The sequence below is a fragment of the Pituophis catenifer genome, unplaced genomic scaffold (assembly GCF_029215685.1).
Source record: "Pituophis catenifer annectens isolate HBS135680 unplaced genomic scaffold, rPitCat1.0.hap2 SCAF_6, whole genome shotgun sequence".
Lineage (NCBI taxonomy): Eukaryota > Metazoa > Chordata > Lepidosauria > Squamata > Colubridae > Pituophis > Pituophis catenifer.
The window spans coordinates 84,629,272-84,701,360 of record NW_027256886.1 but is presented as its reverse complement, the minus strand read 5'-3'; the positions used below and the strand labels follow the sequence as shown (position 1 = coordinate 84,701,360).

At 40.2% G+C, this 72,089-nt stretch overlaps 1 protein-coding gene across 1 annotated transcript; it reads right to left on the bottom strand.

Moving 5' to 3' along the window:
* Positions 1-44,459: 44,459 nt before the first annotated feature.
* On the bottom strand, positions 44,460-69,119 carry LOC139318728 (tropomyosin-like). Its single transcript, XM_070946308.1, has 2 exons — positions 68,739-69,119; positions 44,460-45,125 (listed from the first exon to the last, which is right to left on the bottom strand). The coding sequence occupies exons 1-2, from the start codon at positions 69,117-69,119 to the stop codon at positions 44,460-44,462; spliced, it is 1,047 nt and encodes a 348-aa protein (XP_070802409.1).
* Positions 69,120-72,089: the final 2,970 nt, after the last annotated feature.

Genomic DNA, 72,089 nt, shown 5'->3' with positions numbered 1-72,089 from the left:
ACTGCATGAGTTGCTGCTGGCCACGTCACCCACTGCCTCTCCTCCTTAGCTCCTCTAATTCCTTCAGTGTCATCGAGTACATTTGGGGCTTGAGTATCTTTGCCCCGGGGATTAACTCAATGGCACAGTGTTGAGAGTAAAACTTCCCTCTGCAAAATAGTGCAACGGACAAGACAGCGAATAGATATGATGCTTAGCAAAACACACAGATAGTCACAGACTCTGAACGTTTAAAGAAAAATAAACAGTCTTTACTTGTAGTATAAAACAAACTTGGCTTCTCAAAACAACTTCTTCAAACAATCACGGTTTAACACAAAACATAGTTTGCTTACAATTCCAGTTCTCTTCAGTAATACAGACACAGTTCCTTCAAGCAGTTCAACCTTCAATAGCAGGAGCAGGAGCAAGAGCAGGAGTAAAAGTGAACGAACTTCCTGCCTTCCTTTATATGTCCATACTCTTCACATGTACCTATATGTTTCCTACTTCCCTGTGCTTTTGTGAAATGATCGGCTACATTGTCCTCTGATGCACAATATACAAGTTCTATCATCTTGTTCATTATACATTCTCTTACATTGAGATATCGAAGATCTGTATGTTTTGTTCTAGTCTTTACAGCTATATTTGTCACCATTTTTATCGCTGCCTGATTATCTTTGTATACTATTATAGGATCTTGTATATCTATTCCTAAATCCAGCATCAGCTGCTTAATACTGATCAAATCCGTACATAACAAAGATAAACAAGAAAACTCTGCTTCCATTGTAGACATACTTAAATGCTTCTGTTTTATTGAACGCCACCATATCAAAGATTTTCCTAGAAATACAGCGATTCCTGAGATTGATTTTCTTGTACTCACATCTGTTGCAAAACTAGCATCTGCATAAGCGGTTACATGGAAGTCTTCTGATGGTTGTAGATACAATGTATAATGCATGGTATATTTCAGATATCTAAGAATACGTTTTGCTCCTTGCCAGTGTCTTTCTGTAGGTTCCGTGTTGAATCTAGCTAATTGGTTCACACTATAAGAAGTATCTGGTCTAGACCAATTGCTAATGTATGATAAACTGCCAATCAACGATTGGTATATCCCTTTATCAAACAACAGACTTTGCACATCAGTGTTGCAATAATCTTGAACCATAGGTGTCTTTGATGGTTTACACAATTCCATTCTGAACTGTTGTAATAGATTATTAATTTTATCAGTTTGGGATAATTTAAATCCTCCCCTAGTTTTTTCGACCCTTATACCTAGGTATTGTTGTATCTCCCCTAGATTTTTAATCCTGACATGAGCTTTTAATTCATCAACAATCCTGTTGGCCTCTTGCTCATTCTTTGTAATCAGAGCTATATCGTCCGTAAAAAGAAGTAATAATGATACTATACCATCCCTTTCCATTTTAAATAAACATGGATCTGCTAATCCTGCTTTAAATCCAATATTCTTCAATGTTTTTACAATGCACTCCATTCATAACCTGACTGTTTTAACCCATACAGACTTTTCTTTAATAACCAACAGTCAGCTTTCCCATTTTCCTCAAATCCTGAGGTTTTCTTTAAATAAATTTCATGCTGTAATGGTGCATGCAGATATGCGGTTTCTACATCTAAATGAGTAACTATATATTTATTTCTAGCTGCCCATACCAATGCTGCTCTTAATGTAATGGCCTTTAAGCTTGGAGCGAATACTTCATCGTAATCATTAGGAGACTGATTAAATCCTTGAGCTACTAGCCTAGCTTTATATATTGGTATCCCATCTATCCCAGTTTTTAATTTATATACCCACTTACTACCGAGTATAGTTTTCCCTTTTGGGATTGTTACAGACTTATACACTTTCAAATTCTGCAAAGATTGTAGTTCTTTAGTCATTGCACATCTCCACACTTTCTGGTCTTCAGGTGGAAATGTGGTCAACTCATTAAATGTAGTAGGGACTTTATTTACTTGATAGACTGTAGTTGCCTGATACCTATCAGGTGGTCTTGTTACTCTACTCGACCTTCTTGGGAGTTCAGGACTTACAGATTGCCTCTCCACCTTTGCCTCTTCCTGTACTATGTCTTTCTCTACCTCTTCGCTCTGGATCTCTGGCATTTCACTGGTAGCTTCAGTCTGAGTTTGAATTATAACCTCATTTTCAGTACCTAATTTATTCCACCCTACATGCTCCATAAACCTGGCATTTGCACTGTTAACTACCGCTGCTGTTCCTTTTACCCAAAATCTGTAGGACCTGTGGTTTGAATTATAACCAACAAATATTAATTGTTGTGCCCTACGCTGGCCCTTATGCCTTAACTGCGCTGGAATATGTACCCATGCAGGTGATCCAAATGTGTGTATGTAGCTCAAATCTGGCTTCCTTCCATGCCATACGGTATATGGAATTTTGTTAGTGGTTATATTTATGGTGTTGTTTAAGAGTGTATTTGTACACATAATGGCTTCTCCCCATAAATTAGCCGGTAAACCTGCATCAACTAACATTGATCTCATCATTGCTTGTAGAGTTTGTCCTCTCCTTTCAACATATGAGTTGAAATGTAGTGGGTTCCAATGAGCCAGGCAACTCCAAGTGATGTCAGAATCTCTTTATTACATGATAAAAGCAAGTAGTAAAAGGCTAGAACAAGCTTGCTTAACCAGAAACAGACCAAGAATATATACTGTTAAGGCTGCTGCTACAGGCTGGCCACTGGGTGGAGTAATTGACCAGCAAAGCTGATTGGACCTAAAACCCCAGCCAGCTGTTAGTAGAACAAATAACCACAGGGCGGGGCCATTGCAACCCGGAAGCACAGGCAAGCTGATCCCAAAACACAACACTCCTCCCCTCTAAGTGCAAATTGCCCTGCAGACATAGTCTTTAAGGTATGTGGGCAACCGCCGTTCTCGGCACGACCTGCGTGGCAAGATCTTTTCTGGGGAGGTGGCCCCTTCCCCAGTAATAGTTGGAGTTTTAGCCACTAGGGGTTCCACGATCACATCCACCGGCCCCGTCTCCAGCTGAGATCGACTGGCCTCCAAATTAGCGGGGATCTCCAACCTTGCCAGTTCTTGCTCCAGTCCTACAGGGCTGGGTAGGGCAAGTTCCCGCTGTGGCTCTGGGAGGTGTGGATGCTCCAATACTTCCGTCTCCTCCTCTGGAGGGATTACCCTCCGCCTCAACTGATCAATATGACGTCCCCAGATGGCCCCCCGCTCTGTGGAAACCTCATATGAGGTGGGCCCCTTGACCCATATCACATAGCCAGGCAACCAAACCGGGCCAATACCATAGTTCTGAATATATACTGGGTCCCAGGGGAAGAACCCCCTGGGTGCTCCCCTATTCTCCATATTGGGCCTTAGAATGGGTGCCGTATCGGGATGGAGCCTATCTAATAAGGTGGTGAGCCTTCACCCCATAAGCAGCTCGGCAGGACTATAACCCGTCGCTGTACAGGGGGTGGTATGCTGTGCAATTAGAAATTGTGCTAAACGATGTAAGTCACCATCCCCCAATCGCCTGAGCCCCTCCTTGGCCGTACGCACCATACGTTCAACTTGACCATTCGTGGCAGGATGGAACGGTGCCGACCATATGTGTCGGATACCGTACTTCCGAGTAAACTCTAAGAACTCCATTGACGTAAAAGCTGTACCATTGTCTGACACAAGCGTATCAGGCAGCCCAAAAGTGGCAAACAGCTTTCGCAAAGCTCTGACCGTAACGGCCGTAGACATGGTGGAAACGGGGACAACTTCTAACCATTTCGAGTGGGAATCCACCACTATAAAGAACATTTGTCCCCGTATTGGCCCAGCAAAATCTACATGGAGACAGGACCATGGTTTCCGGGTGTCCTCCCATGTCTGCCCTGGACCCCGGGGCGGAACTGGACGTGACTCCTGACAGGGCCCACAACCCCGAACCCACGTCTCAATTTCTTTATCGATCTTGGGCCACCACACATAACTTCGGGCAAGGGCTTTCATTCACACTACCCTGGGGTGTGCTTCATGCAGCACTTCCATGACCCGTTTGCGTAGCGGGGGTGGAACCACCACCCTGCACCCCCACAACAGACACCCCTTGTGCACTGATAACTCCCCTTGCTTCTCAACATATGCCGTAAACTCTGGGCCCGGCTTGGCCTCCGGCCACCCCCTCCCCACCCAGTCCAGGACCCGGGAGATGACTTGATCCCTAGATGAGTATTTTGCAATGTCCTTGGCGTGGAGGGGCGCATCTGGGAGGTCCTCCAGGAGCATTACGGCATAAGCTGGGGTGGGGTCAGGCCCACTCTCTGGTAATGGAAGGCGACTCAGCGCATCAGCATGCCCCATGGCTTTGCTCTTCCGATATACCAGAGAGTACTGATACCCAGCCAGAAATATGGACCACCTAAGAACCCGGGGTGAGAGTACCTGTGGCGTCTGGTGATCGGGTGCGAAAAGTCCCAACAACGGCTTATGATCAGTTACGATGGTGAAGGGCCTGCCCTAAAGGAAATCATGGAACTTTTTTACCCCCTTTACTATCACTAGGCCCTCCTTATCTATTTGGGCATAGTTCCGTTCAGCTGCTGAGAGGGTCTGTGAAAAATAAGCTACCGGAACTTCCTTCCCATTCAGCAACACATGGCCCAAAATGGCCCCTACCCCATAAGGGGATGCATCACACGCTAGAACCACCGGGAGCGACTCATCAAAATGGGCCAACACGTTGTTAGAAATCAATAAGTTCTTGGCCGTCCGGAACGCTGCTTCCTGCCGCGGGCCCCAAGTCCACTTGGCCTGTTTGTCCAGGAGTCTATGAAGGGGTTCCGCAACTGCCGCCTTGTGAGGTAGAAAAGCATGATAAAAGTTTAAAAGGCCGAGGAATGCTTGCAATTCTGCCTTACTCATGGGGGCAGGTGCATCGCAGATTGCCCGTATCTTCTCTGGTGCTGGGTGGATACCACTGGCGTCAACCGTAAACCCCAGAAAGTCCACTTGCTCCACCCCCAAACGGCATTTTTCTCGTTTAACTTTCAGCCCTGCCGCCTGAAACCTTTGCAACACTGCTCGTAGTCGGGCGACAAATTCTGACGACGTCGGGGCGGAGATTAGCACATCGTCAAAAAAGGGTGTTACTCCTGGCAACCCTTTCAAAAGTGAGTCCATTAAGTTCTGAAAAATCCCGGGTGTGACACTAACCCCAAATTGTAGTCTTTTCACCCTAAAAGCACCCCTGTGTGTAACGATCATCTGTGCATCGGCCGTCGCCTCATCGACCTGCAGCTGTTGATATGCCTGGGCCAAGTCCAGCTTGCCAAAGACTTTAGCCCCCGCTAACGTGGCCAGGACGTGTTGTACAACCGGAACTAGATAGGCATGGTCGGGCAATGCCTTGTTGAGGGTGCATTTATAATCCCCACAGAGGTGGACCGCCCCATCTGGCCTCACTGGGGTCACGATTGGGGTTTCCCAAGACCCATGAGGAACTGCTTCCAAGACCCCTTGGGCAACTAACCGATCCAACTCAGCGTCGATCTTAGGCTTCAAGGCAAAGGGGACCCGGCGTGCCTTAAGTTTGATGGGCCTCACGGCTGGGTCCAACTGAAGGGAGATTGGAAGGCCATTATATAACCCATCAAATACAGTCGAGAACTCCGCACAGACCTTTACCAAGTCCGGGTCTGCGGTTCTAATCATGTTCACCCCGATCACCTCAATGCCTAGAGGGCCCATCCAATTCCTGCCTAATAAGCTTGTATACGACCCTTCAGTTATAAACAATTCGAGGTTCTGTCGGACCCCCTTGAATCCAACCTCAAATGTTCCAACCCCCTTCAACACTATGGGATTTTTCTGGAAGTCTCTTAACTTGAATGGGGGGGCTTCAAGTGAGGACAACTTTCCGGGGCAGATACTCCAGAGTGTTTTAGCCAAAATAATGGACACGGGGATCCCGTGTCCAAGAACATGGGACACGCTGTGCCCTCAATGTTAACTACTACCCTGATGGAACTCGGGGCTTCTGAGCTAAGGCTGTAAACTTGCAAGAGATCATACTGAGGCTGGGCCGCATCCACTTCGACGTTCGCCGTCTGTCTCCATCGCGGGCTCCGGCTCTCCTCTCGACCCCCCTTAGCTCGACATGTACGGGCGATGTGTCCCAACTTCCCGCATCGCCAACACTTAGTGTCCCAGAACCGGCAAGCCCTCTGTAGATGATCCCCACCACAGCTGCCACACTGATGTCCAATGGCCTCTGACGCGTTGTTCTGAACCGTTCCTCCGCCGGCCCAAGGGGCACTCCCACACCTCATCAATCGCACGTCCTCCCTTCCTGAGTCGGAATCCTCTTCGGGGCTCTCCTGATGAAACCCCACCCAACTGGGTGTCAGCGTGGTTCCCCCCTTCTGGGCCTCTGGGGCCGTTTCCTCAGCCGCGATAGCGATGGCCAGGGCATCTCCCAACTTAAGATCTTTTTTTGAACAAAATTTCCTCAACAACTTCTTGTCCGTCTGTCCACATATAAACTGGTTAAATAAAGCCTCGTTCAACTCATTAAATTCACACCAGCGAGCCAATTTGCACAACTCTGCCAAAAACGTTGTGGCTGGCTCGGCAACCAAACGCCTACGATTAAAAAACTCTACCCGCCGAGACCCCAACGTTGGTTTAGATGCTAAATGGGCCATAATAACCCCCACCAGGTCAGAGTAGGGGAGCTGATCCACTTTCCTTGGGTGCACAAGGCTCACCGCTAGCCCACACAAGTCATTTCCGCAGCAATTCAGGAACCAGTCTTGCGGTGCACCCTCATCGATAATGCCATAGCACCGGAAAAAGGACTCCAGCCATGCTTGGCATATTTCCCACGTATCCGGGCGGCGTATGTCAAACTCCAACAATGGCGCCGCACCAGCCAACCCCAACTGGGGGGGCGGAATGGCAAGGGCACCTGCATGCAAGGTGGCAGACATACTGGTGTTACTGGAGGTGCTCGTAGTCTCCCTTGAGGAGCTCATGGCCTTCAGCCTGGAGCAACCGCTGGCTCTGAATTGCTGGATGCGTGGGCTGGTGCAGCGTGGTCTCGTGCCAAGCTGCGATGCCGTGCAATGCTGAAGAAGCCACTTCCTTCAACATCCCATCCTCGTCGCCAGTGAAATGTAGTGGGTTCCAATGAGCCAGGCAACTCCAAGTGACTTCAGCATCTCTTTATTACATGATAAAAGCAAGTAGTAAAAGGCTAGAACAAGCTTGCTTAACCAGAAACAGACCAAGAATATATACTGTTAAGGCTGCTGCTACAGGCTGGCCACTGGGTGGAGTAATTGACCAGCAAAGCTGATTGGACCTAAAACACCGGCCAGCTGTTAGTAGAACAAATAACCACAGGGCGGGGCCGTTGCAACCCGGAAGCACAGGCAAGCCGATCCCAAGACACAACACGAGTTATGCTGTGGTCGATATGGAGCTGAACATCTGTGCTTTATACCAGCATTATCTAACATTGATTTAAACCTTGTGTTGACAAACTCAGTACCATTGTCAGTTACAATAGTAACTATTTTTTGATTTGTTTTTCTCTCCACAAGCTTAATCCATTGAACAAAATACCGAAAAGTATCTACCTTAGACTTCAATAGGTAGCAAAAACCATACCTGGAATAATGGTCAACTATACTGAGAACATAGCAAGCACCCCCTAAACTAGCCTTCATTGGCCCTATTAAATCAGCAAATACCACTTCCAGTGGTCTCTTCGTTTTAACCCGTCAAACCTGTTAGCAGGGATTGTTCTACTTTTCTGCTGATTACAAATATTGCAATTTAAATACTGGTTACATGGTTTCAGCTTCAACCCATCAACTAATTTTACAGTTTTCTGTAACATCTTAAAACTGATATGCCCCATACGTCTGTGAAGCAAGTGAACACATTCATCATGTGGTTTGACATTTGAGTATACAACATTTGTAACATGGTTACTAGATAATACATATAAACCATCTTTCAGTTTTCCAATAATCTTGGTTTCACCTTTTTCAATTAAACAATCATTGGTTCTAAACGTTACTGTATATCCTAGTTTAACCAATACTCTAACCGACATCAAATTAAAGTTTAGGTTTGGAACATATAACGTATGCATTTTTTCTTTTACATATGGACATATTGCCGTTCCCTCACCACATGCCTTTAGCTTCCACCCATTTGCTAAAGAAACCTTATTATTACTAGGCAACATTTTCACAAAATAGTTTTGTGTTCTGACAATGCATAGTGACGCCCCGCTATCAATAACCCACGAATCGTGGTTAACCAGTTTCTTATCAGACATAGCTACATTACATTGTTTTTTATCTTTAACCATGGTTTTTGGTTTCAGCCTTCTGCAAAACTTGGCTATATGACCCTTCTTGCCACAATTAAAACAATGTTTTACAGCATATACATGGTTATTTGCCTTTACATTTACATTAATTGACTCAGGTTCTTCCCTTAGTTGTTTTCTTTCTTCTCTCCTTCTGGCCTCTTCTAGTAGTCGTGAGGTTACATTGGCCAAAATTAGGTCCTGCTGTGTGAGAACTTCAAATGATGTTACTACGTCGTCGTAGCTTTCATCTAGCGATGATAACAGTATATAAACCTATTGTTGCTTGGAAAAAAACACCTCCTTCTGTTGTAGCTCTAGAAAAATGCTTTTTATGCAATTCAGGTGTGTTAACATGTCACCACCCTTAAGGAGTCTTGTGCGAAACAACTTTCGTGTAATGTTAATTTGCACCCCTATAGTGTCATGAACATAAAGACGCTTCAAATTTCCCCAGCATTGTGCAGCAGACTGTTCACCCTCGATATGAACAAGCTGGGTATCGTCTAGAGACAAACCAATAATACACAATGCACTCTCATTCTTCCTCTGGAACTCAGCTATCTTCCTGGCATCCTCTGCATCATCAGCATTCCAGGAGGGCATATCTGGTGGATTCTGCACTACATCCCATAGCCCTTCTTTGCGCAACAGGAGACTGCACTTGGTGGACTAGGATTTGTAGTTGGTGCCATCCAGCCGGGTAACCAGCGATAAGTTGGGAGCTTGACCTTGTGCCATCCTCACCAGGATATTAAATACGTATCAGAACGTCTGGAGCAATAATGTGTGTTGCAACTCTCTTATTGCTGTAACTGGTACACACACTCTGGCACTGGGCCATAACCAGTGTTGAGGGTAAAACTGCCCTCTGCAAAGTAGTGCAACGGACCAGACAGCGAATAGATATGATGCTTAGCAAAACACACAGATAGTCACAGACTCTGAACGTTTAAACAGTAATAAACAGTCTTTACTTGTAGTATAAAACAAACTTGGCTTCTCAAAACAACTTCTTCAAAAATCACGGTTTAACACAAAACATAGTTTGCTTACAATTCCAGTTCTCTTCAGTAATACAGACACAGTTCCTTCAAGCAGTTCAACCTTCAATAGCAGGAGCAGGAGCAAGAGCAGGAGTAAAAGTGAACGAACTTCCTGCCTTCCTTTATATGTCTGCTTAGCACAGCCAATTAGTCATCTTTGTAGCAGTTAGTTACAGAACATAGTTTTCTATATATTATCTACCCAACCATAGGATAAGCATCCAACACACAGTCGGTTGGTTGGACAGTGAGGTGGTAGATGCTCACACTCCTCCTCACTGAATACCTCTGCCAAATCTTCGTAGATCTGTGGACCCTTTGGAAACCCCCCTGTTCATCTCCTCAGGTTTGGCTGCCATTCCTCCCTGCATCTGCTCTGGGAGTGATGGGTTGGGGCTGTTCTGTCCCCGTCTCACACACGCACGCAAACAGTCAGCCAGGGGTTAAATAAAACTTGCAGACAATAAAATCTTCCGATAACACGATTGGCAGCAACCCAGTAGCTGCTTGCCAAGAACTATACTCACAGAGGGAGTGTTCCTCCTCCTCCTCCTCTGTCAGATAAACCAAAACAAATACACAAAGCCACAGAATTGTCAAGTCCACTCCATATTAAATCCAAGGCAGATAATGTAGTTTCAGAGATACAATGCGACTCGCTAGTTGTTTAGTTTTGTCCGTCACAGAGCCTGAATGGCCACCACACCCCCTTTTATCCCCTGTGGGGTGTGGTCCAGTGACTCAGCTTAATCTCTGGCACGCCTCCTTTTCTGCTGCGTGCGCTTGTCTCTCCAATGCTGGCGTGGATCCAGCCAAGACTTATCTTTGTCACTGTCCGACTCCGACTGCTCGGCGATATCTGGCTCCTGGCCAATCTCTTCTCCTTTGGGAGACACCTGAGGCATTGCCAGAGAGGAGGGTCCTAGAGAGGGAGGCCTGGCCAACTCCTCTCCTTCACTTTCGGAGCCTTCTCCCTCCGATAAGATGGGCTCGGGGGTCGGAGTCACAACAGGGCCCTAGCGCTATCTTTAACTTCCTAAACTCCCCTCCCACCATATGGTGGGTTCCCACTTATCTAGCCATGCCCAATATTATGGACTCAATCATTTTCTCTACCACAATGAACCTGGGGTTTTCCCAGTGCTCACCTATCTCCAGTTTTATTGGCTCTGTAATGTGGGTAACTGGCATCCCACCAAGCATCGAGCCATCCATCTGTTTGAATCTGAATGGGTAGTGCATCCTAATCATTCAAATCCCTAACTCATCAACCACTGCCCAGCTTATTAGACACCTTGTGCACCCGGAATCGATCAGGGCATCATACCTCCCACCATTGGCCGTACGAGGATTCCCTATAGTAACAGAATGACAAAGGGATGGATGGGCTGGCTTACCATCTTCATCATCACTCTTGCAGGCCACTACTGGGAACCATCTGGCCACTGGTGAAGCCCCTGCATCCTTGGGCTTTGGCTGGTCATCCACAGGTGATGCCTGGGCTGCTCCCCAGGACTGTTCTGGTCGTAATCGGTCCTTGGTTTTCCCACCTGTTGACTGTGATTTAGAGGCCAGAACTGGGCATTCTGCTGCCCAGTGGCCCAGTTGGTTGCACCAGAAACAGTGGAACAAGGGGCAACTGGCCTGTTCAGCAGAACCTGGGGTAGGTACAGCAAGTCTCGCAGCACTGGGAGATGCTGACCTTTCTACTGTGGCCTTTCTGAGCAGTCTGAAGCCCATGTCCCCCCATGACCGGAACTCTCTCAGCCCAGCATCCAGTTCCACAACCATCCTGAACCAGTCTTGCAACCGGAGAGGCAGTTCTCAGTATACACATGCCTGTTGTAGGTCCCGGTCCAGTCCTAAACTGATGGACCAAAAGATGCTCTGGCCATAACCGCAGTCTCCCTGTGACTCTGCAGAACTCCTGGACGTAATCCCTTGCTGACCAGCCTCACTGTCGGAGGGACAAGAGCTCCCCCTCTGCCTGTAGCGTCCGGGAGCCATCTTCAAACTGAGCCCTCAGTGCCTCCAAGAAATGAGCCTGGTGGCGCAGCAGACTAATAGCCTGTTATTATCATTCAGCTGCCTGCAATTACTGCTAGTTCGAATCTCCCCAGGTTCAAGGTTGACTCAGCCTTCCATCCTTTCTAAGGTAGGTAAATTGAGGACCCAGTTTGTGGGGGCAATAAGCTGACTTTGTATAAATATACAAAAGTATGAAGGCTATTGCTTAACGCATTGTAAGCTGTCCTGAGTCTCCGGAGAAGGGCGGCATATAAATCAATTTTTTTTTTAAAAAAAAAAAGTCCTATATCCAGCAGCTCCCTGGCATAGTTGCTGTGAAGATCAGTCACCCAGTCCACAGCTTCACTGGTCAACACTGTGGTCACCGCCACCACCATCGCCCACTGTGATGGATAAAACCATCCATAGAGGTCCATGTGATTTATTATCTGGCTAAGGAATAGAGCCACGTGATCGGGTTCCCATCAAAGGTAGCCTGCAGTGGCGGGGGACCCCATGCCATCACCTGTTGAGGCCATACACTCAGCACCCAAAGCTGGTCCTGTTCGGCCAGATGTGAGGCTGTACCTGCAGCACAACTATCCACCTTCTGGGACCCTGGATGCCGCTGTTGTCCCTGCTGTCCAACCTCATGTGTCAGGGCCCTGTGTGAAGCCTTGTCTGGTCCTTGTATAGTGTCAACAGGGAGGATCCTTGTTCCCAAGGCCCTTGACATTCCATCCCATGAGGCCAGCTGGAAGCCTGGTCCAGGCGCAGCTTCAGGCTGGCAAGATGAAAGCGGGTATCCGGGTCAGGGCCCATTCCCCCCTGCTTGCCACATGGTTGCCAGCTCCATCCCTGTTGCCCATGGCTCCCAGGAGAGGGCATCCTAGAAACTGGTCTCCCCAAAGCGCTCTCTCAAAATGTTCATAGTTTTTTTGCCAGGCCCAGTGGAATAATTCCACACACCATCCTCATCCTCAGTCCAACACCTCTCCTGCCATCCCTGCAACGGGGCCCCAATGCGAGGGGGTGTTGGCGCTCTTGGCTTGGAGGCCCCAGTCAAGGCAGAACTGTGCCACCATTCCCCCAAACAGGCCTGTCCCTTTCCAGCCCCAGGGCCCACCTGGCTCTTCACTGGCTGCATTTCAGGACATGCCTCCTGCTCTTTTGGTCGCACAGCTGGCTGGACAATGTCCTGATGGGACTCCATCTCTCCCTTGTCCACCACAGCCTCCACCTCCAATCCTTCAATTGTAGTTCCCTCTGCCACCCTTGGGCAAAGCTTGGCATAATTATCCAACAGCTGGTTGGACTGGGTCAGCAGGGGTGTTGCCCAATGCGCCACTGACCCCAACAATATTTATTTATTCATTTATTTACAAATATTTATATGCCGCCCTTCTCCCAAAGGACTCAGGGCGGCGAACACAAGTTAAAAAACATACAATAATAAAGAAAAATTCTAATTAAAAACCAATTAAAACAGGGACAAATAAATAATAAAACCCAAGAATTAGAATCAGCCCATTTGTTGAAACAGCCAAGTCTTTAGGCCTCGACGGAAGGAGTGGAGATCAGGGGCGTCCGGAGCTCGGTGCGTAACTCATTCCAGAGGGCAGGAGTGCCCACAGAAAACGCTCTACCCCTGGACATCACCAGTAATAGGCTTATCAAAAAGCCCACCTTATCCCAGTCAGTGGGGAAGTCCTCAGCCAAAGGCTCATATAAAGCTGGCACTGCCCCAAAACCACTGGAAATTGGGCCAGCGAGCCATTAAGCTTATCCTGCACAGCTACCGGGCATTTGTGGCGTGACCTGGCTGCTTGCATCTGCACAACCTGTGCAGTCAGGAGGGCCACCTGCTGGGCTAACTTATCGTTGTCTGCTCAGAACTGATCTATCCCTCAATGCATCAGTGGCTCACCAGCATCCTGTTCTGCTTCCCCCGCATACAAACTGCAGTGAATCTGCTGCAAACTTACCAATTCCTTTCTGTGGCAAAGGCGAATGATATTCCATCAGGTAACGTAGGTATGGTTTCTCCACATTTATTTCAAAACATTGGAGATGTTCCCATCTCCCTAAAGATAATCGTAAGAGATACAGATTCAACGTATACTCATTTCCTCTCCCTATTAAGTGAAATATTTAATTCTTTCCACAGGGGAGTATCTTGAGCTGGGTGGGGGCAAGTTCATATAAGACTTCTTTTTTTCAAAAGGATCCACTCTGGGATGAATCTGGGAAATCCAGGAGTCCACTCAGATATGGACTTGATTAAATTATTCTTGGTAGTTTAGAATAAGATGTGGCTCCTGGTCTGGAAGTTGAGTCATGGCAATTGGACTTATTTTCTTGTAACTTTAAATGTTTCTTGCTACTTATCCAAGTAGCTTCTTCAGTAGGAGCAAGGGGATTCCCTTATATGCCCTCCACGGAGGTTTCATTTCAAAACATCCCTAACCTTGTCTTTTCCTGCAAGATACAGGCCATGTAACAATAGCTTTGCCCACCCCCCTTTCTTGTTTTGAATTTCCTGTCCAAAGGTAATTGGATTTTTTGGCTTGTAGCCAAAGGTATCTAGGCTCAGACTGTCCCAGGCAGGGCATTTTATGGTGATACAGTTTACAATCCCTGTTGCCTGATTTAACTCAGGAAGTCATTGTGAGTCCTCTTCTGACCACCACTTGGCCTCCTCCCCAGAGATAACAGATTTAGGCTTTCTTGCCCTTCTGTCCTCAAACCAGACTTAAGCTTTGCATAGTTGGAATATATTCCGTAGATCTTGTCTATATCACCGTGGATCTTCTGCTTACTTTTCTGTAGGGTGTCTGCTAGTAGTTCTGTCATGAACCTTATTTGTATTTGTATTTGTATTTATTGAATTTGTATACCGCCCTACTCCCGAAGGACTCAGGGCGGTGAACAGCCATAAAAATAAAACATGGAAATACAAAATTTAAAATAGAGATAAAACAAATTAAATAAATTTGGCTGAACCATATTTAAAACCCCAATAATTTAAAACCAAATTTAAAATTCCCATTTAAAAGCGGAGAAGTTTAGGTCAGGCCGGCTTGCTGGAATAGGAATGTCTTAAGCGTGCGACGGAAGGTACGCAGATCCGGAATCCTCCGTATCTCGGGGGGGAGCTCGTTCCAGATAGTAGGTGCCCCCACAGAGAAGGCTCTCCCCCTGGGGGCCGCCAGTCGACATTGTTTGGCCGACGGCACCCGGAGGAGCCCCTCTCTATGGGAGCGTACTGGTCGGTGGGAGGCTATTGGTGGTAGCAGGCGGTCCCGTAGATAACCAGGTCCTAAGCCATGGAGCGCTCTAAAGGTGATAACCAAAACCTTGAAGCGCACTCGGAAGACCACCGGGAGCCAGTGCAGCTCGCGCAGGAGGGGCGTTACATGGGAGCGCCACGTCGCTCCCATCACCACCCGCGCAGCTGCACTCTGCGCCAGTTGGAGCCTCCGAGTGCTCCTCAAGGGGAGCCCCATGTAGAGAGCGTTACAGTAGTCCAGACGGGAGGTGACGAGGGCATGAGTGACCGTGCGTAACGAGTCCCGATCCAGAAAGGGACGCAACTGGCGGATCAGGCGAACCTGATGAAAAATCCTCCCGGTCACGGCCGTCAAGTGCTCTTCTAAAGACAGCCGTGAATCCAGGAGGACACCCAAGTTGCGAGCCCTCTCCGTGGGGGCCAATGCTTCGCCCCCAATAGTCAGCGATGGCACCAGCTGACTATATCGGGACGTCGGAAACCACAGCCACTCGGTCTTGGATGGGTTGAGTCTGAGCCTGTTTCTCCCCATCCAGATCCATACAGCCTCCAGGCACCGGGACATCACTTCAAGGGCATCGTTGGGGTGGTCTGGGGTGGAGATGTACAGCTGGGTGTCGTCAGCGTACTGATGGTACTCCACCCCGAAACCACGGATGATCTCGCCCAGCGGCTTCACATAAATGTTGAACAAAAGGGGCGAGAGGACCGATCCTTGTGGCACCCCACATATAAGGGGCCTCGGGGTCGACCTCTGCCCCCCTGTCAACACAGACTGCGACCGGTCAGAGAGAAAGGAGGAGAACCACCGTAGTACGGTGCCTCCCACCCCCAACCCTTCCAACCGGTGCAGCATGATACCATGGTCGATGGTATCAAAAGCCTCTGAGAGATCTAATAGGACCAGGACAGAGGAACAACCTCTGTCCCGAGCCCTCCAGAGATCATCTACCAACGCGACCAATGCCGTTTCCGTGCTGTACCCAGGCCTGAAGCCCGACTGGAATGGATCTAGATACGTCGTTTCATCCAGGTACCGGGGAAACTGTCGTGCCACCACACTCTCGACAACCTTCGCAACAAAGCGAAGGTTGGAGACTGGACGATAATTAGCCAATATTGCCGGATCCAGGGAAGGCTTCTTGAGGAGAGGTCTCACCACCGCCTCTTTCAAGGCAGCAGGAAAGACACCCTCACTCAATGAAGCATTTATAATCCCCTGGAGCCAGCCTCGCGTCACCTCCCGGGAAGCCAGCACTAACCAGGAGGGGCACGGGTCCAACAAACATGTGGTCGCATTCAGTCTACCCAGAATCCTGTCCACGTCCTCAGGGGTCACAGAGTCAAACTCATCCCAGATAACATTCTCAGGACCTGCCTCCGTCACCCCCACTGGATCTACCCAGTCGGAGTCCAGATCTTCCCGAATCTGAGTGATTTTGTCATACAGATACTGAACAAAGTCCTCGGCTCTTCCCTCCAAGGGGTCCTCCCTCGCTTCCTGGTGGAGCAGGGAGCGGGTCACCCTAAACAGGGCGGCCGGGCGGTTATCTGATGACGCAATAAGAGCAGCAAGATGAGTACGTTTCGCTGCTTTTATCGCCACTAGGTAATTCTTAATATGAGATCTTACCAGTGTCCGGTCAGATTCAGTGCAACTGGCCCTCCAACTACTCTCTAGGCGTCTTTTCCGGCGCTTCATCTCCCTCAGCTCCTCGGTAAACCAAGGAGCCAGGTGAGATCGGCGCCGGGTCAGAGGCCGCAAAGGCACGACTCGATCCAGAGCTCCAGCGGCCGCCCTATCCCAGGCGGCCACTAAGTCTCCAGTCGAGGCGTGAGCCAGGACCTCAGGCATTGGCCCAAGCTCCGTCTGGAACCTATCAGGTTCCATCAGGCGCCTGGGGCGGTACCATCTTATCGGTTCCGCCTCCCTGCGGCAGGGAGCAGCAGTTCGAAGATCAAGGCAAAGGAGAGAGTGATCCGACCATGACAAGGGCTCGATGGCTATGTCCCCTATCTCGAGATCACTCAGCCACTCAACCTTAACAGGTCTTCTTCCTTATTTTCCACTACATTTTGAAATCTCAGGAAGAAGGCTGCTTTTTCCATTTCTAGATGGACGATTGCCTCTTCCAGATCCTTGTTTGCTGCCTTTCTTGTAGGCTTTGAATAAATGTTAAATTAGGATTTATTATATAGTTTTATAGTGGAAGGATGCTTTGAAATATTATATGAATATACACAAAAGATTAAACGTTAAATTAGGATTTATTATATAGTCTTAAAGTGGAAGGTTGTTTTTAAATGTTATATTAATATACATAAGAGGTTTGATTTAAGAGATATATGTATGGGGAGGAGAAAAAGGGCAGATTATTGTTAAATTGGGAGTTATAATAATATTATTATGTTAAACTAGAAGTTATTACATAATGTTATAGTAGAATGTTATTTTGAAATGTATAGTAAAAGGGGGATATAATAATATTATTAGAAAGAAAGGGTCAGTATTTGGAGGATGGAGTAAGGGGATGGTAAAGTATTATATAATCTGTTATGAATTTGGATTTTACTTTGAAGAAGTCACAGGGGGAGGGGTGGTGAGGGGGGTTAGGGAGGAGGGGGGAGAAAAAAGGGGGGGAAATCTGTATTTGAAAAACTTTTTCAATAAAAAAAAAAGTCAAATTATTACCTCATGAGTATTTGTCTCCTAGTGAATGAGAATAAAATGGTTGAAATGCCATTGAAAACCTTCTGGGGAACCAAAAAGATGCTTTTTCCTTTAATTATATTTTAGTCTGATTCCTGTTCTTCACAAACATCATATACAGCGACTCAATCCAAACAGCTCTTCAGGAATGGGATGGTACTTGGACACTCTGATTCCATCCTAGTAGGCTTAAGTCATCCAAAAGTGACCGTTCTGGATGGTGTGGAATATTAGCATAGCATAGCATACTTTATTGCAGTCATAGACCAAAAAACCCAAACATCCAAGACTCATAGCTGGCACACAACCAGACTGAAGTGCAAAACAGCAAGAAGATCAGTGGTGGAAACCACTCCATCAAACTCACAGTTCATGTATTTTAAATTTTTAGCTCCAATCTATATGGACTATAGTCGATTAAAATTGTACATAGGTAGAAAATACTATATTGCAATTTGCATAAAATCCACACATTGGCACTTTATACAACCACCAGCTAACTCAACCGCTGGCGGTCAATAAAGTTAACCTCAGTCAATGGGTCCAGCCCATCCCTTCCCCCAGCTCTTACATCCCAGGACTGCAGCAAAAAAAATTTGCTACCTTTAGTGTAATCTTAGAGTCAGTATCTTGAAGTAAGAAGTGAAGACTAAGATGTTCAGATAATCCAAGAAATCTTTGGCAAATGGGAGAGATAAGTTCTGACCTTACCTCCTGATAATGGGGGCATGTAAATCGATGTGAGCCAACGATTCCGGAGATCGGCTGTCACATGAACAGTGGGTGGATTTCACATACCCTGAGCACCTGCTATCTAGGACATTCGAGGGGATCACATTAAAACATGCCTTTAGAAAGGCCAACCTATATTTAACAAAGGATAGCATAGAGAGATATTTGGGGGGGGTGCATTTGGGGAGTAATACCGAGAGAAAACGGAGAACATACTCCCGCACCAAGTGCCAGATTCTGTTGTCTTTCAATATCATCCAATCACTGAAATATCAATGATTTGGCTGAATCTGGGCCAAGCATAAGGGCTTCAACAGGGGAATACCTATCTTCATAAGTTTGGTGTGAATATTGTGGGCCCAAGGACTGTGGAAGTCGTCCCGCCATAAGCACTGGCCTAAATAATAGTCTGGAAGTCTGACCCACAGGGTCAGCCAGTAGCCAATAGTGTGGAATATTTACAATCCCTGTTCCCTGATTTACCTCAGGAAGTCAGTGTGAGTGCTCTCCTGAGTGCCACTTGCCCTCCTCCCCACAGATAGCAGGTTTATTTATTTGTTTTTATTTATTTATTTATTTATTTATTTATTTATTTATTTATTTATTATGAAATTTATTTACCACCCGTCTCATATCCAATGATTCCGAGCAGCTTACAAGAGAAAGATATTAAACATTAAAATCATCAATTATAAAATAACACAGTAGATAGAACCACCAGATGGCAAAGGAGAGAGCTGGACACATGAGGGGGAGGTGGGATTAAATTTTAATGAGTCAATGATCTCCAGAAAGAAGCTCCCCCATTGCCATATGGCAGAGCCAGGTCTTAAGTCTCGTATGAAAAATCAGGAGGGTGGAAGCCATCTTGAAAGTCATGATGTTCCAGAGGGCAGGAACCACAGTAAAAATGGCTCTTCTCCTAGAACCCACTAGTAGGAATTCCTTGACTGACAGGATCCCAATATGCCCACCCACCTACAAGCAGAGGTGGGGTGGACCAATCCTTTTTGGGTGAGATGGTTCCCTGGTGCCTGAATTACTACAGTAAGTCAGCATGAATCCTGTCCTGACCTCCTCCCCAAAGATAACAGATTTAGGCTTTCTTGCTCGTCTGCTCTCAAACCAAAGTTGAGCCTTAGCAGAAAATTAAATCGACCATTATTCCTCTCAAAAAAGTGGAAAATTAAAACAAGATGTCAAGTAAATTCCTCACGAGCATTTGTGTCCTAATGAATGACAATAAAATGGCTTCAGTACTATCAAAAACTTTATGTGGGCCAAAACGATGCTTCTTTCTTTAATTACATTTTAGTCTGATTCATGTTCTTCATAAACAGCAGATTTTTAGAGACTCAATCTAAGCAGCTTGGAAGGTCCATGGTCCAATTACCATAAATTTGTTTTGAGAAGGGAAAGAAGTCTCTTCTTGGTTCTTCCCCAAAGGCTGAAGTAGTTTGAGACCTCTTCATGGAGACTCTGTCCTCATCTTGATGGTTCCAATCATCCAAAATTGGCTGTGCTGGATGGTGTGGAAAATTCACACTCCCTGTTGCCTGATTTACCTCAGGAAGTCAGCATAAGTCCTGCCCTGCCCTCCTCCCCAAAGATAACAGATTTAGACTTTCTTGCTCTTCTGCTCTCAAACCAGAATTAAGCCTTATCAGAAAATGAAATCCACCATTATTCCACTCAGAAAAGTGAAAAATTAAAACAAGATGTCAAGTAAATTCCTCACAAGCATTTGTGTCCTAATGAATGACAATAAAATGGCTTCAGTACTATCAAAAACTTTATGTGGGCCAAAACGATGCTTCTTTCTTTAATTACATTTTAGTCTGATTCATGTTCTTCATAAACAGCAGATTTTTAGAGACTCAATCTAAGCAGCTTGGAAGGTCCATGGTCCAATTACCATAAATTTGTTTTGAGAAGGCAAAGAAGTCTCTTCTTGGTTCTTCCCCAAAGGCTGAAGTAGTTTGAGACCTCTTCATGGAGACTCTGTCCTCACCCTGATGGCTTATTTTGGCAGTAAGCTCCTCTATGGCTTTACCATTGTCATCAATCTCTAAGCAACAGTTGGTGAGGTTGAACTTTCCACAGACACCTCCTTCTTGGGCAAGTAAATAGTCAAGGGCGAGATGATTCTGATAGTCAGCAGTGTGAATCTTGGTGTTAGTTTGAGCAAGCAGTTCAAGGGATGTGCCCGTAGTATTGGTAACAAGTTCAACAACCTCCTGAAGACAAATCAAGCAATTGAGCAAATAAATCAGGGTTCAATAGCCCCACATCCAATCCTCAGCCCATGTTGCTGGGCCATATACCTGGATTATTCTCTCTGGAGGCCATTCTTCATTGTGTGAAGTTTTCTGGTCTGTGATCTTCAGATCTCCGAATGTGAGGGATCTTTTGTCCCTGTCACCTACCTCATCATAAAGTGGGACACCGAGTTTCTCTCCCTGAGTAAGCGGTAAAAGAAAGAAACTGGGTTTAACAGTCCCCAACGCACAAGTGCCGCTCCACCTGCATGGAAGGGACACATAGGCCTTTCTTCCACAAATTCAGAAGAGTCCATCTGGGGCAGGCCAGGACAAGGAGACATCATGGATATGGTCCCAGATGAAGGACAGCTGTTTATAATCAGAAAAAGGGCTGTTAGGTTGTGTTGCATTAGAGCCGTACCACCAAGTGGTACTTGCATTAGCAGCTACAATAAGGTTTTGACAGACTAAGTCCCCTAAAGGGATTATGAAAAGTTGGGAGGCAGATCTTTGAAAACATATATCACCAATGATGGAAATTTTAAGAATCCATTCTCGGGGTCGGTCCACTGAGAACCATGTCAGGTTCATTTGGGGAAGAGTGGTCAGGTTTATTTCCATGGACTCCCATAGCTATCCTTCCCCCATATTCATTCCTCCACAGACATAGCAGTTAGTTATATTGGGGGATGATGCAATCCACTCAGCTAAATCTATGAAGAGTTTTTTTGTTTGTTTGTTTGTTTTTGTTATTGAAGGAATTTCTACCTTCTTTTCCATTTCCTCATAAAATGAATGGAAGATCGTGAAGCGCTGAGGCTGGTACACTGTTCTTGTGACTTTAATTTCAATCTGGCCATAAGGGTCAGTCCCCCGTACGTTTATTCTGAGACCCACATTCAGTGTGCCTGGAGGGAGAGCATTAAAAAGGAGGCACACAGGGTTACATCACCACTCACTCCTTCGCCTAGATCTTCGAACCGCAACCCCTCGCCGCAGGGAGGCGGACCCAATTAGATGGATCCGCCCCAGGCGCCTGATGGATCCTGATAGGTTCCAGACGGAGCTTGGGCCATTTCCTGAGGATCTAGCACATGACTCGGCCGAGGACCTGGTAGCCGCCTGGGATCGGGCGGCTGGTGGGGCCTTGGACCGAGTTGTGCCTTTGCGGCCTCTGACCCGATGCCGATCCCGTGCGGCTCCTTGGTTTACTGAGGAGCTGAGGGAAATGAAGCGCCGGAAAAGACGCCTGGAGAGCGGTTGGAGGGCCAGTCTCGCTGAATCTGATCGAACACTGGTAAGGTCGCATATTAAGGCCTACCTAGTGGCGATAAAGACGGCAAAGTCTAACTACTTTTCCGCCTCTATTGCGTCATCAGGGAATCGTCCGGCCGCCCTGTTTAGGGTGACCCGTGCCCTGCTCCATCTGGGAGTGCGGGAGGATCCCTTAGAAGGCAGGGCGGAGGATTTCGGACAATACCTGTATGACAAAATCGCTCAGATCCGGGGGGATTTGGACTCTGACTGGGTAGATCAGGGCAGGGTGACGAGGAACAGTCTTGAGAATGTTATCTGGGAGGAGTTTGATGCTGTGACTCCCGATGATGTGGACAGGATTTTGGGGAGACTTAGTGCGGCCACATGTTTACTGGACCCGTGTCCCTCCTGGTTGGTACTGGCTTCCCGGGAGGTTACACGAGGCTGGCTCCAGGGCGTCATTAATGCTTCCTTGAGTGAGGGTCACTTCCCCACTGCCCTGAAAGAGGCGGTGGTGAGGCCTCTCCTCAAGAAGCCGTCCCTGGATCCAGCAATATTGGCTAACTATCGTCCTGTCTCCAACCTTCGCTTCATTGCGAAGGTTGTTGAGAGTGTGGTCGCGCAACAGTTTCCACAATTCCTGGAGGAAACATCCTATCTGGATCCGTTCCAGTCGGGTTTCAGGTCTGGGCACAGCACGGAAACGGCATTGGTCGCGTTGGTTGATGATCTCTGGAGGGCTCGGGACAGGGGTTATTCCTCTGTTCTGGTCCTATTAGATCTCTCAGCGGCTTTTGATACCATCGACCATGGTATCATGCTGCACCGGCTGGAAGAGTTGGGGGTGGGAGGCACCGTGTTATGGTGGTTCTCCTCCTTTCTCTCCGACCGGTCGCAGTTTGTGTTGGCAGGGGGGCAGAGGTCGACCTCGAGGCCTCTCATTTGTGGAGTGCCGCAGGGATCGGTCCTCTCGCCCCTTCTGTTCAACATTTATGTGAAGCCACTGGGCGAGATCATCCGTGGCTTTGGGGTGAGATACCACCAGTACGCTGATGACACTCAGCTGTACATCTCCACCCCAGGCCACCCCAACGATGCCCTTGAAGTGATGTCCCAGTGCCTGGAGGCTGTGCGGATCTGGATGGAGAGGAACAGGCTCAGGCTCAACCCTTCCAAGACTGAGTGGCTGTGGCTCCCGGCATCCCGATATAGTCAGTTGACTCCATCACTGACTATTGGGGGCGAGTCTTTGGCCCCCACTGAAAGGGCTCGCAATCTGGGAGTCCTCCTGGATAGGCAGCTGTCTTTGGAGGAACATCTGACGGCTGTTACCAGGGGGACCTTTTATCAGGTTCGCCTGATTCGCCAGTTGCGGCCCTTTCTTGATCGGGATTCCCTGTGCACAGTCACTCACGCCCTCGTCACCTCTCGCCTTGACTACTGTAACGCTCTCTACATGGGGCTCCCCTTGAAGAGCACCCGGAGGCTCCAGCTGGTCCAGAATGCAGCAGCGCGGGTAGTGATGGGAGCAACATGGCGCTCCCATGTAACACCACTCCTGCGCGAGCTGCACTGGCTCCCGGTGGTCTTCCGGGTGCGCTTCAAGGTGTTGGTTATCACCTTTAAAGCGCTCCATGGCATAGGGCCTAGCTATCTGCGAGACCGCCTGCTGCTACCGATGACCTCCCATCGACCCGTGCGCTCCCACAGAGAGGGCCTCCTCAGGGTGCCATCAGCCAAACAATGTAGGCTGGTGGCCCCCAGGGGGAGGGCTTTCTCTGTGGGGGCTCCCACCCTCTGGAATCAGTTGCCCCCGGAGATAAGAAGAATCCAGGACCTCAATGCCTTCCGTCGTTCCCTGAAAACTTATCTTTTTCAGCAAGCCGGGTTGGCTTAAGAAGAAATTTTTAAATTTTAAAATTCTTTTAATTAGTCTGCGATTTTTAATTTTTTGGGCCAAATTTTATATATATTTTTAAATGTTTTAATATTTGTATTCTATGTTTTTTATCTTGGCTGTACACCGCCCTGAGTCCTCAGGGAGAAGGGCGGTATATAAATTCGAAATTAAATTAAATTAAATTAAATTAAATCTGTAAGGGCGACAATCTGATGTGGTCTTCCCCCAGGAAATATTAAAGAAGCTGGAACCATAACATCTTAGGGGTGGTCCTGGTTGTGGTTGGAAATTTTTAGTGTGCCAGTATGTATAAGTCTGAGAAAAAGTACCATAGGAGAGAACAAGGCGGTTGTAACAGAAGTCAAAGGGGTATTTTTCCAAGGTGCAATATGACTGTTGCCAGTCTATAGAACCACACAAAACCACACTCCCACCCTGTTCTTGTGTGATGGCATAGCAAGCATCAAAACAGATTTGAACCTGAGGAGTCTTGAAAAGTACTCTGGTTTCTCTCAAGATAAAACCCAGGTTTTTTTACTACCTTGATATCTGGTGACCTCAATGTCCAGGATGAACCAGGACCCCTGAGGGTTGAAACATATGGGGCTTCCATTTTTAGGACAGATCTCATAGGTAGTGATGTTGTGGACACAGGAGGTGGTATTGTTGTCCTGACAATCATAATGGGTATCACAGACAAGGGTTTTGGTAACTTTGTTGCTGTGACGGGTGGTAACCAAATACTGCTCTCACTGGGACCGGGAGAGTCCGACTGTGAGTGTAGAAGTCCCAAGGATCAAAAACATTGAGATAAGTGGTAGAGCCAAAATAGAGGTCAGAGCCATCTCTCCCTTTTCCGAAGAATGTGCAGGGAAACCAGCAACAGCAGAGCAGAAACACAGCAAATACAACAAAAACTGCAAACCAAACATATTCAATGGGTGTCCAGTCTATCCAGTTCATTTAGGAGAACATGGTAGCAGGTGATGCTGGGGAGCGGTGAAGTTTCAGCTTCCTTCAGTTGTTGGACTTGCCACAGCTCAGAGGGCTCAGGGACATGCTTGACCCTGGACGTGTGAACCCAGGCTTTGACACCTTCCACTTTCACTGCCGTTGGGGTGCTTAGAAGGACCTAGCGGGGTGTAGACCATTTGGGTTCAGTGCAGGTAGGAGATAGTTCTTTAATTCTTACCCACTGGCCTGGTTCAGCCAGTGGTGGCATGTCAGCAGCTGGAGGTAAAGCAGACTGGACTTGTTTAGAGATAGAGGACAACACCTGCACCAGATTATGCAAATATGAGGAGATATTTCTTTTCCCTTCACTGGAGTCTGGTAGGGCAGAAGCAACAAAGGGCCTCCCGTACATCATTTCAAAGAGTGACAATCCTAATTTCCCTGAAGGCAGGGCCCTAATTCTTGCTAAGGCTAGTGGTAGCATCTTAGGCAATGGGAGTTGGGTTTCTTGGCAGAGTTTGGACAATTGTGTTTCTAGGGTTCTATTCATTCTCTCCACTTTGGCCAAGGCCTGTGGCCAATAACTCAAATGGAGGTGCCAAGGGATGCCTAAGAACTTACTGACATCCTGGGTAATCTGCAAGGTGAAATGCCTGCCATTGTCAGACTTGAGACTTCTTGGGATCCCAAATCTTGGAATAATTTGATCAACTAAGGCATTCACCACCTCTCTGGCTTTTAGCGTGGAAGTAGGGATGGCTTCTGGCCATCTGGTGAATAAATCCACAAATACAAGAAGGTTAGATTTGGCTCCCCCTTTTGGGAGTTTAGTAAAATCTACTTGCCAGATCTCCCTTGGGTACCAGGCAGTTCGGGTGGAACTGGACTGCTCCCTCGGGGGTTGTTCCTTTGACAGAGTTCACATTGAGAAACAACAGTCCTGCAAAGGCTATGCAAATTTGGATTGCAATAGTGGGACGTGAGCCACTTCTGAAGTGGTCGAGGACCACTGTGAGACATATAGTGAGCTTGTTGGACAAGTTTCCACACCATTTGTTGAGGGAGCTGGACCCTGTTCTGGATGACCCACCACCCATCACACCACTTTCCTTCAGGGTCTAGTTAATACCTATTGTTGTATAGGGCAGGCAGGTGGAGTGTGGGATCACAGGGAAGCAGAGCTAAGAGGTTGGAATTTCTGGAATGGGTAGCGGGGCCTGACTCAGTGGCTTGCCGGGCCCAATAATCAGCAGCCCGGTTTCCACAGGAGATCTTGCTATGGTCTGTCTGGTGTCCTCAGCAGTGAGTGATAGCTAATTGAGATGTTTTTCTAACAGCCTTGACAAGTTCTTCTAGCAAAGGCTTAATCTTTAAGCTTTTCCCATCAGCCCCTGTAAACCCATGTGCCTTCCACAAAGCCGCATTGGTGTGTGCGGCCAAAAATGCATAACGACTATCAGTATAAATGTTAGTGCGGAGACCAGCTGACAGGTGGCATGCTTCAATCAGAGCTAGAAGCTCAGCCACTTGAATGGACCAATGAGAGGGGAATTGTCATAGGAGGAGGGGCCCATCCTTGGAAACTACAGCCAGTCCTGTGTATCTCTTTCTGTGTTTTACAAAAGAGGAGCCATCGATCCAGAGTTGAGACTTGGGATTGTCAAAAGGCTCAGTACTAAGGTTGACACGAATGCCCACCACAGATTCTAAGACAGTTAAGCAATCATGCCTTGGACCATCCTCGGTGTGGGGGTGGGCAAGGCAAAAGTGTAGCTGGCTTCAGCCTTTCACATCTATGAAGCTGAACAGAGTCTGATTCTAAAATCTGGCTTGCATACTTAGAAATCCGACATGAGTTAGCCCATGCAGGGAGTTTCTGCTCAAGGAGAGTTTGAACTGAATGAGTCAAGAGGTGCTCCCAAAGTTATTTTGTGTGTTTCCTGGATCAGGATGGCTGCAGCGGCAACAGATTGGACACAGGTTTGCCAACCTCTGGCCACTGGGTCCAGGGTTTTTGACAGGTAAGCCACACAAACCTTTTCAGGGCCCAGTTTTTGCCATCAGGTTCATCACATTGGTGTTGTGTGTGTCAAGGAGATTTGCTACTCGACAAAAACACCAAGGGCACAACCCTTCATTTCAGAGACAGAGTTCAAAGCCTTTCATTTGGCCAGGCAAAGCCAAGGCAAAAGCACAGCTTAATGCATCTATCAAGTCCTGCCATGCTTTCTGATGTTCCCCTGTCCACTCCCAGGCCATGTCTTTTTGGGACAATTGATAAAGGGGTTTAGCAATAAGGGAGTACATTGGAATCCACAATCGTGCATAGCCAGTGATGCCTAAAAAGGTCTGCAGCTATTTAACATTAGTTGGTATGGGCAGGGCTGAGATGGCCTGCAGGTGGCCCTCATGGAGCAACTGGCAGCCTTTGCGCAGAACAAAACTGAGATATTGTACTTCCTGAGTGATCCACTGGACTTTCTTCCTTGACACAGTGGAACCCTTTTCAGCCAAGCGGTTGAGGAGGGCGATTGAAGTATTTTCAACATCTTTTTGGTCTCTGCCACATCAGCTGTTGAGTTCCGTGATGCCCGGCATCGCAGCTCTGACGTCACAGGACAGTGCCGGTAGTTCTCGGCTGGCTGCATCACCCCGGTTCTCCAGCTGCTACACAGAGCTGATGCCGCTGTGCCGGGAGGCCAGGTGAGCACTTCGTCTGGCCCCAGACATTCCAGCGTCCCGGAGATGGTGAGCCCTGGCCAGGGCTCGACAGGCGGCTCCCCTCTACCAGGGGTCCATCTGTGGGAGGAAGAGGAGAGGTATTAATTATTGTAGACACAGTCCCTGCAGGCTGTGGATTGTTGGGATACCTGCGGTGGAACCTCCGTACCAGGCATGTAGCATGTGCGTCTGCTTTTGCTACCCAAGATGCTTGTGCTAAGGGATATCCTTTCCACCATACTAAGTATTGGAGTCTGCCCCAACGATATCTAGAATCTAATATTTTATATATTTCGTATTGGTCCGTATGTATAGGACCTGGTGGGCTGGACGCATCAGTGGGTCTATCTACTACAGGTTTCAACAGACTACTGTGAAACACAGGATGTATTCTACCCAAAAGCGAGGGCAATTTGAGAACTACTGTCACAGGGTTGATTACTCGGGTAATCGGGAAAGGTCCCAGGTATTTTGGATCCAGCTTCCTACTTGGCAACCTAAGCTTTAGATATTTGGTTGATAGGTACACTTTATCTCCTACTTGAAACGGCTTTGGGTCTGCCCGTCTTTTATCGATGTAGGTCTTATATTCATCTGCCGCTTTCTGTAATGCTATCTTAACGTTTGGCCATATGCGGCGGATCTTCTCTGCCCAACTACCAGGGGTGTCTACACTGGTTGATGGTGGCTCTACCTCTGGTATGATTGGGAAATCTCGACCATATACAACCTGAAAGGGGGAAAGGCCTGTGCCTACGATGAATGACGTTATTATAAGCTATTTCCGCAAATGGGATAAGCCTAGACCAATCAGATTGCTGGTAAGAAACATAGCAATGGAGGTATCGCTCAACTGCAGCATTGGCTCGCTCTGCTGCCCCATTGGTACTGGGGTGAAACGCAGAGCTTAACTCCTGGGTGGAGCCTATACGCTGTATGAAGTACTTCCAGAATTTAGCAGTGAATTGGACTCCTCGGTCCGAAATAATCCGCTTAGGAACTCCATGAAGGCAGTAGATGTGTTGAAGAAACATGTCGGTTAGACGTCGTGCAGATGGTAATCCCTTACAGGGCACAAAATGGGCTTGCTTTGAGAACAAGTCCACTACCATCCAGATCACATTATATCCATCGCTAGGGGGAAGATCGACTATAAAGTCCATAGCGATCTCTTCCCATGGCTTACTGGGATCAGCTACCGTCTGCAACAGTCCAATCGGTTTTCCTGACCACGGTTTAGTCGCCGCACATATTGAACATTCTCTTACATATTTCTCGATCTGGCCGTGCATCTGCAGCCACCAGAATTGTTGCCTGACAAGATGAAGTGTTTTTAAATAGCCGAAATGTCCCGCTGGTTTTGAATCATGACAACGGCGTAGAACAGACGTTCTCAGCGACTCCGGAACATACAATTTATCGCCTTTCCACGCTAGCCCCTCCCGAATGTTAAGTAAGGCTCGGTTCTGTGTCAACCATTGATCATTGTCCATTGCTGCCTTAAGTTCAGTCACAAAAGACCCCTCTGAACGAAGCACGGTTGACATATCATGTGACCCCTGACTGGGTGGTATAAGAGCTTCTACGACCTCCTCCCATCTGCTATGGTATTGTGGCATTCGAGACAAGGCATCTGCAAGGAAATTTTTCCCAGCCGGTACATATTTCAATCGGAAGGAGAACCTATGGAAGTATTGCGACCACCGCACTTGTTTAGGGGACAACCGTCTTAGTGTTTGTAGGGCCTCCAGGTTCTTATGATTCATCCAGACCTCAAACAGATGCGCTGCCCCCTCAAGAAGGTGACGCCATGTCATCAATGCCCATTTTACAGCGAAGGCCCCTTTCTCCCATATAGCCCATCCTCGTTCAGTGGGACTTAATTTGCGAGAGGTGTATGCACATGGTAGCAAACAACCCTGCCCGTCCTTTTGTAGAAGAACAGCCGCTACAGCTACGTCACTAGCGTCTACCTGAACGATGAACACTAGTGTTGGATCGGGGTGTTTAAGGACTGGTTCTTTAGTGAACAAGTATTTCAACTGTTCGAACGCTGTTTGACATGCTGTGGTCCAATATAACGACTGCCCGGGCTTTGGTTTTGAAGTGTGCGGCTTGGTATGCAATAAGTCTGTTAGAGGCAACGCTATCGTAGCAAATGCAGGAATAAATTGTCGATAAAAATTGGCGAAACCGAGGAAACTCTGGAGCTGTCTTCTAGTCCCTGGGGCTTGCCAGTCCATGACTGCCTGGACCTTTTGTGGATCCATTTCCACACCGTCCACCGATATCCGGTAACCCAGATAGTCTATTCTTGTTTTGTGGAACTCACATTTCGACAATTTCACAACAGTTTGGCCGCCAACAACTTTTGTAGCACCTGACGCACCAACTTGATGTGTTCTTCCATGGTTTGGGTATATATTAAGATATCGTCCAGGTACACCAGGACACCCCTGTACAGATGTTCATGCAGCACCTTGTTGATGAACTGCATAAAGACTGCAGGAGCACCCTGGAGACTGAACGGCATGACTTGAAACTGGTAACTGCCGAGGGGACAGTTGAAAGTGGTTTTCCACTTATCCCCTGGCTTGATACGAACCCGATAATATGCCTCTCGCAAATCCAATTTTGTGAAAATACGCCCTGTCGCCAACGTGGCTAAAAGGTCCTTCATCAAGGGGAGTGGGTACAAATGCTCCACACAAATCGCATTTAAGTCTCGGAAATTGACACATAAGAGCAACCCCCCATCTTTCTTCTCCCTGAAAAGGACAGGAGCCGCCATACGTGATCTACTGGGTTTAATGAATCCTCTAGCCAAGTTCTTATCAATGTATCGCCGTAGCTCTGCTATTTCCTTCTGGGTCACAGAGTACATCCTTGGTTTTGATAGTGTGGCCCCAGGCACCAATTCGATAGCACAGTCCATAGGCCGATGGGGAGGCAAGACCTCACACTCCTCTTCACTAAATACGAGTGCAAGATCCTCATAAACACTAGGGAAGTCTCTTTCCATAGGGGGTACCATCGTAGCACAGCCCACCCCTTTATGCCCCTCCATAGAGGACACACGGGGGTCCCTAGTCACGTCAGGCGGCGCTGGATCAACAGTCAGCCGCAGTTTCCAATATCCCCCTTCCCACCAGACTTATCTAGCCAAGCTAATCCCAATATTATTGGTTCTATCATCTTTTCAATGACTATAAAGCGGATCATCTCTCGGTGGTCTCCTATCTCCAAGTGTACCTTCTCTGTCACATGAGTAGCCGGTGCTCCCCACAACAATGAGCCATCCATCTGTTCAAATGTCAAGGGAGCTCTTAGCCACCTCACCCGCAACCCCAAGTCATCCACCACTACTTGACGGATAAGGCACCGGGTACACCCTGAATCCACTAGGGCCCCATAACGAGTCCCGGAAGTGACTCAAGGGGTCCTTATCATCACCGGTATCACAAAAGGGCAAATGGGATCGCTCACCATTGGGTCTTCCAGGTCCTCGTCGTCACTGTCCCTGGCCACCACAGGAAACTTCCCCACTGCTGGGATTGCGGCAGGACCCCTGGTCTGAGACTCCGTAGCTGTCTTGGGGCCCTAGGCCGCCCGAGATCTCTCAGGTGGCTGTCGTGTTTGACCTCTTGATGCCGTTCCAGTGATCGGCCTCTGGGGCTGTGCCGGAGGTGTTGGCGAAGAGCACCCCGCTGCTTGGTGGCCCACCAGGTTGCACCGGAAACATCAGAATCTGGGTCGTTGGGACCTCTCCGGTGGTTCTGGGAATACAGCCAGTCTAGGTTCTTTTACGCCCTGGGGTTTTTCTGTTGATATGTTGATTTGTCCTTTCCTCTGGCCTGCACTACTCTCAGGCTGAGCTCAGAACTCCCGGAGGCCAAGATCCAGCTCTATAGCAGCCTTGAACCATACTGCCAAACATGGTGCCAGGCCCCGGTAGACACAGGCTTGTCGCAGTTCTTGGTCCAAGCTCATGTGGAACTGTTGGACCAACATTCGTTCTGGCCAGCCCACCAAGCGACTTGCAATCTTCCTGAAGTCTCTTACATAGTCTTTAGTGGGAGCACCCCTCTGTTTAAGGTCAACCAGGTTGCCCTCTGCTACTTGCACACTAGACTCATTCTCAAAGGTAGACCGGAGGGCCTCCAGAAATCTCCCAAAATCGACCAGCTCCCTAGCGTGGTTACCGTGCAGGCTAGCCACCCAATCAGCAGCGTCCCCAGTCAAGACCGCCATTATGGCCATGACCATGGCCCATTGGGAAGGGTACCAGGGTCCATACAGTACACAACATAAACAAACTATACATTTAAATCAAGTCTTGCAACTTGAGCCTTAAGAAAAAAGAAAGTTACTTCAGTATTCTATATTTCTCTCTATTTATATATCTACATCTTTCATTATATAACGATATTTTAAGTTTATTTCTTGATTTTTGTTTCCTTAGTTGGTATTCCCTTTCTATCCTACTAATTATTTTTTATTTCATTTTCCTTTTCTCTAACCAGTCATACCATCGTTGCCAAACTATGTAGTACTCTGTGTCTTCCTTTTCTTGTATTTCTTTGGTAAGCCTGTCCATCTCTGCACATTCCATTACTTTTTGTATTATTTTATCCTCCAATGGCGTATCTTCTAATTTCCACATTTGCGCAAATGTGATTCTTGCTGCTGTCAGGATATGGATTATCAAATATTGTATTTCTTTTTCATAGTGATTTATTAATATTCCTAGTAGGTATGTTTCTGGTTTCAATGGCACTCTCTGGGTAGTAATTTCTCCTAATTGTTTTTAGATCATTTTCCAAAAAATTTTTGCCTTTTGGCATGACAACCACCTGTGATAGTATGTCCCTTTGTGTGATCTGCATTTCCAACAGTCCTGTGTGGTGTTAGGGAATATCTTTGCCAAGTGTGCGGGAGGGAGATGCCACCTATAGAACATTTTATAAATATTTTCCTTATAGGGTACAGACATTGTCAGTTTGGTATTTACTTTCCATATTTTTTCCCATTTATCGAGTTCAATATTATATCCGAAAATTTTCCCCCATGTAATCATATTCTCTTTCACCACTTCTTCTTCCAATTTGTATTTTAGTAAATAGTTATAAATTTTAGTTATTAATTTACTATCTGATCCCAATAGAATTTTGTCCAATTCATTCTGTTCTTTTTGGATTCCAAATTAATGCCATTTGTTCGTCCAGTTTTTGTTCGTAATATTCAAGAATGTTAATTTGTTCTTGTATTGTTTTTGACTTGTCTTTTTGGGATGAATCCATTTTGGTCTGGATGAATGTAATCAGTAATAATATTTTTCATTCTCTGAGAAATAATTAGAGTAGAGTAAATAATTTGTAGTCCACGTTCAGGAGTGATACAGGTCTATAGTTTTTAATTTGAATAAGGTCCGAGTCTTCTTTTGGCATAAGTGTAATAGTTGTCTCTGTCCATGATTGAGGGATTTTTGCTTCTGAGAGTGCTTCATTAAAGACCTGTAATAAGATATTATCTATTAACTGGTGGCCAATTTTATAGAATTCCGATAGTATGTCGTCCGGTCCTGGGGTTTTATTGTTTTTCTGTTTTTTTCTTGCCTCCATTAATTCAAACATCGAAATTGGTCTATTCAATAATTCTCTTTGGATTTCGTTTATTTCTTGAATATTGGTTTTACTTAAACAATCTTTAACATCTTCTTCTCAAATTTCTTCTTGTGCATATAAGTTCTGAAAAAAGTTCTTTGCAATTCTTTTTTTATCCTCATTCCTGTGGCACATTTGTCTTTGTTCATCCTGTAATTGATATATTGTTCTTTTTTCCTTTTCTTTTTTTAATTTGTAGGCTAGCCAACGTCCTGTTTTATTTGCATATTCAAATTGGTTTTGTTTTGCCATTTTAATTTTCCTCGCTATTTCTGTTGTTGTTACTAGATTTATTTTATGTTTGGTAAGATTTATTTTTTCTTTAATCATTTTACTGTGTGGTTCTTTCTGTAGTTCCGCTTCGTATTTTCCAAATTCTGTCAATAGAGTATCTTTCCTTTGCTGTTTGTCTCTATTTTTCTTCGATTTATAGGAAATTGTTAAACCTCTTATATACGCTTTAGCGGTGTCCCATAAATTTTGCAGTGATGTTTGTTCTCTCATATTTATTTGGAAAAATATGTTCATTTCTTTCTTAATCATTTCTATGTATTCCTTATCATTTATAATCTCTTTGTCCATCATCCATCTTTTTTGTTTTTGTTGGCCTTTCCAAATTACTATTATTGGGTTATGGTCTGCCCATACATTTGGTGCAATTTCAATTTCTTTTATGTCCTTCCTTAACTCCGTTGTCATCCAGGTCATATCTATCCTGGACCATGATTGATGTGGATTCGAATAAAATGTGTATTGTTTCTTGGTTTTGTTCAGTTCTCTCCATGTACCCTGTAGTTGTAGTTCTTGGGCCATATCTTTGAAGGTATCTGGAAGTGTCTTTTTCCTAAACTTATTCTTTTTGCTACTTTGATAATCGTTTTCTATATCTAAAATCGCATTGTAGTTCCCTATAATACTGTATATTCATAGTCTAAATCTTTAATTATGTTGTGTATTTTTTTAAAATATTCTTTTTGATTTCCATTCAGTGTGTAAATTGATATTAGTAATATATTTTTAGTTTCCATCTTAATATCAATCATCAAGATCCTGCCTTCTCCATCTGTATAAATTTGTTTTGCTTGTATATGATTTTTGATATATACTGCAATTCCTCTTTTTTTTTGTTCTGTTAATGAAGTGAATAGTGTTCCTAATCTTCTATTTTCTAATAACTTTTGGTGTTGCCTTTTGATATGCACTTCTTGTAGATTTATGATGTCCATGTTTAATTTTTGTAATTTTTTAAAATATATATGATCTTTTAGTTGGTAAATTTAGTCCGTTTATGTTGATTGAGATTAACTTTATTTCTTGTCCCATTCTTTTTACTTATCTGTTTGTTATCCTAAGTCTTCTTGTATTCCTTGTTATCATTTGTGTTTTCCCCCTTGCTCCTTCTCATTCCATCTTCTCCCTTTCAGTTCGTCTTTTTTCTTCTTGTTCTCTTTCCATTTCCTCTATAGAGTGTTCTTGGTTTTTGTTTTCTGGTTCCTGTCTGGTTTCCTGCTCTTCTTCTAATATGAAATGGTGATCGAAAAATTCTTGTGCTTTCTCTAGTGTGTCAATTTTATGTTTCTTATCTTCCCAGGATACCAGGATTCCTTCTGGCACCAACCAGCGAAACATTATTTTATGTTTATTCAATTGTGTTGTTAGAAAGCTATAATTCTTCCTTTGTTCTCTTATTCATCTCGGAATCTGGTTTAAGGTTATTATTTCCTTCCCCTTATAATTAATTGTTTCTTCTTTCATTAATTTATAAATCTCTTCCTTCACTGTTTTGCACGCAAATCTAATATGGATCTCCTTGGGTAATTTATTCCTGCGGGCATAGTTCATATGGACTCTGTAAATTTCATCTATTTCCCTATTGATTTCTTCTTTCTCCTTCTGGGTGGCTTCTGCTAATATTCCCGTCATCAAATCTCTTAAATCTTCTTCTCTATTTTCTGTGATATTTTGAAACCGTAGGTAAAAGGATGCTTTCTCCATTTCTAAATAGATAATCGAGTCTTCCAATTCTTTATTTAGTGCTGTTTGGTTTTGTTCCATATTGTCAATTTTTTTCTCTGCTTGGTCCATTTTTACTTCCATATTCTGAATCCGTTGTTCGTTTTTTACAATATTTTGTTGTATTTTCTCAATCTTGTCATCCATTTTTTAAATGTTGTTATTTATTTCTCCTACATCTAATTTCAAATCTTCATGGTTCCTTCTCATTTCCTCATGGTTGTTCGCTATTGATTCTTGCGTCTTATTCATTCCGTCTTGGATCAAGACCGATTGGATATTTTGTATGTTGAATGTAGTGGAGGCTTTTTCTTTGTCTGAGGATAGCATTGTATCGATTGCTTTTTGTTGTGCTGGTGAGGCTATTGTAGCTGTCTGGTTTGATATTAATTTTTTACCTGTCTTGGTTGTTATTGATGAGCCTGTTGTTGTCATCTTTATTTTTTGTTTTAAGATATCCCAGATTCTCATACACTGTTTTTCTTAGAGTCGATGTATTTTTATTTCTGTATTAATATTAATATTAGATTTGTTCGATACGTATAATTGAGGAAAGGAATCAGTATGTGAGATATCTTATCTGTTTTCTTACTTTTCTATTGTATAGTCACTAGTTTGAGTATTTCTAATAGTTTCACTTAAAAATATCGTTATATAAGGGTTAGGTAAGTCAGTTGAGGAGTAGGGAGAAAGTACAATAGTTCAGCAATTCATTACTCTATTCTTATTTCTATTTACTATAATATTTATATATCAGGTAGTAAGATTAATAAATCACACTTCATTCTAAATAATTAATTATCAATGATTTTTGTGTACGGTCTAAGGTCGTCAACCAGCTTATTTTAAGATTACTTAAAATTACTATAAAAATTACTTTATCTAGGCAATATCTATATAATAAATGTATATAATTATAATTAAAACAATTTCAATTAATCAATATATCTCTATAGAAGTCTATCAAGTTACTCACAGAAAAGGGGAAAAAGCAGGAAAAGATAATATAGTTAATATGCAATATAATAGTTCTAGTTGTTAGACAATATCAATACCTAAAGTCTATAATTAACTGTCTAAAAAGATATGGCACTTATTACTAGTATTGTATCAATCATTCAATATCTAAAATTATTTATGAATATATATAATATATAATAATTCTTGATTATTTATGTTAACTACTTAATCCAAGTTGAGTAAAATCTAAATTTAAATGTATAGAATAAAGGAAAATAACTAATTACATATATTATTAAGTATATAGTAGATTAAGTTTATCCACTATATCAAGTTTAAACAGTTGGATTTTACTTCCGTGATCTTCCTTCTTCAGTCCGTCTTCTATCACTCCAGTTTTTTTTTAAAGAAACTTGCTTTAAATAAGTCAATATCTTCCAATCCGTCAGTAGAAAAAAGTTTCTCGTTTGTATCCTTTTTCAGAGGGATTCAGTGTATCCTTCTGGTATCCAGTTACAATGTCTCGTGTCTATAGTTCACCTTGTCACTGCGTTTTTTTATTTACCAGTTGAGCTCTCATTTCTGGACTATCAGACTTTCCGTAGCTTGCCAAGAATCCTTATCAGTAAGCTAAACTGTGCATGTCCACCTACATTCCTTCTCACATTCTTTCCTTTCTTCTCTTGCCAAGAAGTCCGACTGCTGAGAAGCAGCCGGCACGAACTTTTATTCAAAATGTAACTAATTAGATCAGTTAGATGTTTTATTTTCTTTATAACAAATAAATGAGTTTTCTTACAAGAAATATATTCGGGTTTTGTTTTCTTAAAGTATGCTTGCAAGGAAAAGTCTCAATCCACTCCTCTTAATCAAGGTGCGATTATCCCAAAGGTAGAATGGGATTAATCAGCGCCCTCACACACCTCGCCACTGCCTCTAATTGTAAAGCGAAAGTCTCTCTTCTTCAAGTCTTTTATCCGCCATTCATTAGGGTTTCCGCTGTACGTTTATCTCTCAGTCCGCGGTTTTTTCCTGAGTCTTGCTTTCCCCATTGTCTCTCAACACGAACACAGTTCTAATTATACACACTTTCCTCTTCGAAACCAATTTATTTTGTAATTTTGTAATCCACCACCTTTTTGCAATGTTTCTTCGCTTTCACTCGCCTCCGCCGCCTGTCAAATTTGCGCTGTCACTGTCAGCTTTGAGTTTCCGCTCCAGTCTCTTTTCCCTCGCCGCTTGTCTGGCAGTAAAACTGCTGGTTTTTGGAGTCTCACTATCACCTGCTTCTTTTCGTTTCTTTGTAATTATACTTTTCTTATTCTTGTTATTTATTTTAATTCTTACCGATGTCTTCTTTATTTGATCTTCGCTTCCACACTAATCAGTTGTCAATGCTCAGGCCAGCCAAGATGGCTGGTTTTTTCCCAGTTGGACTTAGGAGGATTCCTCTGAACCTTCGAAGTGATTGCTGTCCCTCCGAGGTCCTTGAGATTTCCTCTTTTGTCTATCGATCTCTCCATGGTCAATAGTGCCTAAAAAAGGCTTCCAATCAGGAATATTGGAACTAAGGGGATGGAGCTCCATTCCCCTCATTCCTGGCACGATGACATCACCACTGGAAGTCACGCCGTTGCTGGTCTTTTAAGCCTTATGGGAGGGGCCAATCATCTCTTGGCCCTACTCCCGAGTCATCCTCTTTGCTTTAGCTGCTCTTGCCTTCTGGCAGCTCTTCTCATACGTGCACTAGAAACAGGCTCCTCCTGTTTCTCTGCCTCTCTGCTGTCAGCCTCTGGAGGCTCCGAAGTCCACACATCACTCCCCAAGGGCCCTGGCCCCATCCCTGCCTCCGACACAGAGCCCTCATCTGGGCCTTCCCCAGCCTCCAGGACTGGCCCATGTTCTTCCTCAGCCTCATCGCTGTCCGACTCTGCTTCCAGCTCCAGAGGCTGCTGGCGGACCACAACATGGTCGACAAAAGCTGAGGCTAAAATTCTCTGGTCCTTTTGGCAGTTCAAGTCTAAGTGGGTATATGTTACAGTTGCCTCTGAGAGACGAACCCAAAAGGCATCGGGATTTTCCTTGTCTCTTTGGGTCATCTTTTGAAATTCCGACCAGTTTAGAGGGTTTTTTTTCCTATTTCTTCTAGAGCTTTTGCCCTCTTATATTCATCCCAATGATTGGCATCATTGTAATCCCAATTAGGGTGATGCACTGGCCAGGCGACTCGTGCTAGGGCAGCCTGTCCCAAGGTTATTGGTTATTTATTTATTATTTATTTATTTATTTATTGGATTTATATGCCGCCCTTCTCCAGGGCAGCTCACAACAATAAAAAAACAGAGAATACAAAAGTTAAAAGACAAATTAAAACAGAATATCCAATAAATAAGGGTAAACATGGGAATACCAATTCAAATGGAAGATTTAAGAATTTAAAAGGCTACAAATCAGTTTAGAGTCAACTGATTGGTTGCTTGGCTATTTGTTCTGTTTTTTCAAACAGTTTTAGCAGTTCAACCTTGGTCAGGAAAACCTGCAGCAACTGAGTCCCCATGATGGATTGTGCTCTGTCAATTATTGATTTTAGAGTTTGGATTACCATTTGAGGGTCTACTCTCAGTGCTGGGGTGTCTTTTTTCCAAATAACAAGGTCCGAGGCAGAGAAGGGTGTATTTGTTAGAACATATTCCAGTTGGCCCCTATTTCTACCAGGTACAGGTTTGCTCAATACAGGAGCAATAACCTTTGCCTTAGTTTTACCTTCTGGAGAATGGGTTCCTACTTTACTTTGATCTTTCCCTTTAGTTAGGTCCTTGGTTCTGGCTAACTTTGCCCAGCAATACCAGTAAGGAATTTGGCTGGGCTTAATTCGGGATCTAAGTGCTTTCAGGGTTTTAAAATCAAAAGTACCACTGTCAGGCCAAATTTGTCTCCCAGTGTCATCCCTTAGCAAAGCCCATTTTCTACATATTCTTTTTGCTTTCCTCTTATTCATACTGGCCAGGACATGCATCTGCCTCTCGTCCCATGCCTCAAGCATGTTTCCTAAAGGGGTATTTACTACTGACCTCGAGCTAAAACTTCCCATGTTCCCCTTTCCGATGTGAGGCTCAATTTGGTTAAGTCGGGCTTCTATTCTCCCACTGCCAGTTTTCAGGAAAAAAAAAGCCTGGAGAGGACTTTGGTTCCCTCACAAAGTATGCACATCTCTTTATGCACTTTTTGTCCTCTTATTTCCTGTTCCTCTTCCGTATTAAAGTGGTTGTCATAAAATTCCATTGCTTTATCGAATGAGTCTAGTCTGTGTCTTTTTTCCTGCCAGGTAACTAATATTCCTTCAGGTATCAATCATCTGAAATTTACATTGTATTTGATCAACACTGTAGTCAAGAAATGATATTGTTTTTGAAGGTCCCTTACTCTCCTAGGAATCTGTTTCAAGACTACCAATTGTTTATTTATTTATTTTTATTAATTTTTATTTGTTAAAAATAACGAACAAACATAGATACAACAATACAACATACAAAACAAATAAACATGAATCAAGTCTTAAGACTTCTTTTTCCAATTTGTCACATCGGTAGACTATTTATATTCTTATTTATACATCTATATACTATATTTACGTATAAGAGAATATCATAAACTCCATATTAAATTAACTATCTTTCTTAATTGGTACCCAATTCTTGTTTCAACCTCTCTTTTGTGTCCCTATTTTTATATTTCTTTCTTTTTCTCCAACCAGTTATACCATCTCTGCCATACTAAATAATAGTCTGTTTCATCTTTTTCCTGTAATTCTTTTGTAAGTCTATCCATTTCTGCACATTCCATAATTTTGGTGATTATTTTTTTTTCCGTTGGTGTGTCTTCATGTTTCCAGTTTTGAGCAAAGACTATCCGTGCTGCCGTTAGTATGTGGATAATTAGATATTTTATTTCTTTTTTGTAATGGCCTATAATTATTCCTAGTAAGAAAATTTCCGGTTTCATTTCCAATTTCTGATTTGTGATTTCTTCTATTTGTATCCTTATTGCATGCCAGAATTGTTTTGTCTTCTGGCATGACCACCACATATGGTAGTAAGTTCTTTTTTGTGATTTGCACTTCCAGCAAGTTGGGGAGGTATTCAGAAACATTTTTGCTAGGTGCGCAGGTGGGAGATGCCACCGGTAGAACATTTTATACATATTCTCTTTGTAGGGTATAGACATTGTTAGTTTATAGTTTACATTCCATAATTTTTCTCATTTGTCTAATTCAATGTTATATCCAAAATTTTTCGCCCAAATTATCATATTTTCTTTAACCACTTCTTCTAATTTATATTTTAATAAGTAATTATAAGTTTTAGTTATCAATTTATCATCTGTTCCTTGTAAAATTTTGTCTAATTCATATGGCTCTTTTTGGAATCTGAATTGTACCAGGTCTGTCTTATACCTGATTCTATCTGTAAATATGGCCACCAACCAATGTCTATACCCTGTTCTTTCAGTTCTTGTCTTGATTTTAACTCTCCTCCGCTGTTCAACAGTTCTTTATAGGTTTTCATTTTCTCCTTATCCATGGCATTGGGGTAGATCTGCGCCTCCATGGTCAATAACCATCCTGGAATTTTATTATAATGTACTTTTCTAATCTCTTGCCATGTTTTATATAGTGTTTCTCTAATAATATGTCGTTGAAAGTATCAGTGGTATTTATCTCTCCCTTCCCACAAAAATGCATGCCAACCTCTTTGTAAATCAAAGCCCTTTAATGTTAATATTCTTTTGTTTTTAAGCTCTATCCATTCTCTTATCCAAATCAATGATGCTGCTTTATAATACAGTTCCCAATCCAGTAATCCTAATCCTCCTTTTTCTCGTGTATCTTGAAGATGTTTTATTTTAATTCTTGCCTTCTTCTGCTGTCAAATATAGTTTGCAATCATTTTATTAAAATCTTTGAAAAAGTTTTTTCCTGGCCATATCGGGATTACTTGGAATAAATATAATATTCTAGGTAATATGTTCATTTTAATATATGCAATTTTTCCTAGAAATGATAATTGTAACTTGCTCCATGATTCCAAATCCTTTTTCATCTGTTTTGTCAATTTGTTATAATTATCTTCTCTAAGTGATGATGCTTTATTAGTAAGCCAGATTCCTAAGTATTTTACTTTCTTTGTCATTTGTATTCCTAATTTATCTTCTAATTCTTTTTCCTGCAAATTTGTCAGATTCTTTGTTAATGCTTTTGTTTTCTGTTTATTGATTTTAAGGCCGGCCACTCTTCCATACTCCTCTATTTTTGCTAATAATTTGGTTCCTGTTACTGCTGGTTGTTCCAAAATAAACACCACATCATCCGCAAAGGCTTGTAATTTGTACTCCTCTTTTTTGATTCTCAGTCCTTTTATTTCTTTATCTTTCCTGATTTCATTTAGTAGCGTTTCTAAGGATATTATAAACAATAAAGGGGATAGGGGACATCCCTGTCTCACTCCTTTTAATATTTCAAATTGTTCTGTCATATCTCCATTTATCATAATCTTTGCAGTTTGAGAGGAGTAAATCTTCCTAATCATATTTAAAAATTTGTTGCCGAATTCCATGTTTTCCAATTGTAATATAAGAAATTTCCAATTTAGATTATCAAAAGCTTTCTGTGTGTCCAAGAAGATTAAGGCCAGTTGTTTGTCCGAGTTTCTTTCATAATATTCTAGAACGTCAATGATTTGTCTCATATTATTTTTTATTTGTCTTCTTGGAATGAAACCGTTTTGGTCTGGATGGATATATTTGTGGATGATTCTTTTCAGTCCCTGTGTGATAATCAGCATAAACAATTTATAATCTACATTTAGCAGTGATATTGGCCTGTAATTTTTGATTTGTGTGAGATCTGTTTCTTCTTTTGGAATAAGTGTGATGATAGTTTCAGTCCATGATTTGGGGATTGTAGCTTCTAAAAGTGCATCGTTAAAAACTTGAGGTAAAATGTCATCCATTGAATGTTTTGTAAAATTCTGTTGGTATACCATCTGGTCCTGGGGTTTTATTGTTTGTTTGTTTTTCTTGCCTCTATTAGCTCGGTCATGGTAATTGGTCTGTTCAGTAACTCTCTCTGTGTCTCTTCTAGCCCTTGAATATTTGTTTTTTACTAGATATTCTTTAATATCTTTTTCCCGGATTTCCTCTTGTTTATACAAGTTCTGGAAGAAATTTTTTACTATTCATTTTTTATCTTCGTTTCTATAGTATGTTTCCCCTACGTCGTCTTGCAGTTGGTGTATTGTTCTCTTCTCTTTTTCCTTTTTCAATTTATACGCCAGCCAGCGACCTGTTTTATTTGCGTGTTCAAAATGGTTTTGTTTTGCTAATTTAATTTTCCTTGCAATTTCTGTTTGTGTAATTAAATTGATTTTATATTTGATGAGATTTAGCTTTCCTTTAATTATTTTATTGTGGGGTTCTTTCTGCAACTCTGATTCATATGTTCTGAGTTCAGTTAATAAGTTATCTCTTATCTGTTGTTTTTCTTTGTTTTTCTTTGCCTTGTATGCAATAGTAAGGCCTCTTATATAGGCTTTGGCTGTGTCCCATAGGTTTTGGAGTGAGGTTTGCTCTTTCGTATTTTTCTGGAAAAATGTAATTATTTCTTTCTCGATCATTTGTGAATATTCTTTATTTTTTATTATTTCTTTGTTCATCATCCATCTTCTTTGTTTTCGGTATCCTTTTCATACTACCGTTATTGGACTGTGATCCACCCAAGTGTTTGGTGATATTTCAATGTCCTTTATCTCTTTCCTAAATTCTGTAGTCATCCAGGCCATATCTATTCTAGACCACGATTGATGTGGGCTACAATAAAATGTATATTTTTTTTTCTTTGTTCACCTCTCTCCATGCATCGTATAATTGTAATTCATGTGCCATGTCTTTGAATGTATCTGGAAGTACTTTTTTCCTGGTTTTGTTCTTTTTATTACTCTGGTAATCTTTTTCTGTGTCTGTAATCACGTTGAAATCTCCTATAATACAGATATTCTCATATTCCAAATCTTTGACTATATTATGTATTTTTTTGAAAAATTCATTTTGATTTCCGTTAGGGGCATATATTGATATTAATAATATTGTTTTTGATTCTGTTTGTATTTCTATAATCAAAACCCTTCTGTCTTCATCTGTATATATTTGCTTTGTTTTCAAGTATTTCTTGATGTATACTGCAATTCCTCTCTTTTGTTGTTCAGCTAGTGAAGTGTATAATGGTCCTAGTCTTTGGTTCTCTAGTAGTTTTTGATGTTTCTTGATGTGAACTTCTTACAAATTTATAATGTCCATTTCCAATTTTTGTAGTTTTGTGAATGTGTGTGTTCTTTTGGTTGGTGCATTTAGTCCATTTATATTGATTGAGGTCATTTTTAATTCCTGTTCCATTCTTGTTTTCTATCTATTCATTGTTCTTAGCCTTCTTGTGTTTCTTATAATTATTTGTATTTTTTCCCTCGCTCCTTCTCTTTCCATTCTTTCTCTCTCCAATCTTCTTTTTTCCTCTTACTCTCTTTCTACTTCTTCTGTTCGATGTTCCTCCTGGCTCTTATTTTCTGGTTCTTCCCTGCTTTCCTGCTCCTCTTCTAACACAAAATGATGATCAAAAAATTCTTGCACTTTTTCCAAACTGTCTCATATTTCTTTTCTTGCCAGGAAATCGGTATCCCTTCCGGTATCAGCCAGTGGAACATTATTTTATATTTGTTTAACTGTGACGTTAAGAAGTTATAGCTCTTTCTTTGATCTCTTATCCTTCTTGGGATTTGCTTGAGAGTTATTATTTCCTTTCCCTTATATAAGATTGCCTCTTCTCTCATCTTCCTATAAACATCTTCTTTTATGGATTTTTTGGTAAATCTTTTTTTTAAAATAATCTTTATTAAATATTTACAATAAAATTAACACACAATAATGGTTGAAAAGCAATATAAGAAGCAAAACATAGAAACACCTAAACACAGAACTAAAACCAAACAACAAATAGGACTAACCAAGAGTTAAACTCACTCCCCAATTAATATTAACTAATATCATCCTAGCCAAACATTTCAAAGCAATCAAATTCTTTTTACTAACTACAAAACAATTGGTCTGTTTTTATCAAAATTATAAAGAGTTATAAAGCCTAGTAAATATCTAGTTAATCTAATTAGGCGATCATATCACCCTTCTCCTAAGTTTAACCTTCTTTTGAGCCAAACAAAACATCTGTCCCAACTTCTATTATATACTGAATCTTTCTTGTCTCTTAAGATATACGTTAGCCTATCCATCTCAGCACATCGAAGAATCTTTTTTATTATCAGATGGTCAGGGGGCATGTCTGCATCTTTCCACAGTTGAGCAAATGCCATTCTCACTGCTGTTGAGACATGGACAAATATATACCAATCCTTCTTATCGATGTAGTCCGGTCTTATTCCGAGTAAGTAGAGGTCTGGGTGAAGAGGGAAGCTCACCTGTTATTTCCAACAGCCACTGCTGTATTTTCCCCCAATAGCATCTAGCTGACGGACAGATCCACCACTGATGGAAGAAAGTACTCTTGGCCAACCCAAGGGTCATATGTATGATTTCTTCCATTAGATTTTTTGGTAAATCTAATGTGTACCTCCTTAGTCAATTTGTGCCTGCACGCATAATTTGTGTGAACTCTGTAAATTTTGTCCATGTCTCTTTGAATATCTTCTTTATCTCTCTGAGTCACTTCTGCTAATATCCCTGCCATTAATTCTCCTAAATCTTCATCTTTTTGTTCCACTATGTTCTGGAACCTGAGGTAGAAAGATGCTTTCTCCATCTCTAAATACGTGATTGACTCTTCCATTTCTCTATTGATTGATGTTTGGTTTTGTTCCATCATTTCCATTTTCCTATCCGTTTGTTCCATTTTTACCTCCACTTTTTGGATCCTTTGCTCATTTTTCACAATGTTCTGCTGTACTTTTTCAATCTTATCCATTTTCTTGATATTGTCCTTTATTTCTCCCACATCCGTCTTCAAATATTCATGATTCCTTCTTGTCTCTTCGTGGTTGTTTGCGATGGACTCTTGTGTCTTGTTCATTCCTTCTTGTATCATTGCTAACACCGATTGAATGTTTTGTATGTTAAAGGTGGAGGTTGTCTTTTCTTTCTCTGTTCCTAGCATGGAGACAATTGATCTTTGCTGCGCAGGGGATGTTGAAAGTGTTGTCTGGTTTGAGGTTCTTTTCTTGTTTATCTTAGTTATCGATGTTGAGCCTATGGTTGTCATTTTTACCTTTTGTTTTACTCTTTCCCAAAATTTCATTCTGATCCCAGATATTTTCCTCTAGTCAAGTTGTAGTCAATGTATTTTATAATCCACAACTCTTTTACTGGTTTATTTTCTAGGGTTTCTCTGTTTCTGCCGCACTTTCTCTTTCTGCACTGTCACTGTCAATCTCAATTTAGCTCTTCCGCTCCTCTCATTGTTTGGTCGCCGCTTGCCTGGCTGTCATTTCGCCGCTTGCTTGGAGTCTCACTCTCTCCGCTCACTGTTGCCACTCTATGGTTTTACCGCTTTCGATTACCTCGTTCTCTTGTTTGTTTTCTTTCTGATGTGCTCTCTTATTTTGATTTTTGCTTCCCACTATTCAGTTATCAGCATTTCAGGCCAGCCAAAATGGCTGGTTTTTTTCTGATCAGAATTAGGAGGTTTCTCCTGAACCTTCGGTGAGATTGCTTTTCTTTCTGAGGTCCTCGAAGATTCCTCTTTTTTCTATTGATCTCTCCGGGATCAATAGCGCCTGGAACAGCTTCCTGATCAGAAATATTGGAACTTCAAGAACGGAGCCCTGTTCTCTTTGTTCCAGACACGATGATGTCACTGCCGGAAGTCCCACCAATTGTTTCCCCTTGTATTGCAATGGTTCATCTCTTGCCTTGTTGAGTATCTCATCTCTTATCGACTTTTTCACAATCCTGACGTGCACTTCTCTTGGAAGCTTATGTCTTCTTGCATAGCTTGTATGTATTCTAAAAGTTTCATCAATTTCTATTTCCATTTCCTGCTTGTCTATTCCTTTTTTCTTCATGATGAAAATGTTTTTAACATCCATACAGCATCAGGCAGGTGACATAAAGACGACACAGCACACATAAACAGAGGTCTTGAACAAATAAAGTTTGTGACACCTTTGAACAGAAAAAAGAGGTGTGACCCCAGCCCCTGGTCTAAACTGCTTCTTTCTCTTCTTTTTCTTCAAACTCACCCTCTTCCTTGGCTGTTGCATCCTGTTACTGCTGGTATTCTGAGACCAGGTCATTATTTTTTTTTTTAATTTGATTTATATGCCGCCCTTCTCCGGAGACTCAGGGCGGCTTACAATGCGTTAAGCAATAGCCTTCATTCTTTTGTATATTTTATACAAAGTCAGCTTATTGCCCCCACAAACTGGGTCCTCATTTCACCTACCTTAGAAAGGATGGAAGGCTGAGTCAACCTTGAGCCTTGGAAAGATTCGAACCAGCAGAAATTGCAGGCAGCTGTGTTAATAACAGGGTGCACTAAACCACTGTACTATCAAGGCTCTTTTTGTGTTGCTCTCGGCCTCTTTGCCAGCAATTCTTTCATTATCTCTGGTAGGTCCTCTCCCTTCTCCTCTTCTATATTCTGGAATCTCAGTTTCAGACCTTGAAGGATGGAATCCTGGGCTCTCTGGAGGATGAGTTGATCTAAGTTGGGATCTAAAAAGAGCCAGGGGTTCAGGCCATAAGGCCAGGGCATCCTGATTAGTTTGAATGCTATATTCCCTAACAGCTTTATAGTGTGCTGTGGTAGCTTTAAGAACTTGTTTTTTTTTCCTCAGTAGACAAAAGTGCTGACAGAGAGTAAAAATGTCAGGCACATTAGGTTTATGGGTGGCCATTACATGTGGAACAAGTTCCACATAACTTTGGGGGGATTCCCTGTAAGGGGGAGGTCCTGTTTTCCAATTAAAAAGATCATTGGTAGTAAAGGATGTATGAATATATACCAGTCTGTCTGTCTGTCTGCCTTCCTTCCTTCCTTCCTTCTTTCTTTTTCTTTTTTAAAATATTTATTATTATTTTTTTCTTTAAAAATAAAAAGAAAAGAAAATTTTCCATTTTACAACAGTTCCGTATTGGTGTATATCCACAGTTTATGTCCCCCCCCCTACATATTCACATATTTATTTTTGTGGTTCCCTTATTCCTTATATACTATATATACTACTCCTTATTTATTATACATACTATTATATCTATATGTTACTTTGCATATGTTATATATTTAATATCATTTTATTGATGCTTCCTGGTTTCTAGATCATGTATATTATATATTTTCTTGTTTGTTATTCCTGTCCTCTAACCATTTGTACCATTTCCCCCATATTAAGTAATATTCTGTTTCATCTTTTTCTTTTATTTCTTTCATCAATTTATCCATCTCCACATAGTCCAAAATTTTCCTTATCACCTCTTCGTCTTTTGGTATGACATTATTTTTCCAATTTTGTGCATAGGTTATCCTAGCTGCAGTTATAATATGTAGAATTAGATATTGCATTTCTTTATTATAATTTCTTGTGGGTATGCCCAATAAAAATAATTCCAGTTTCCAGTCTATATGTTGTTCAGTTATCTCTTCAAGCCACTTTTTAATTTTGGTCCAGTACTTTTTTGCTGTCACAGAAGTCCACCATAGATGATAATATGTCCCGTATGATTTCTTACATTCCCAACAAATCGGTGATGAGTTTGGGAACATCTTAGAAAGTCTTGCTGGCAGACTTTCTTGTACTGGTTTTCCTTGTTAGCCGCTGACATAGTCAATTTCAATTTTATTTCCCAAAGGTTTCCCATTTCTCCAAATCTATGCTATATCCAAAAGTTTTTGCCCAGCCTATCATTGTTTCTTTAACCACTTCCTTTTCCATTTTATATCTCGGTAAATATTTATATATTTTCCTAATCAACTTTTCTTCCGTACCTTGTAAAATCCTGTCTAATTCCTGCTGTTCTTTTTGGAATTTGTACAGTTTTTTATCTTTTCTATATCTGGTCTGGATTTGCATATATGTCACACCAGTTTGTCTTTCATAGGAACCTGTTGAAGGGGGGGCTAGGGCTGAGGGACCCAGTTGGTCAGCAGTCATGTAAGTTTGTCTGGTTCTTGTGTGAGGAGGACTTATAGCGGACAGATCCGGATACAGAGGTTGAGCTGCTTGGGGTACTGAATCTTGTGGAGCAGGCTGGCGCAGCTGTTTCAAGAAGTTTAATCGAAAAGCCCTGATAAGCCATCATTACAAGTGTATATCTACATATGTCAGGAACCGAAAATACCTCACTGGAGCAGTGAAGGCAAACCCCGGAGAGGCAGGAAATGCATCTCAGACTAGTCCTGCCAACACAGCAGACATAACCACTGTAACATCTTCCCTTTTCATATTAACACAACTAACACATATTAAAACATTATTAAACCTTACTAAACCTTATAAAACATTATAAAGCATTGTAAAATATTGTAAAAGTTCCGATGCAAACAACTGTAACATCTTCCCTTTTTCTTTTTCTTTTCAATTTTTTTTTAATTAATTTTACAACAACACAATATACAGGACACAAACGCACAGTATGTGTTTCTTTTTACATATCAGTTTCATTCCTCTTACTTTCTACTTTATACATTTCCCATTTTTCTCATCCTTTATTATCATTATCTTTATTGTCCCTTTATTTCTAATTTTATTCATTTACAATATTTTATACATTTGTCACATCATTTATTCACATTTACTTCCCCTAATCTCGAGCCAATTGTACCACTTAGTCCATACTTGATAATATTCTGTATCTTCCTTTTCTTCTATTTCTTTCATTAATTTATCCATCTCCGCACAGTCCAGGATTTTCTTAATTTTTTAATTACTTCTTCCTCTGTTGGTACATTTTCATTTTTCCAGGACTGTGCGTAGACTATCCTTGCAGCTGTAATTATATGCAAAATCAAATATCGGGTTTCTTTACTGTAGGTTCTGTTTAATATCCCTAGTAAAAACGTCTCTGGCTTCAAGTCCACATTGTAGCCAATTATCTCTTCTATCCAACTTCTAATTTTAGCCTAATATTTTTTCGCCTTAGGACATGTCCACCAGAGATGGTAATATGTTCTGGGGACTTTTTTACATTTCCAACAATTTAGAGAATTATTAGGAAACATTTTAGCAAGCTGTACTGTGTAAAATGCCATCTGTAAAACATTTTTAACTGGTTTTCCTTGAATGCCGTTGATAGAGTCAATTTAATATTTATTTCCCATAATTTTTCCCATTTCTCCAATTCTATATTGTAGCCAAAAAATTTTGCCCACATAATCATGGTATCCTTAACTACCTCTTCTTCCATTTTGTACCTCAGTAGATATTTGTATACATTACTAATGAATTTTATTTCTGTTCCATGAATGATTTTATCCAATTTTTGCAGTTCCTTTCATACCTCAACATCTTTTTATCTCTTACAAATTTAGATTGAACTTGTGCAAATGTCCACCCATCCGTCACCCTGCCAATATCTTGTTCCAGTTCCTTTTTCATTTTCAAATCTTCCTTATATCTAATTATCTTATTTTTCTCCAGTAAATTTGGGTATATCAATGCTTCTGTTGGTGATAACCACATTGGAATTCTAGTGTAGTGCTTTTGTTTTGTTCTAACAATGCATTCCTGATCAAGTGTATTTGAAAATATTTATATGTTTTATATTTCTCATCCCACAGGAATGCATGCCACCCTGCTTGCAAGTCATGCTCTTCTATTGTTAACATTCTGTTATTTTTTTTTAGCTCCATCTAATCTTTTAACCAGGCTAGACTCACCGCTTGGTGATAAATTTCCCATTCTGGTAATGCCAATCCCCCTCTATCCTTTGTGTCTTGCAAAAGGTTTAATTTAATCCTGGGGTTTTTCCCTTGCCATATAAATTTCTTCTCTGTGGCGGCGCCCACCCTCTGGAACAACCTCCCCCCAGAGATACGTACAATAACAGACCTCCGGATTTTTCGTCGGGCCCTGAAAACCTATTTATTTCAACTAGCTGGGCTGGTTTGAGTTAAATTTTAAATTGATTTTAAATAGGGTTGTTTTAATTTACGGCCAAAATATCTAATTATTTTAAACTGTTTTTAAATTTTGTATGTCCTGTTTTTTACTTTGGCTGTTCACCGCTCTGAGTCCTATTTGGAGAAGGGTGGTATAGAAATTGAAACAAATAAATAAATAAATAAATAAATAAATAAATAAATAAATAAATAAATAAATAAATTTAATTCTTGAAAGAATGTTTTCCCTAGTTTTAATGGTATCACTTGGAACAGAAATAAAATTCTCGGCAATATATTCATTTTCACAGTTGCGGTCCTCCCTAGAAATGAAATTTGTAACTTTTCCCAATTTCCTAAGTCTTTTTTTATTTGATGTATCAATTTATCGTAGTTGTCCTCCTTGATTGAGGAACATTTCACTGTGAGCCAAATTCCAAAACATCTTATTTTCTTAGTTGTCTTCATTTTTATTTTGTCCTCTAATTCCTTTTCCTGACCCTTTGTGAGATTTTTTAGAATTAATTTAGATTTATCCTTATTAATTTTGAGTCCCGCTACCTCACCAAATTCTTCTATCTTTTGTATCAATTTAGAAGCCGTTTCTAATGGATCTTCCAAAATAAATACCATGTCATCTGCAAATGCTTGAATCTTATATTCTTCCTTCTTAATTTTTAAGCCCCTTATTTCCTGATCTTCTCTGGTTTTTGTTAGAAGGGTTTCAAGTGATAAAATAAATAGAAGAGGAGAAAGAGGACACCCTTGCCTTACTCCTTTTGTTATATCATTTTTTTTTTTATTTTTTTTTGTCAACCCCTCATTCATAACTACCCTGGCTGTTTGTTTGGAGTATATTTTTCCAACCATTCTTTCAAGTCTTTCCCCCAATTCCATATAATTTAATTGTGTTGTAATAAACTTCCAATTCAAATTATCAAAAGCCTTTTGGGCATCAAGAAAAACCAGTGCAGCTTGCTTTTCCGGGTGACTTTCATAATATTCAAGAATGTTCATTACTATCCTCATGTTATTTTTAATTTGCCGCCCAGTCAGAAAACCATTTTGGTCTGAATGTATATAATTTTTCAAAAAAAAAAATTAATCTCTCTGCTATTATTGTTGCAAATGCTTTATAATCTGTATTCAGCAAGGAAATTGGCCTATAATTTTGGATTTGTTGTATATCAGTGCCTTTTTTGGGTATAAGGGTAATAATTGCCTCTGTCCAGGTTGCCAGAATTTTTGCTATTTCTATCGCCTCATTATAAGTCTCCAACATTATCCATTGTAGTACTTCTTGTGTGTTTTTATATAGCTCAATCGGGATCCCATCTGGGCTTGGTGATTTATTATTCTTTTGTTTTTTCAAGGCTATTTCAAATTCATTTGTTGTTATTGGCCTTTAAAAAACATTTTTTTTATTAGATTACATTGTAATACAATACAAAAGATATCGGTTTGACAGTGATAATATATATACAGGTTAAATACATTCTTTTATTATAGTGTCTCCTAATTTACCCACTTATTTTAATATTTATACTATCTCTTATCCCTTCGTTATTCGATCTTCCATCCATTTGTACCAAAGTCCCCACACCATATAGTATTCTGAATCCTCTTTCTCATTGATCTCATATGTTAGTTTGCTCATCTCGGCACATTCTAGGATTTTCCGAATTATATGTTCTTACGGTGGTGTTCCCTTTTCTTTCCAGTTTTGTGCATATGTTAATATAGCTGCCGTAATGATATGCATTATTAAGTATCTCTTTTTTTTCTCATACACCCTCGTTAGTACTCCCAGGAGAAAGGTTTCGGGCACCAAATCTATATTTTCCTCAATTACTTCTTGGATCCAATTTCGGATCTTTTTCCAATACTTCATCGCTTCGGGGCATGTCCACCACATATGAAAGAAGGTACCCTGTTGGTGGTCGCATTTCCAACAATTTGGCCTTATGCTTGGGTAAATTTTGGCTAATCTTGTGGGGGCTAAGTGCCATCTATATAGCATTTTATATTGATTTTCTTTAAACGCTACCACTCTTGTCAATTTATAGTTTCTATTCCAAATTGTTTCCCAATCATCCAGATTTATACTATGCTCTATATTTTTTGCCCACGCAATCATTTGTTCTTTTACCACCTCTTCTGCTCTGTTATATTCTAATAGATAATTATATATATATTTATTTATTTATTTATTTTATTCAATTTATATCCCCCCCTTCTCCAAGTGGACTCAGGGCGGTGCACAGCCAGAACTAAAACACATATCGATGTGTAAATATAATTTTGCTAGTATTTTTTTTCCCATGCCTATCAATAATTTATCAAATCTATTTGATCCCATCTCTATTCTGAATTCCTCCTTGTCTTTTTGGTGCCTGGATTTAATCTGCAGATATGGCCACCAGTCAATGTGGATACCTTGTTCTTTCAATGATTCATTAGTTTTAAGATTTCCGCAGCTGTCTAAAATATCCTTGTACCTAAACATTTTATCAATTCCTAACGCGTTAGGGTATATCATAGCTTCCATTGTTGAAAGCCAGTTTGGGACCTTCATATATTGTTTTTGCCCAATTTCCTTCCAGGTTTGTATTAACGTGTCCCGTATCTTGTGTCTATGAAAGTATGTTTTTTTCTTCTTTTCCTTATCCCATAGATAGGCGTGCCAGCCTCTCTGTAGGTCATGCCCTTCCAGAGTTAAAATTCTTTTATTTTCTAGGGTAACCCATTCCCTTATCCACACTAGGTTGACCGCTTTGTGATAAATTTCCCATGCTCGGAGTCCAAAGCCTCCCCTACTTCTGCTGTCTTGTAGTGATCGAAATGAAATTCTAGTTTCTTTCCCACCCCAAACAAATTTCCTTGTAATTTTGTTCAGTTGTGCAAAAAAATTTTTATTGAGATTGACTGGCGTAGTTTGAAATAGATATAATAACTTGGGCAGCGTATTCATCTTTATTGAGGCTATCCTACCTAAGAGTGATAGTTGCAAGTTCCCCCATCTTTCCTGTTATTGGCCTATTTAACATTTCTTTTTGTTCTTCAGAAATTTTATTCATTTTGGCCGCTTCTATATATTGATTAACTTTCCCATCTGCTATGTCTTCCTATTTGTAAAGCTTTGCAAAGAAGTTTTTGTGGGGGCAATAAGATGACTTTGTATAAAAAAGAACACCACTTAGGGGGCCCCGAAAGTCCTACTAAGCAGATATATACAAAAGTATGAAGGCTATTGCTTAACGCATTGTAAGCCGCCCTGAGTCTCCGGAGAAGGGCGGCATATAAATCGAACCAATAAATAAATAAATAAATAAGTTTTGTATTATTTCCTTTTTTTCTTCTCACCTACATTGTATTATACCATTTTCATCTTGTAGTTGTATTATTCTCCTTCCTTTTTCTTTTCTTAATTTGTATGCTAGCCATCGGCCTGTTTTATTTGCATTCTCAAAATAATTTTGTTTCGCTATCGTAATTTTCTGTGCTATTTCTTTTTGTGTTATCAAATTAATTCATGTTTCATAATATTCCATTTTTCTTTTATCTTTTTATTTTGTGGGTCCTTTTTTACTTCATATTCTATTTTTTAAAATTCTTCCCACAAGCTTTCTAGTTGCACTCTCTTTTCTTTATTTTTCTTAGAATTATATGCAATGGTCAATCCCCTTATATAGGCTTTTGTGGTGTCCCACAAGTTTTGTATCAACGTATCTTCCTTTTTATTTATTTGAAAAAATATTTTCAATTCCCTCTCTAACATCTGTCTATATTTTTTATCTTTACACAAATTTTGGTTCATTGTCCATCTTTTATTTTGTTTCTGGCCTTTCCATTTTAATGTAATCGGATTGTAGTCAGCCCAATCATTTACTCCTATTTCAACTTCTTCTATTTCATTTTGAATTTCTGCTGTTGTCCAGGCCATATCGATCCTGGACCACGATTGATGTGGGTATGAATAAAATATATATTGTTTATGTGTTCTATGTGTCTCTCTCCATATATATCACAGATTGAACTCAGATACTATGTCAAAAAAGGCTTTTGGTAATACACTTTTCTTCTTTTTATATTTTTTAATACTTTTATAACCTCTCTCGGCTTCTGCTACAGAATTAAAATCCCCAATCATACAAATCCTTTCATAATCCAAGTCCAGTAATCTCTTATGTACCTTTTTAAAGAATTGCTGTTGATTTTTATTTGGCGCGTAAATTACTGGATCTCCAATTCCAACATCAAAATTCTACCCTCATCGTCTGCGTATCTTAAATTTGATTTTATTTTTTCCTTGACATATATGGCTATACCTCCTTTCTTGTCTGCTACAGTTGTGTATAGTGTTCCTAATTTTCTATTTTCTAATAATTTTCTATATCCTTTCTGTATATGAACCTCTTGGAGACATATCACTTCCGCTTCCAAATTCCTTAGTTTATTAAATGTTTGTGTCCTTTTCTTTGGAATATTTAATCCATTGATATTTACCGAGAAAAGCTTAATTGCTTCTCCCATTCTCTACTTAATCTGTCTTCTCGTGTTTCTAATCTCTCTTACTACGTTTCCTTTTGCTCTTTCTCTTTCCACCCTTTCTTTTTCTTGTTTCTTTTGTAAGTCTTTCTCTCTTTCTACTTCTTCCACTTTCTCTTCCTCCTGACTTCTAGTCTCTAATTCTTCCCTGCTCTCTTGTTCGTCCCCCTGCACAAAATGATGTTCATAGAATTCCTTTGCTTTCTCCAGTATATCAATCCTATACTTTTTCTCTTGCCATGTCACAAGTAAACCCTTCTGATGGTATCAACCATCGGAACATTACTTTATATTTAATTAATTGAGTTCATAAAAATTGATATTGACGTCTTTGATCTCTTATTCTTCGTGGTACCTGTTTCAATACTATGATTTCTTTGTCTCTAAAAGTTAACATTTCCTCTCTTGTCTTTATACACTTCGTCTCTTATTGTTTGTTTCATAAATTTAATATGTACCTCCCTCGCCAACCTATGCCTTCGTGAGTAGTTTGTATATACTCGATAAATTTCATCGATGTCTCATCTTATTTCCTGTTTATCTTTTCCTAATATCTCTGCCAAGATTTATGCCATTTTCTCTCCTAAATCCTCTTCTTTCTCTTCAACAATATTTTGAAATCTTATGAAATAAGAAGCTTTCTCCATTTCCAAAAATACGATCAATTCGGCCAGCTCTCTATTTATTTGCATAGATTTCTGTTCCCACATTTTCATTTGGTTATCAATCTGGTCTATTTTTGTTTTCACTTTTTGAATTCTCTGTTCATTTTCTACCATTGTTTGTTGTATGTTTCCTATCTTATCATTCATGTTTTTTATCTCACTTTTTATTTCCCCACCACAGGAGATGCCCTCGCTGGCGTCCATTGCTTTTTGGTGCTCTCGCAGCCTATCGTGCTTTCCCTTTTTTTTTTTAAATTATATTTTTATTATTAAAGAATAACAGAAAGGAAAAAAAATCAATACAAAAAATCAATAGTAAGGAAAGAAAAATTCCCCCCCCCCCCAATGTGCTATACAAACGGAAAGGAAGTTTTAGGAAATTGAAGTCTTCAATTCTTCCAGAAATCTCTTTGATAAGGTACTGGTGCCGATTCATCCAATCTCCCAAGTGCAAAGTCCACAAATGGTTGCCAAGTGTTCCAAAAAACATTTTCTTTATATATAACACTTCTAATTTTAATATCACAAGTCAATTTATCATTTAATGCAAATTTCCATGTTTCATTGTACCATTCTTCTAATTTTAAGTCAACATTTAATTTCCAATATCTAGCAATTATAATTCTCCCCATTATAACCAAAATCCTCACCAATTCTCTTTCTCCAGTTGTTAATGTTGTTTCATTCAATATTAATAATAATATGGTTTCCAATTTCAATTTGACCTTCTTCTTAATTATTTCAAATATTTCATTTTCTATCCTAGACCAAAAAAGTTCAAACCCCATTACATTTACACCACATATGAGCATATGTCCCGAGTTCCACTTTACATCTCCAACACATTTTATCCACTTTATTATCCATTTGAAAAAGGCTTATTGGGGTCAAATACCACTTCCAAATGACTTTATAGTTATGTTCTTTAATCCTTATTGATAATGTCCTCATTATTCTACTAACCCAGTTCATATTCCAATTTTGATCAGAAATTTCAATACCCAGTTCTTTTACCCAATTCTCTTTCATTACCCTTTGTGAATTATTATCAAAGTTAATAATTTTATAAATTTTACTAACTAATCCCTTTGGCCCAATTTCATCTTTTATTATTAGAGGTGTCAAATTTTCAAATTCTGTTTCCTTTCTACTCTCATCATTCCTTTCTTTGCATTTCCTATTCCATTTATTCATTTGAATTGTTTCAAACCAATTAATGTTTAATTTTCCATAAATTTCCTCTTTCCTCATTTCATTTTCTATAAATTTCAACCATTCACTAATTGTTTCCACTTTCTCTTCTATTATAATCCTCTTTCCATTACTATTTAATTTCATTGGGCAATTCTCTTTCAGTTTACCTAAATACAATGCGTCTGGTATTAATTTTTTTGCTACTCTGTCCCAATTTTTAGTCAAACTATTTAACCAATAATTACAAATTTTAACCTTACCTTTAAAATTTTCCAAAAACCATTTGTAACCAAACTTCTTTATTTCCTTCATTTCCAAATTACCCCTCCTTTTAACATCTCCTTTTAAAATTGTTATTACTGTTTTTATGTTAAATGCTCTATAATAGTTTAATAATTTTGGAATTCCTAAACCACCTTGTTTTTGGTTCTGTTTTCTTTTTGGTTTTGTTTTCTTAATCAATCTTGGTTTTTTATCCCCATTACAAAATCTATCTATTTTTTTTATATATATACTTCAATGTCCTTCTCGGTTAAAAAAATCGGGAGCATCTCGAATAAAAAGTTAAATTTAGGAAGTAACATCATTTTACATAAAGCTACTCTACCAAACCAAAATAACTTTAGTTTTTTATATTTCCCAATTTTCTCTTCAATTTCTTTTATTACTATGTCATAATTTAGTTTCTTTAAATTTTTAATTTTAAGTGAAAGTATGATACCTAAATATCTTAAATTATCCTTTATCCTAATTCCAAATTGATTTTGTAATTTTTCTAATTTGTTTTCCCTATCAATTTCCATTAATAATTCTGATTTTGCCCAATTTACTTTCAAACCAGTCATATCTTCAAATTCTTCCAAATGTATTTGAACTCTTTTTATATCATTTGTAATATTAATTAAAATGGCAAGAGTGTCATCTGCATATAAATTAACTTTGATGCCTTTATAACCTATTACTTTTGAATCCTCTTCAATCAAAGTTGTTAAAATTTCCATTGCTAATAAGAATAGGGTCGGAGACAGGGGACAACCCTGTCTCGTCCCTGCTTCCAAATTTATATCTTGTGTAAATATACCATTTACCTTCACTCTTGCCGTACCCCTCTGGTACAATTTAGAAATAATATGAATAAATTTATTACCAAATCCTAATGCAGAAATTGTTTCTTTTATAGTATCCCATTGTATAAAATCAAAGGCTTTAAAAATATCCAAGGGAAGAATACCTATCTTATCACCATTATTCTCAGCAATATCACTAACATTTAATACTCTTCTAACTAAATCACACATATAACGCCCTTTAACAAAACCTACTTGATTGTGGTTTATATATTTATCTACAAAATTATTCAATCTATTTGCTACAATTGCAGTAAATATCTTAGCATCTTGGTTAATCAAGGAAATGGGCCGATAGGATTCAATCTTTTCTAAATCTTTACCTGGTTTCGGATATAATTAAGGATATAATTGTTCTATTCCAGGACATGGGAATATCACCTCCATCTAATATCTTATTATACAATTTCTGTAATTTTGGGATCAAAGTTTCTATAAACTCTTTATAAAATTCTGCTGGTAACCCATCCTCACCTGGAGATTTCCCAAGTTTTAGCTTCTGAATCACATCTTTAATTTCCTCAGAGGTAATATCCTTTTCCATTTTTTCTTTATATTTATTATCAATTTTCTTCTGACCATATTTTTCTAAAAAAAAATTTAATTTACAATTATCAATTTCTTTTTTGAGATATAATTCTTGAAAAAACTTTTTAACAATTTCACATTTCTCTAATTTTTTATAACATCTCTTACCTTTTTCATCTATTAGGACACCTATTTCTTTTTTAAAGCCTCCATTTTTAAAAAGTGGAAGCAACACCATTTTTAGACATGGAATTTCATCCCGAAACTCATCCTGGTGTCCCTTTTCGCATTTGGTTTCAAGAAAAATATTTGGCTTTAAAAAACATTTTTAGTTCCTGGGCAGCATTTTTCCTGACCGCAGAGTCAAGCGTTTTCTTCCCCAGGCACCAAAAAGGCTCTATTTTTAAAAAGTGGAAGCAACACCATTTTTAGACATGGAATTTCATCCTGAAACTCATCCTGGTGTCAGTTTTTGCATTCGGTTTCAAGAAAAAAAATTGGGTTTAAAAAACATTTTTGGTTCCTGGGCTTATTTTTCCTGACCGCAGAGTCACGCGTTTTCTTCCCCAGGAACCAAAAAGGCTCGATTTTTAAGAAGTGGAAGCAACACCATTTTTAGACATGGAATTTCATCCTGAAACTCATCCTGGTGTCCGTTTTTGCATTTAGTTTCAAGAAAAAAAATTGGCTTTAAAAAACATTTTTGGTTCCTCGGCAGCATTTTTCCTGACCGCGGAATCACGCGTTTTCCTCCCCAGACACCAAAAAGGCTCGATTTTTAAAAAGTGGAAGCAAAACCATTTTTAGACATGGAATTTCATCCTGAAAGTCATCCTGGTGTCCGTTTTTGCATTTAGTTTCAAGAAAAAAAATTGGCTTTAAAAAACATTTTTGGTTCCTGGGCAGCATTTTTCTTGACTGCGGAGTCACGCGTTTTCTTCCCCAGGAACCAAAAAGGCTCTACTTTTAAAAAGTGGAAGCAACACCATTTTTAGACATGGAATTTCATCCCGAAACTCATCCTGGTGTCCGTTTTTGCATTCGGTTTCAAGAAAAAAAATTGGCTTTAAAAAACCTTTTTTGGTTCCTGGGCAGCATTTTTCCTGACCACGGAGTCATGCGTTTTCTTCCCCAGGCACCAAAAAGGCTCGATTTTTAAAAACTGGAAGCAACACCATTTTTAAAATGGAATTCCACCCCTAATCTCATCCTGGTGTCCGTTTTTGCATTTTGTTTAAAAAAATAATTGGCTTCAAAAAACCTTTTGGTTCCTGGGCAGCATTTTCCTGACCGTGGAGTCATGCGTTTTCTTCCCCAGGCACCAAAACGGCTCGATTTTTAAAAAGTGTTAGCAACACCATTTTTAAACGAGTTCACTCACACAGAGAGGGCCTCCTTAGGGTGCCGTCGGCCAGACAATGTCGGCCGGCGACCCCTTGGGGAGAGTCTTCTCTGTGGCTGCACCTGACCTCTGGAACGACCTACCCCGAGAGATACGCACGAATCCAGACCTCCGGACTTTTCATCGGGCCCTGAAAACACATCTATTTCATCTAGCCGAGCTGGCTTGATCCCATCCTTGCAGTTTTAATTTGTAATTGGCTTTAACTGGGTTGTTTTAAATTGATGGCCAAAATTATTTAATGTCTTTTAAACTGCTTTTAAATTTTATATGTTGTTTTTTACCATGGATGTTCACCGCCCTGAGACCTGTTGGAGAAGGGCAGTATACAAATTAAATTAAATTAAATTAAATTAAATTAAATTAAATTAAATTAAATTAAATAAATAAATAAATAAATAAAATAAAATAAAATAAAATAAAATAAAATAAAATAAAATAAAATAAAATAAAATAAAATAATAAAATAAAATAAAATAAAATAAAATAAAATAAAATAAAATAATAAAATAAAATAAAATAAAATAAAATAAAATAAATAAAAATGGAATTTCACCCCGAAACTCATCCTGGTGTCCGTTTTTGCATTTGGTTTCAAAAAAAAATTTGGCTTCAAAAAACATTTTGGTTCCTGGGCAGCATTTTCCTGATCGTGGAGTCAGGAAAAGGTTCAATTTTTAAAAAGTGGAAGCAACTCTCCCCTATGTCCCTTTTTGGAATCCAAATTGTACCAAATCTGTTTTATACCTAGATTTTATTTGCAAATATGGCCACCAATCAATGTCTGTACTCATTTCTTTCAGTTGTTGTCTTTATCTTAATTCCCCTTGGTTGTTTAACAGATCTTTATAGGTTTTCATTTTATCGATATCCATAGCATTGGGGTAAATCTGTGCCTCCATAGTGTATAGCCATTCTGGGATTTTATCATAGTGTGTTTTTTTTATCTCCCACCAAGTTTGAAACTGTGCTTCTCTAATAATATGTTGTTGGAAATATCCATGTTGTTTATCTTTTCCCTCCCACAGAAATGCATGCCATCCTCTTTGTAACTCAAAACCTTCTAAAGTTAGTATTCTTTTATTTTTCAAGAGACATTTTATTCTCCACTTAGATGCGTATTTCCGGCCTATTCCCTCACGGGAGTATGAAAATGTGGATCAACGCTCCTCTTTCATGCTGTCCTTTACCACAATCCTATTGACTGCTAGGAAGTCTCAGATTCTCGCAGTCCTACCCAACTCCAACCGCCTAGATGAATTCTTATTTCACCATAATTACTCATCTAGGTTCATGCACGGTTGCCCTGTCTGTTTCTGGCAATTCCTTCCCTATCCCCTTCTCCTTCTGTTCTCACCAACCTCTATTCTAATCCATGGGCCCTGCTCTGCACTCCCGAACCACAGACATGATCGTGGACTGTTGAAATAATGGGGCGTGCCATTGTCAACCAACTCAGCCGTCTGGGAGCCATGAAATAGAGGCATCTAATGCCACATTGGGTGCAAATTTGTTGAAAATGATCCCGCAGACACACACACAAAATTTGGATTTGTAAGAAGAGAATTTTATTATCAAAAAATAAATAAAATAAAATAGGCAGTTTGCAATGTGTGGTGGGTTTCGGTGGGAAGTTCTAAGCCAAACACCACACCCCTGAATTCAAAAGCAAGATATTTTATACACCCTAACGTGACGTTCCATTCCCTCCCCTTTGGTCCTATTGGCTAGGTCCTCTGGGGCTACAACTAATCCAAGGCACCTATTAAGAATACATTAACCCCCTTCCCGCCCTTGTTTGCTTTATGTGCCATTATCAGCCAAATTTCCTAGCCACATGCTGTTTTAGCATGACTAATTCCTAACTGTTGACAATACAAAGAATTTTATTTTTGTTTTGTTTTGTTTATTTTAAAAACAAAACTTTATTAAACATATAAAAAGTAAAATACTATACCATGTATACACAAGATGTATATACATTAATACAGATGACAATACATACAAAGAAAAAGTGACTTTGGTCACACGTCCATTACCTTATTAATGGTGCATATTTGTTAATTATTATTATCGTACAGAATTTTATATTTACTCTCATTTCTACGAGTTATCCAATCATACCACCTATTCCATGCTATATAACAGTTTGAGTCTACCTCATCCTTCATTTCAAATGTTAGTTTGTCCATTTCCGTGCAGTTATAGTTTTTTTGGATTATCAATTCATCTGTTGGCAGTTGATCAGTTTTCCAATATTGGGCGAGTGCCAATCTGGCTGCAGTGACTATGTGTAATATTAAATACTTTATTTCTTTCTTTATTTCTTTTAATCATCCCTAGTAGAAAAATCTCTGGTTTGAGTTCTATTTTTTTCCAATGTTATTTCTATTAGCCAAATTCTTATTTTTTCCCAATATTTCCTAAGTTTTGGGCAAAGCCACCAGACGTGGAAGAAAGTACCCTGTGCCTGCTTGCACTTCCAACAGATTGGATTTAAATTTGAATACATTTTTGCTAATCTTGAAGGGGCAGGATTTTATTTTATTTTTGAATTTCATTGTTTCTTACATTTATGTCTTAGTGAATGACAATAATTTTTTTTTGTGGACAAAAAAACCAGCTTTTTCTTTTAATTATATTTTAGTCCGATTCCTGTTCTTCACAAACATCAAATACAGTGACTCAATCCAAACAGCTTTGCAGGACTGGGATGGTGAGTCCAACTACCAAGAGGCCATTTTGAGAAGCGAAGGAAGTCCTTTCTTGGTTCTTCCCAAAAGGTTGGAGTATTTGGAGGCATCCATGAAGACACTGACCTTACCCTGGTAGGCTCGGATCATCCAAAACAGGCTGTTCCAGATGGTGCAGAAAGTTCACAATCCCTTTTCCCTGATTTACCTCAAGAACTCAGCCTGAGTCCTCTCTTGACTGACCCTTGCCCTCCTATCCACAGATAGCAGATTTAGGCTTTCTCGCTCTTCTGCTCTCATAACAGAGTTAAGCCTTATCAGAAATATAAGTCCACCATCATTCCACTGGGGGAAAAAAAACACTTTTCATGTAAAACAAGATGTCAATCTCATAGAAATAAGATGTGTAAGTACAGGTTGCAATCGACAGCAGAGATCAAAAGGAAGTCAAATGAAGTTTGGAGAGAAAAATTTTATAATTTTAGTGTTGTGGATTTTTTTTTATATGAAAAGAACACAACATTAAGAAGGGGGGGGGGAATACTTCAAGTGTCAAGTTTCCAAAGGATGCTTTGCTTGCTTTTGAGTTGCCATCGAGCTTTATTCAAGATTAATAGGGGCTTGCTTTCTGTGAAAGAGGAAACTCACATAACAGAGTATCATAATTTTTTATTTGGAGATTGAGAGGCAGGAAATCAGAGGGAACTGATTCCTGAGCAAACTTTTCTTTTTATTTTTTTTTAAATATTTTTATTAAACATTTTTTAAAAAACAAAACAAAAAGAAATATTAACACTTTCTTCTTTTCAACAGTTTCACGTCAGTAATCCATACTTACACATTTTCTCTCTCTTATCCTAGTATATTTTATACATATATTTCTAATATATCATATATATATATATATATATACCACTATAAAGTATTATATTATTCTAATTGTTTTATTTACATTAGACATAAACGTGTACCCAATTTCCTTTCCACAATTTTTGTTTCTTCCCATTTGTTCTTATATTTCTACTCCTAATTCAACTGTTCTTTAATCTTTCCTTATCCTTTTTTCCCTTTTCCTCCAACCATTTATACCATCTCTCCCAGACTAGGTAGTATTCTGTTTCCTCTTTTTCTTGTATCTCCTTCGTAAGCTCATCCATTTCCACACACTTCATGATTTTTCTAATCACATTGTCTTCTGATGGTATATTGTTATTTTTCCAGTTCTGAGCATAAACTATTCGTGCTGCTGTAATTATGTGAATGATTAAATACCGTATTTCTTTTTCATATGACCTTGAAATTATTCCCAGTAAAAACATTTCTGGCCCTCATTTCTATCTGTTGTTTTATAATTTCTTCTATATGTGTTTTAATTTTTTGCCAGTATGGTAAACACTTTTAGTGTTTACATTTCTAACATAATGGTGAAGTATTAGGAAACATCTTTGCCAATCTAGCTGGTGGCAGGTGCCACCTATAAAACATTTTATACATGTTTTCTTTATAGGGTACAGACATTGTTAATTTATAATTTTTATTCCATAATTTCTCCCATTTATCTAATTCAATATTATATCCAAAAATTTTTGCCCAAATTATCATGTTTTCTTTGACTACCTCTTCTTCCAATTTGTATCTTAATAAATAATTGTATTTTTTTTTATCAATTTGTCTTTTGTGCCTTGGAGAATTTTGTCCAATTTGTATGCTTCCTTTTGGAATCCAAATTGTATCAAATCTGTCTTGTATCTGGATTTTATTTGCATATAAGGCCTCCAATCAATGTCTATACCCTGTTCTTTTAATTCCTGTCTTGTTCTTAGTTCCCCTTGATTATTTAACAAATCTTTGTATCTTTTCATTTTACCAATATCTAAAGTGTTTGGGTAAATTTGTGCCTCCATTGTGGATAAACCATTCCGGAATTTTATCATAGTGATTCTTTTTTACCCTTTTCCATGTCTGTAGCAGTGCTTCCCTAATTAAATGTCTTTGAAAATAGCATGCCACCCTCTTTGTAGATCGTACCCCTCTAATGCTAAAATTCTTTTATTTTTTATTTTTTTTATTTTTTTAAAAAATACTTTATTGAATTTTCCAGTTTTAAAAAGACAATGTACAATCACAATCTTGATCCGAGGTGCAGTGTTTACACACTTCATAGATCAAACATTAGGTGAATTCCATCCATAACTATACGATATACAATTCTATACAATTCTCTACATTTCTATACAATTAAATCTATTTCGGATGTCTAACAAATCATAGCCTATTATCATATTTTTATCCTATTCTTTAACCAGTTATACCAAATTCCCCATACTTCGTAGTACTTAGAGTTCTCTTCATTTTTTAGCTCGCTCGTCAATTTAGCCATCTCTGCGCACTCTAAAATTTTGTTTATTAATGTTTCCTCAGAGGGGGTAGAGTTAGATTTCCAGAGTTTCACAAAGGCTAATCTAGCCGCAGTAGTAATTTGAATTGCCAGTGGGTTTTATTGTTGTCGAGACCATCTTCAGTCATACCTAAGAGGAAAGATTCCGGGGCCAGGGCTATCTCCTGACCCGTTATTTCGGAGAGCCAGAGTCAGATCTTTAACCAAAACTTTTTAGTCTCAGGGCAAGTCCACCACAGATGATAAAAGGTGCTGACCGTCTTTCCACATTTCCAACATAAAGCAGAGGAATTTGGAAATATTTTGGCCAGCCTGTCCGGGGCTAGGTACCACCTGTGCAACATTTTGTAGTGATTTTCCCTGAATGTTACCGATTTCGTTATTTTGAAATTCCTGTTCCAAGCTATCTCCCAGTCATTGAAATTAAGGCCATATCCTAAGTTTTTCTCCCAAATGCTTAACTGATTTTTAGCTATTGTCTCGGCTCTATCCTCATCTAATATAAAGTTGTAGATTTTCGATAACATTTTCTTATCTGGTCCCCAAATAATTTTGTCAAAATATCCATATTTCATTTCAATACCACATTTATCTCTATCTTCTTGAAATCTAGACTTAATCTGGAGATATTTCCACCAATCCAGATTAAACCCCTGGTCCCTCAATACTTCCAAGGATTTGAGCTTCCCTTCTTCATCCAAGATATCCTTATATGTGCCCAATTTATAGTTCCCTCTTCTATTTGGGGCCACTAGAGCATCCATAATCGACAACCAGCTTGGAACCTTGGTATATATCTTCTGTCTAATTTCCAGCCACGTACGAATCAATGTCTCTCTAATTTTATGTTTGTAAAAATGAGTTTTCCTCCTATCCTTTGTATCCCAGAGGTAAGCGTGCCATCCTTCAAGGAGATCGTGTCCTTCTAGTGTCAAAATTCTACCTTCTTGTAATTTGATCCACTCCTTTATCCAAATTATTTTTGCCGCCTTTTGATATAATTCCCAGTCAGGGAGCCCGAACCCTCCCAAATTTCTTTTCCCTTGAAGTGTCTTGAGAGAAATCCTTGATTTCTTGCCCTCCCACAAAAAATTCCTGATATGTTTATTCAAATCCAAAAATTTTTTTTTATCTAGTGATATCGGTATATTTTGAAATAGAAATAGAAATTTCGGTAAGATATTCATTTTGATCGCCACAATTTTACCAGTCAGGGACAATTTAAGCCTCCTCCACCTATCGAGGTCTTGATTAATTTTCTGCAATAAAGGGATATAGTTATCATCTTTTAATGAAGAGAGTCTCACCGTAATCCATATTCCCAGATATTTTATCTTCTTAACTGCCTGGAGGCCTAATAAATCTTCTAATTCTTTCATTTGTAGGTTTGTCATATTTTTCACAATTATTTTGGTTTTGTTCTTATTAAGTTTAAGGCCCGCGACTTCTCCATAATTCTGTACTTCCTGCATTAATTTTGAGCCGGTGTCTAATGGGTCTTCTATTATGAAGGCAACGTCGTCCGCAAAAGCCTGTGTTTTAAATATTTCCTTCCTAATCTTCAAGCCTTTGATATCTTCATTTGCTCTAATCCTTCTAAGTAAGACCTCTAATGCTAGAATGTAAAGTAAGGGGGATAGGGGACATCCCTGCCTGACTCCTCTTTGGATCTGAAATGTCTGGGTTCTGTCTCCGTTTACTAATATATTTGCCCTCTGATTTTGGTAGATATTCTCTATCATCCTCCTAAAATTAGTCCCAAATCCCATTAAATCTAATTGGTTTATCATGAAGGTCCAATTCAGATTGTCGAATGCCTTTTGGGCATCGACAAACATTAAAGCCATCTGTTTTTCAGGGTGTTGTTCGTAATATTCAATGGTATTTAGGACTGTTCTCAAGTTGTCTCTAATCTGTCTCCCTGGGAGAAAACCATTTTGATCCTTATGTATCCATCGGTTTAGAATTTTCTTGAATCTCTCTGCTATTATAGTCATAAATAATTTGTAATCTGCGTTAAGCAGTGAGATAGGTCTATAGTTGGAGATCTGCTTCGGGTCGGCACCTTCTTTCAGAATGATCGTCAAATATGCTTCCCTCCAGGAGTCTGGGATTGTTATGCCAGCAATAACATCATTTAGAATTTCTAACAGTTCCAGTTTCAGGGCATCGTCAAATTTTTGATATAGTTCCCCGGGGAGACCATCAGGGCCTGGAGTTTTATTCTTCTTTATTTTGGATAAGGCGGTTCTTAACTCCCCTATGGTGATCTTTTCATTTAACATTTCCTTTTCTTCTTCCGAAATTTGAGGAAGGTTGGCTTCCAACAAATACTGTTCTACCTTGTTTAACTCAATTCCTTCTTTTTTGTAAAGACATTCATAAAATTTTCTTATGCTTTCTAATTTATCTTCTTCCTTCGTCAACAGGATGCCCTGTGGGTCTTCTAAGGCTAGTATTTGGTTTTTTTCCTTCTCTTTTTTTAATTTATACACCAACCATCTCCCCGACTTGTTAGCGTTCTCGAAACAATAGTGCTTAGATCTTCTTATTTTTTGAGCTATCTCCTCCTGGTCCAATAGATTCAATCTATGTCTCATCATCAACCACTGTTGTTTCGTCGCCTCATCTCCCGGTCGTTGCTGTAGTTCAACCTCAGTTTGTAATAGTTTTTGAGTAAGTTCTTCTCTACTCTTTCTTTTTTCCTTATTTTTAAAGGCAGTATATGAAATAGCTACTCCTCTGACATAGGCCTTCATGGTGTCCCACACAATTTCTTTGGCTGTCCCTCGATTCCCGTTTTCTAAGAAGAAGCGTTTGATTTCTTCATTCAATTTGAGTGTGAACTCTTTTTCATTTAGGAGATTGGTCCTTAAGCTCCATCTCTGTTGTATTTTCTTCATATCATGGGACCAACTGATTTCAAGGAGCTTATGATCTGCCCAAGTATTGGTGCCCATGTTAACTTTCTTAATTTCTAACGCCAATTTTCTAGTAACCCAAACCATATCGATTCTAGACCAGGAGTTCTGTGGGATGGAATAAAATGTAAATTGTCTGTCCTGGGGGTGTAAGGTACGCCACATGTCAATTAGATTTATCTCATCCACCAAACCAAAGAAAGTCTTTGGTAAGGGAGATCTTTTATTCTTTTTGGTTATATCGCACTTATAATCAAGCTTTGGATCTACAATTCCATTAAAATCCCCTAGCATACATATTTCAAGATGTGCCCAATTTGCCAACTGTTCCTGCAGTTTCCTATAGAATTTCCCTTGTTTTTTATTCGGTGCATAAACCCCTACTAATAGCAGCCTAGAGTTACCTCTCATTATTTCAATTATGAGTATTCTCCCTTTTCCATCTTTATATTTACATTCTGCCATTATTCCTTTCTTAACATAGATGGCGACCCCCCTTTTCCTTTTCTCAGCTAGTGAGGAAAATACTTTACCAAATTTACAGTAATTTAAATAGTCAGCTTCATCTTTTTTTATATGGACCTCTTGGATGCAGATAATATCGGGATTTTGTTTCACCAATTTCGACAATATTATCCTTCTTTTTTTGTAGTCATTTAAGCTGTTCGCATTTACCGATATGATCTTGGTATCATTCATTCCTGTAATTGGTTTCTAGTCTCTTGTTCTTATTTACCTTTTAAAGTTACTGCTCTCACTGGTCTTGATTTTTTCCCTCTTTCCTCAGTATCCTCCTTTTTCTTCTCCTCTTCTATGTCTTCCCTAGTAATTTGCTCTTGGGATATCTCTTCTTTCGTATTTACTATCTCGTTATCCTCCTTACTGGTTTGTTCCTCCTCTCCTCCCCTTAGTTGTTCTAGAAAGTCTTGAGCATCACTTAGTCAATCAATTCTTATTTTCCTCCCTTGCCAGGAAATTTGCAATCCTTCTGGCAAAAGCCACCTAAAAATTATATTTCTCCTGTTTAGATGATTTGTCAAAAACCTATAATTTCTCCTCCTTTCCCTCACTCTTCTCAGAATTTGTTTCAGAATATTAATTTCTTTTCCCCCATAGGTAATTTTTTCCTCCCGAGCTATATTATACAGGATGTCCCTAACTTTTTTCCTAGCAAAACGCACATGGACCTCTCTGGGGAGTCTGTTTCTTCTTACGTAATTCGTCTGAACTCTGTACACCTCGTCAATCTCACGAATTATTTCCTGCTTGTCTTGCTGCAGAGTTTCTGCAATCAACTCCGCCATCTTATCACCTAAATCCTCATCTTTATCTTCCAGGATGTTCTGGAAACGCAAGTAAAACGAGGCCTTGTCCATCTCAAGTTGGATCAGCGCATCTTCTGTTTCTTTGTTTTGTGCCGACAAAGTTTGGTCCACTGTGTCCAGTTTTTTCTCGTTTTTTTCAATTCTTTGTTCTGCTTTTAGAATTCTATTTTCGTTACTAGCAATAGCAGTTTGGATCTCATTCATTTTAAAATCAAGAGCATGGATGTCTGATTTTAATTCGGAGTGACTATTCAAAAGTTTTTCTTGCATCGCAAGCATTGTTTCTTGGATTAACTGAAGAGATGTTTGTACCGTTTGCAGTGTAGGAGTTATAGGGGGTTTGTCTAGTTTCTGGAGACCTTCTGCTGATTTCTGGGTGGCTGGGGAAGACATCACTAAGGTAGGTATAGATGTCGCTTTTTTACCAGTTTTCGCAATTGTGGAGGTCAAACTTGCCATTTCTTTCAGAACCGATTTTTGGTCTCTTATTATCTCCTCTATCTTTCTCCAAATTCTCATCCAGTGGCACTTGCCACGTTTTCTCTGAGGAGCTTTCTTAGACCTTTATTTCGTTCCTTTATTGGTCCTCTCTACACTCTCAATAAGTTCCAATTAATACTAAGTTCTAAATTTCCAAATTACTGTAGTAGGCTACTATAAAGTTTCCAGCAATTAACAATCACTAATTATATAATTATATAATTCTCCTCCAAATAGGTAGACAAAATATCGATACTAGTCAATTAATCACTTAATAAAATCTAAATTCAATCTTAGAAAAGAGTAAGTAATATATGTAAATTGTTAAAGGCTAGCAGTACAAGTAATTATTTTAAGTTAATAAATTCTAAATTCAGATCCTAATAGATAGTATTGATATAGATAAATACAAATAGATATTCTAAATTATATAAGTTGACCACAATAAGTTAATGAGTTAATAAATCCTAAATTCAGATCTTAATAAAAGTTGAATATAAATAGATATAATAGATATGGATAGGTATAAATAGGTATAAATAGATTACAATAAATATAAATAAATATAAAATCCTATATAATAATTTAATTAGTAGGATACCAATCCGACCCTATTTTTTTTTCCTTAACTAGTAATAATTATAGAAATCTAAATTCTCATATATAATCAACCTTTTTTTTTTTTGTATATATCTGTAAGATGACTTAACAGGTCTAATTAATATTAATTATAAAATTATAAAATTAGAGAGAAAAACAGAGTTCACTTATTAATATCACAGATACTCAAGAGAAGGATAAGGAAAATATAAACATATAAATATGTGGGTATAAGTATGTTGTTTTATAGTATTTATAGTATTTACGGGGTTATAGAGTATAAATAGGAAATCTTCAGTTTCCCACTTTGCTGGGCTCCAACAAAACTCAATGGTGGTAGTCTCTGCCAGAGCGTCTTCTTGTTCAACCACTGCTATTCCACTCTTCCGGATCAATGGACGCACTTCCTGTTTGCTGGAAGCCTCAAACAGCTAGTCACTGTATTTCTCCTGCTTTCTTCCACTCAATCACAATACAAAAAGCCAGCCACGCCAATGGTCTTTCCTTTTTCTTTTACTCTCTCGCCACACCGCACCCTCCAGAGCTCCTTACAGACGCAATCCACTCCCCCCGTTTTCTCGTCTGCTCTTCGGCTTGTCGGATCGCCGGGAGTGCAAGCTGCTCCACCCTCTCCGTCTCTGCCTCTCGCCGCTCCGAGCACTCCTCTCCCGACTCCACCGATCCCCTCTCTACCGCACGATCATAGGTATAGGGAAATAGGCTTAAATCTGTCACCGCACCTCCGATCTTCTTCTTAACTTCCCGTCTTTGTTGGCTATTGCTGCTTCGCGCCCGCCATCAATGGCCGGTTCACCGCGTTGGTTAGGCAGAGCCGCCTGGTCCAGCGAGAGGTGATCGCACCCACTTCCCGCTTGCCTGGCTTCCTCTTTTGCCCGCAGGGCTCTCCGGGTCCCGCGTCCCCCGAGGGGATCCCCAAAACGCGGTGCTAAAAGGTGTTGAGGAGCAGCGAGCTCTCACTCAACACCCTGTCACTGCAAGTCACCAACCGGAATTCTTTTATTTTTTAATTCCATCCAATCCTTGATTCATATCAATGATGTTGCTTTATAATAGGTTTCCCAATCTGGGAGTGCGAACCCTCTTCTTTCCCTGCTATCTTGTAAAAATTTTATTTTAATCCTTGCTTTCTTCCCCTGCCAAATATAATTTATTGAAGTCTTTAAAGAAATTTTTCCCTAATTTTATAGGTATTACTTCGAATAAAAATAATATTCTTGATAACACATTCATTTTAACTGAAGCTATTTTCCCTAGAAAAAATAACTGTAATTTGCTCCAGATTTCTAAGTCTTTCTTTATCTGTTGTGTTAATTTATTATAATTGTCTTCTCTGATCGATGAACCTTTATTTGTTCGCCACATTCCTAGATATTTTTTTTTGTCATTTGTATACCCATTCTGTCTTTTAATTCCTTCTCCTGTTGTTTTGTAAGATTTTTCGTTAGTGCCTTTGTTTTTAGCCTGTTGACTTTGAGTCCTGCCACCTTCCCATATTCTTCTATTTGTGATAGAAGAATATTTGAGTCCTATCGATATTGGTTGCTCTAGGATGAAGACCAGATCGTCAGCAAAAGCTTGAAGTTTGTATTCCTCTTTTTTTACTTTCAGTCCTTTTATTTCATTATCGCTTTTAATTTTGTTTAATAATATCTCTAGTGATATTGAACAATAAAGGGGATAAAGGGTATCCCTGTCTCACTCCTTTTGTTATTGTAAATTGTTCAGGTATATCTCCATTTTTTGCTATCTTTGCTATTTGGGTTGAGTATATTTTCTTTATCATATTTATAAATTTATCACCAAATTTCATATTTTCTAATTGTAGAGTAAGGAATTTCCAAGTTAAATTATCGAAGGCCTTTTGTGCGTCCAAGAATATTAATGCCATTTGTTTGTCTGGGTTTGCTTCGTAATATTCCAATACATCAATTATTATTCTCATGTTATTTTTTATTTGCCTTTTGGGCAGGAAGCCGTTCTGTTCAGGGTGAATATATTCATTTATTACTTTTTAAAATCTTTCCGCAATTATCAATGTAAATAATTTATAATCTACGTTTAATAACGATATTGGTCTATAATTTTTGATTTGTAATTGGTCTGTCTCCTCTCTTGGGATAAGCGTGATAATAGTCCATG

Coding starts and splice junctions, on each gene's coding strand:
- LOC139318728 (XM_070946308.1), bottom strand. CDS start 69,119: ATGCAAGAAAAACTTTTGAATAGTCACTCCGAATTAAAATCAGACATC. Junction 45,126..68,738: donor ACAGAGTTCAGACGAATTAC/GTAAGAAGAAAC, acceptor TCCCCTGCGCAG/CAAAGATCAATTGTCTCCAT.